This window comes from Saccopteryx bilineata, chromosome 1 (genome assembly GCF_036850765.1).
Source record: "Saccopteryx bilineata isolate mSacBil1 chromosome 1, mSacBil1_pri_phased_curated, whole genome shotgun sequence".
In the NCBI taxonomy this organism is placed as follows: Eukaryota; Metazoa; Chordata; class Mammalia; order Chiroptera; family Emballonuridae; genus Saccopteryx; species Saccopteryx bilineata.
Window position 1 is genome coordinate 297,602,843 of NC_089490.1, and position 66,729 is coordinate 297,669,571.

Sequence of the window (66,729 nt, forward strand, 5' to 3'; positions counted from 1 at the left end):
ATTTGTCTAAGACTGTACACTTAACAAATAAGTGGTAGAATTAAGCCCAGAATTTGGGTCTCTTCTCTTATCAGTCCTATTATACCACCCCAAGGGCCCAAATGCAACAAATGAAGCCAAGTGTACCACATGAGTGGGCAAACTTTAAGTCAGAATTATTTGCAAAATTGACTACCAGTCATGTTGTTTGTGCTCTCCTGCATAGAAATAAATTGGCCATTACTCAGTGCTGTGACTTATGACATTTTATACAATAACATCTTGTTGATTTTTGCTAGGCCACAAGAAGAACAGAAAACATTTGAATGCCATGACAACAGACAGCTAGGAATGACTGTGACTTAGAATGACCTTGTTCCAAATGACTGTGACTTAGAATGACCTTGTTCCGGCTTTAACTATTCCATTAATTGGATGTGGAAATGTTAGCTTTTTTCTTTCTTTCTTTCTTTTTTGCTTTCCTCAGCAGCTGTCACATATGAGTGTAGAAAGCAGGCAGGCCTTCTCAGTGAGTGTTTGTGGGTCTGCCCATAATTGGAACACTAGCTTTGGTGGTATTTGTCATCTAAGACAGGAGTGACATCTACTTTTCCTGCTTTCTTCATTGGCATCTGTACTTTTAATTGGCAGGGATGCCACTCGATCTCACTGTGATCATTTCAGTGGAAAAATTAAAGCCAACTGGCATATTTTGGGGTCATGTATCATGGTAGTCCCTGCAGGCAGAGTACAGAGGGATTAATGAGAGGTTAATGCTTCCGCCCAACAGAGGGTATGCAAGAGAAACAGTCCAAAATTCGACATACGGATGACAGAGCCAAGAATTAATTGAGGCTTCCATTTCTCTAAACTCCCAATGGGTCATTTCCTTTCTGATTCTGTCGGTTTTTGTGCAGTACGATTGACACGGTGGACCACTTCCTGGTGCTCAGAGCCTCACCAGTCCTGCGCTGAGGTATTACTTAATCAGCCTCTCCCTCTTAAAAACCCTAATAGAAACCTTCTTACTTTTCTACCCTTTGCCTGAGCTCAGGGTGGAATCTTCAGACAATAGTCCAGGTTCAGTGTTGAGCCAACACTTGGCTTGGCTGTCTTCTAATCAGTCCCCTCACCGTTGCCCCAGGGAAATACTCTAACATCAGTCTTTTTTAAGATTTAAGACCTTCAATACATAGTCGCTAAGAAAAAAATCTCATTAGTGACTTCCTTTGTATTATTTCCATTCAAAATGTATTCTTAAACTATTTCTCTCTGTTTCGTGCTGTGGGGTATATAAAAATAAAAGGCTTGCAATAGAGTTGGGAATTTAAAATGCATAAAAGGAAATAACTGAGTCTCTTAATAACAGAGACGGATTTTACTCTGTGATTCCGGGACCTGGCCTGATGTGTGGTATTCTGAAACTGTTGAGTAAATGTGAACTGAATTGAATCAAAATAAGTCCAATATGAGACAGTTAAGTAACAAGGTGGATGGGATAAAGAGGTAAAAGAGGCTGAGGACCAAGTCTGAAGAGGTCCTTAGCCTTGAGGGACAAACAGGTGCCCAACACAGGGAGGGTATTCCACAGAAAACAAAAAGCAGAAATGAGAAAAATATGTGTTGGCAGAAGAGAGCCAATAAAAGATATTTGAAAGAAAAATCTAGAAAGGGAAGTTTATGTCCAAATTAGCAGGTTTTCAAATCCTTGGCTGAAGAGTTGGGTCTTTTTCCTTATACTGCCAAGAGCCTGTAGAGAGCAGGGAGGCTGCTGCCTTTTGCACCACGTAAAAAACTGTCACAGCTTGAGGGACGGCCTTCCCACTGCAACTTCAGCCCTATATTTACTAGGAAGAACTTTGTGATAAGAAAATTCTGTTACTAAAGCTAGGAGACAGGTAGGCTTGGGTTTGTGTGTCTGTCTTTATGTGGGAGAGAAGCTTCAGAGTTATTGCAAAGAATCAGAGAATCCAAACACACAAACTGTACTACCTGTAAATGACATACAGAACACTTCACACATACAAGTGTCATTATCTTCGAAACGTAAATAGATATAGATATTGTTGGGCTTAATACAACATAAATTAGCCTCAACATGTGAACTGAATTTAGAATAACTCTTTGCTCTTATAAATTTCCTCAGTCTGATACAGCTAATGTCATGTAAGGCTCTGTACATGACATTACAATAACATGCTTTGTTTTTGAAAAGGAGTCTTCATCCTCTGAAATCAGAATAAGCACTATACTGAGGGAAATTCTTTAACTTGGAATCTGATGAGGCATCATAATCCCAAGATATGAATACACATATGTGAAGCCAGTACCCATGGCCACTACTACAGCAGCCTGGCCCATGCAGGTCCGCATTGGATTTGGACAGTCGGTAAAGAAACAACAGAGCCAAAAACTGATGGGCCATAATCTTTAATCCTAGCTTGCACCCGGTGGGCAAGTAAAAACACACACTGGGCTCCAAAACCCACTCATTCAGTGCTCACAAAGCTACTGATTTATCCGAGTTTCCTAGAATTAAAGGTTCCTAGCTCACCAGACTTATTCACCTCTGTTCCCCATCTACTTCCTTCTCTCTGCACAAACTCTGCACAAACTGGCTTTTCCTTCAGCACTCCGCCATCTTGGCTGCTTCTCCTGGCCTCCTCCACGTGGCCTTTCTCTGCTCTCCTCTCTGCTCTGCTCTCTAATGCTAATCTCAGGAACCCAGAGAGCAAGTTCCTGTTCTGCCCCCATTTTATAGTGTAGAAATCAAAACCTTTAATCCAATATACAAAATAGGGAAATCTACTTATCTGGGGCAGGATGGGATTGCACCACCTCACATCAAAAAGGATGGGAAAGGCTTAGTCCTAAAACCAAACCCCAGGCTACAAGCATCTTGCCTGCCCACAGCCCACCCTTGACACACATTAATATCACCTGGGCGATGGGCTTCCATGTGGGCAGCGCCATCTTTAACAAAGTAAGCATAATATATTTTATCTGCCCAACAACATATCATAACAAACAAGGTCCTTCTCTAAAATTATCTTTTATAGGGAGAATCTCCACAAGAAGAGGTGGCTAGACAGATCAGCCCCAAATCTTCTAGTCTATGATTCAACCTCCATTTAAAGGAGGTAAGTACAGAATAATTAGCTAATACTGGATAATTATGTCATTAATTAATAAGATCCAGAAAAGTGAGAGAGAGCATGAGTTCCACTACTATGGAAGGTTGATTGCATTAATGGCCCCAATTTTTTACCTGTCCAGGCCTTGCACCTCTGGCTATGTGACTTGATTTACCCATAGAATGTTAGCAGACATGACAGGCAGAGGCTTGAAAACCACTTACATGCTTCTAATTGTCCTCTGCCATGCCATGAGAAGGACAAGCTAAAGATTGAACACACTATACAATAGTTCGTACACCCATGCAAGATGTGCAAACAAGTAGGATCACTGGGGATATGAGCCCACAGATGAAAGAAAACAATGCTTATAGAGCCTTTGTCCACTGTGTCTTCTATCTGCAATGTCAGGTCCCTTCTCTCCCTACCATTTCCACTCTGCAATTTCTTGAATTTGAAATTTGTGTTCCAAAGTCATTACACATGGAATTTACTTCTCCGGAGATTTCTCTGATTATCATCCCAGTTGAAATTCCTGTAGACATTTGTCTGTAGAATAATAACAGAGAAGAGGAAAAATATAACTCCAACAATCAGAATCCCAGCTCTGCTAATAAAAGAAATACCACCCCTAATTGCAAATCCAGTGCTAATGGTCTCTGTTACCCTTAGCAACCAAGAGGAAGCCAAATGAATGCATAAAATCTCCAGCGTTCCCTAAGCAGGCCAGATAGACAGCATGGAGAGGAAATGTTAATGAATAAGTGGTGAGTGAGAAAATAAAACCTTCTTCCTGCAGCCTGGGTGCCTAGGTCCTGGGCAGATTTTTATTTATTTATTTATTTATTTATTTATTTATTTATTTATTTATTATTCTCAGTGAGTCATAATTGCCACAGTCTTAACATTTGTCACTAGAAAAAGGGAAATCAATGTAATCTCCAGAGCAATTGCTTCAGGAATACATTCTTTTAGTAATTTGGTTGGAGGAAGTTCAAGAATGCAAGTGATGGGCTGGTTTCAAATGTGGGATGACCAGGGTTGCTGCAAGTGCTGACTGCTCTGAATTTAAGAGAGAAGGGGGAGGAGAGAGGAGTTCTATTATTATTAACAACAGCAAGACATTAAATTATTGAAGACTCATTAAGTTATGGGTAAATTCAACTCTGATGCCAAACCCTTCTGGTTGGCATAAAAATATGAAATATAAAGTATTAGATTCCCAGCCAAGCAATTAGTGATGGGTTGACTTGATAAGAAGATAAGAGTTGGTGACCTAAATGACAGTTGTCTGAGACTACACCCATTTTTTAAATAAAACCAAATGAAAGATGACTAAAGAGGAAAGAGACTTTAGTTGGTAGGATAGAGTTTATAGTTGAAAGCACACTGTCAGCAATATTATTTTCTTGTTGTCCATGTTATTAAATTCCTTAAAAGTTCTGTAGGTCATATAGATGAAATTAAAATCACAAACCAATTTAATCATCTGGTTCCTAGACCACCAAAATAAAATTCTTATGCTGATGGTCAAATTTCCTTGGAATTATTTTAGCAAATCAAATTACAACCCAGTTTTGATGTTTAACCTCTGATAGCTTTTAAGCCCTATCTCTACTCGTTCTTCCTTTGGCCCTGTAGCTGATTAAGCCACAAGAAGACTCACATACCCTTTCTGTTGGCACCAGCAGAATATTCAAACCATACATATGTTGGCCAGAAATAACACTTATCTTGGCCCCACCCTCTTACCCCAATAAAAAACCAAAGCCACTTGTCTCTCCCTTAGTCCATTCCAGAGTGGGCTATAGTACCTGCCTTATTCTCCCCCAGAAAGGAAATGAAATAAAAAGCATACAGACTGAAAAGGAAACATAAAACGTTCTTTATCTGAAGATGACTTGATTATAGAAAATTTTAAGGACTCTACCTAAAAAGAACTAGAACTATCATGTGAGTTTAGCAGGTTCACATATAAGATCAGTGTTTTAAAAATAAGTTGAATTTCTATCACTTAGCAACAATTATAAATGAAAATCTAATTTTTTTTTATTTACAATGAGAGCAAAACCATAAAATTCTTAGGTATAAAATTAACAAAATATAGGCATGATCTGTACACACAGAAAAACTATAAAAACATTGTTGAAAAAAATTTAAAAGACATAATAAATTGAGAGATATACCAGGATCAGAATGCTCAATATTGTTAAGATAACAGTTCTTTCCAAAGTAATTTATTGATTTAATAAAATCCCAATTAAAAATCCAGCAGAAACCTTTTACAAATGGACAAGCTGATCCTCAAACGTATATAGAAAAACAATGGAACTAAAATAACCAAAATAATTCTGGGAAGAAAAGTTCATTTCAGGACTTACTATAACATTAGTCAAGAGAAAATAATATTGACATAAAGTAAACATACAGATCAAAGAAAGAGAACTAAAATTCTATAAATAAACGCTCATATAGATAGCCAATTGATTTTCAACAAATGTGTTAAGGCAGTTCAATGAGGAAAAGGAAATTTTTTCAACAAATGGTGTTGAAATAACTAGATATATTATACAAATGCAAAAAAGAAAGAAAGAATTATCTCAACTCTTACATTCTCCAATATAAAAAAAATTAACTTGAAATGGATCACAGAGTAAAATATAATTTTAGTAATTAAACTACAAAATTTCCAGAAGAAATCATAGAAGAAAATTTTAGTAACCTTTAAGTTTTCTTAAATTAGATACAAAAATCATGAAGTATTTAAAAAAATTTTAAATTATGTTTCGTCAAAATTTAAAAACTTTTGATCTTCCAAAGACACTGTTCAGAAAATGAAAAGTCAAGTCACAGACTATTATATGAGAAAATATTTGCAAAACTTATATTCAATGAAGGACTAGTACTTAAAGCATATTTTTTAAACCCTTAAAATTTATTAAGAAGAAAACAGCTAAAAGAGTAAAGATGTTTGGACACTTCACCTAAGAAGCTATATAAAGATGTCTCCCCAGCCCCTGCCTTGACTTATTGCTTGACAGTACAACAATAATAAATAACACATCGGTTGCAAGAAAAGAATGTGTTGGATTAAGCTGTTTCTGCTCTGTGCCTTTTGGAGAAGACAGGGGAGGCTTTGATGGTGTCAGAATAGGTTCCATACTTCGACCTAAGGACCCCTCAATTCCAAGTGGGCCCTGTTACCAAATACATGAAACAATTACTTACAATTAAGAAAGTATTCTGTATCTCTTTCAAAACTGCCACAGTTGTTTTATTTTTAAAATAAAAATATATATAATTCCAAAGATTAAATCCCTGAGATGGAAATGGAAAAATAAAGGGCATGGACCTGCTCTTCATATACTGTTTCTCTTTAATAACAGATAAGGAGCAGGCTCAGTGATGGAGCCAGTCTGCATGTTAATATGGAGCTAAACCAGATTCTTGGTTTATAATGGAGAAATACATACAAAACACTTGTGTAATTCCCCATGGCACCCAAAAGTCTCGAGGCTCAACCTTGCTCTCCAGATCAACCTGGATCTCCAGATCAACCCTTCTTGTGCAAGGGCTTGCTGGTGGCTCATGAGATTGGTTTATACAACACACAGCACATTTCCCGTCACATGAGAATTGTTACTTCCCTTCTCCTTCCTCAAAGTGCTATTAAGGATTTCCAATTCCTTAATACATTTCTGTACATTCACTTAGATCCTTTAGAGCAGTGTAGCATTTTCTGGAATGTGTCCTATCAAACTTCAATCCTAACAAATAGAGTAATACATGTACTAGTAAGTTTGAGATGTGCCACATAAACTTTTTTTCTTGTGATTCACTCAAAAGCCCTAAGAAGTTGCACACATTATAAACGGTGGTTTTGTTGTTGGCCAGGAAGAGCAAAGGCCAAAGGAGCACTTCAATTCTCTGTACATATTGTCCCACCAGCTAGAAGTAATCTCCCCTCCTCTGAACTACAATAGATCTTTATTTGCATCTGTCTCATAAACCTTCAAATTTATTTTTAAACTTATAGATACAGACAACAATGTAGAGATTGTAGGAGGAAAAAGGGGGTGGATAGAGGTGGAGAAAAGTAGAGGGGGAATAGATGGCGATGAAAGGAGACTTGACTTGGGGAGGAGAACACACAATAAATATAGAGATGACATGCTGTAGAATTGTGCACCTGAAAGCTGTAAAATTTTATTAACCAATGTCACCCCAATAAATTTTAACAATTTTTTATCTCTATATTATAAATATATATACAGATATGTTTTATCTGTCCTAAATGTTTGTATAATGTTAGGGAACAAATTTCTTGTTCTTCAGTCTTTGTTTACCATAGAAGATCTTATTCCTGAGATCAATCTATACATGTCTGATTAAATGGGTCAATCAGTTTAAGAACTAGCATCTTCTAAATATCTATACTCTAATTGGCAAATAACAATGAAATCTATACAAATTCTCAAATCATAAGAAAGGTACTACATTCAAAGGTAAAGTTGAGAAAATGGAAATATTAATACTAAAGGCATGAGTACCAAATGTCTCTTTCTTCTCTCTTTATTCACTAATTCAAATATAGAAAACTGAATATCATCACTCTTTCAGCCTCAGTCTGGAAATGTGCTTCATGTTCAATTTATTTATTACAATTAAGGTTAACTTACAGGGAAAATGTCAATTTCAGTTTATTCATTATACAAGGATTTAAATCACAGCATACAGATTCAATATATAGAGAACTATGATGTTACAGGCTCTGATGCCAAACCTTACTTGTTAGATGGTGATTGCTCTAGTTAACTTTATATTCTAATTGTTTTTAAATTAACTTATAAGAGATACATGTAGATGATCAATTTTGAAACAATTTATTTCTATAAAATGTACTGAATATTAAAACCAGACTGACAGAAGTTGGTCAGTTTTTGGAGAATGTTAGAAACAAGTACTGATCTCCAAGGAACAAAAATAAATAAGAGGCAATCTCCAACTTCAATAAGCTTACCATGTAGTAGAATTTCTTACCCATTGACACTTTGGACCAAATAATTCTTTGTTGTAAGAGGCTGTCCTGTACATTGTAGAATGCAATGGTGTCCCTTATCCTTACTCACTAAATACCAAATACACTTTGACCATTCTTTTTTTTTTTAGCACTTCCCCAATTTTGACAATCAAATAAGTTTGTCATTGCTATATAAATCTTCCCAAAAATTGTCCCAGTGGAGAACCTTTGTAATGTAGGAAAAGACATTTAAAATTGTATGGGATTTCAGAGTCATCTTCTGAGCATCAGTTCTCATTGTACATCTTATTGGATATAGAAAATGTAGAAGACCTGAGACTAATTTTAGACTGAGTTTAAAACATAGCAATAAATGTTTGATATTAATTCTTCTATTCTTAGAAGAATAGAATAAACATTTAAATATTTGTACTTTCTGGGGGTTTGAATCAGCCACTAAGTATTTATTTATTGACTTGAGTTCTCTTGGCATATAGTACTCATCTAGGCATGAGGAAGACAGAATAGTCTGATAAGGTTCTGTGTGCTATTAAACACTATTTGAAATATAATATATGACAACTGTAATTGAAAAATAAACAAGAATTTTTAAAAAATAAGTAATATTGGCCTGACTTGTAGTGGTGCAGTGGATAAAGCATTGACTGGGAACACTGAGGTTGCCAGTTCGAAACCATGGGCTTGCCTGGTCAAGGAACATATGGGAAACAACTACTATGAGTAGATGCTTCCCACTTCTTCCCTCCCCTCTCTCTTCTATCTAAGTCAATGAAAGAAAGAGAGAAAGAAAGAGAAATAAATAAATGGATAAATAAATAAATAAATAAATGGAGGGAAGGAGGGGACAAAGAAGGGAAGGAGGGAGAAATAAAAGAAGAGAGAAAGAAAAATGAAAGAACCTACTTGAGCCCTGACCGGGTGCTCAGTGGATAAACCCAAGGACTCAGGTTCTATCCCTGGTCAATGCACATATGAGAAGCAACCAATGAGTGAAGAACTAAAGGAGCAACTAAGTGGAACAAAGAGTTAATGCTTCTCTCCCTATCTCTTCTTTCCCCACTTCCTTTCTCTCTCTCTTTCTCAAATCAATGGAAAAAAAAAAATGATCCAAACCTACTTGAGTAACAGAAACAATAGAATTAGATTAAAAGCTATCTTAGAGATGATTTACCTACTCCTCTGTTTTTTACATGAGAAAAATAAGACACACACCCCCATCAAAGTCAGAAAGTTTATAATGACCTAAGGATATCCACCTAGTAAATGAACTTGGGCGAAATGTAAGAGTCCTGACTTCTAGTCAATAACTTAGACTAATACAAAATATTAGCTAACTGCTAAATAGTGTAAGACAAATTCAAAGTGCTGGAGGCAATCAGAGTGAAAGGAAATTCAATAAGGGCTGGAATAGTTAGAGAAGGCAGCAGAGAAGAGGAAGAACTCAAGCCAGGCCTCGAAGATCACAGGTGGTTTCAGGGAGGGCTTGGGAGGGCCATTTTTGGTGTCTTTCCATGGACTTGGTGCCAAGTTGGGAACAACATGAGAGGAGACAGAGAAGCAGGAAATCATCTGATATGAGCCAGGGACTGAGTTCATATAGAGAAAGAATAAAAATAAGATTTGGGATGGTTTTCAAAATCATTCTGAGGAATCCCAGATTACCTTCTTTTCTGGGTACTGTCCCCACTTTCGTTCATCAATCAACTGCAAAACATGCTATTGGCCCAGAGAGGCCCCTTGAGAGAGCAGTTTTGCTAGAAGTGAAAGGCATCCCCAAGTTTCAGACACTCTTTGAGTTACCCAGGCCCAAAAGTTATGAACTAGAAAAGTTCCCACACACCAAAGTGCTATGAGCAGAAACAATTCTTGCATTTCAAAAACTGAAACTTTCATCACCTCTTTCCTTTTAGTAGTTAGTTGATCCAGACTATTGAAATGGACTTGATGTCTTTTGTCTTGCACAAGCAAAACTTTCTTTCTGTATCAAAGGAAGGGTCTGGCATCAATGAATAAATTACGTAAATCAGAAGAAAGTGAATTTTTTAATAATTGAATTTATTGGGGTGATGCTGGTTAACATAACAAGAAAATGAATTTGATTACATGGTTCAAAATTTAAATTAATCCAATATGAAAAATAAGTAAGTAAACCTAAAACTTGAAAATTTCACCAAAATCTGAAAAAAAAATCCATGGATAAGACTTCTTCAGGAAAGATCTGAGGGAAATCTGCTAATGGTGTTAACTTTTCAGAAAGATTGCCTAGAAGAAAAGAGGGAGAGATAAAGAAGGCATGTCCCATTCCATTTGTTTGTTAGTGATGGAGCCAATCCTTCTAATGTGTGTGTGCATGCATATGTGTGGAGAGAAAGAGAAAGAGAGAGAGACAGATTATTCTGAGGTGGAGGACTGACATCAATTCTAGAAAGAAAACAGAAGAAAATCAATGATCTAGCTCAGGGGTAGTCAACCTTTTTATACCTCCTGCCCACTTTTGTATCTCTGTTAGTAGTAAAATTTTCTAACTGCCCACCAGTTCCACAGTAATGGTGATTTTTAAAGTAGGGAAGTAACTTTACTTTATAAAATTTATAAAGCAGAGTTACAGCAAGTTAAAGCATATAATAATAATTACTTACCAAGTACTTTATGTTGGATTTTCACTAAGTTTGGCAGAATAAATCTTTATAAAACAACTTACTATAGTTAAATCTATCTTTTAATTTATACTTTGATTGCTCTGCTACCGCCCACCATGAAAGCTGGAACACCCACTAGTGGGCGGTAGGGACCAGGTTGACTACCACTGATCTGGCTCAAGTTTAACAAAAATGCAGAGAGGGAAGTGCAGCTCTAATACAGCACTTACTACCACTATCTCCAAGTGATAAATCAGTGTAAATAAGAGTATTAATTTTCTCACACTTTCTCAGGCATTCTTCAGACAAAGCATTCCACTGAGACATTGAAGTGAATGCTCACTGTTCAAGCCTTCTAAACATATTTGCTGAGTGGCCCATCTGTAATTTATTTTCTCTTCTATAACCAAATTCCACTGATATGACCACGTTTGGAGAGTAGAAAACAGAACACAAAACTGAGGAAGATATCATGGTGTCTGTGTTTGTGTCTGTTTCAGACATTTCCCTGTGTGTCTGAATCCAGTGGAGAGGAGACTGCAGGAAGAAGCCAAAGGAAATGTTCTCAAAGGGACTCTAAGGCATGAGGACCAGCTCAGTGAGGCATTGATGTTTTGGGCGACCAGGCATGGCGCAGAACTCACGAGGAGCCTTCCCCACAATGCTATGTGAAGCATCCCTCCAACACAATGTGGTGAGAATCAGAAGATGAGCATGAGGAGACTGCACCCTTAATGGGATAGCAGTATCCTCAGAAAGAGAACCAGCATTAGGACAGTTTTTGGGTATGTCCCTGAAGGAGACTTTTAATTTATCCAACACCTCAATAAATGCTTATTGAGCAGCTCTCTATGCCAGCCATTGTATTTTCTAAGGACACTGCGCTGAGCAAGAAGCAAGGGCAGAAGACAGCAATAAGAGAAACAGAGCAGCACAATAGAAACAATGCTTGAGCTCGTCTGGAACACCCTGGAGACTTCCAGAAATAAGAGGGAAAGTGCAGCTAAGGGCTGTGGTTGGGGGCTGGAACTATACCCATGAGAATGTAATGCAATGAAATTTTGGTACATATTCTTACTGTGGCTCCATTGGTACGTGCACACGGGTGTATGCTGTATGGATAAGGGGTGGAAGGAAATACACCAAAATGGTAGCAAGATTATTTATGGCCAGTGAGATGATGAATTATATTTTTATATAATTTTGTATAATATTACCTATTTTTCAAATATTCTAGGGTGGATCTGTATCATTAATTTTTTTATTTATTTGTTTGTTTATTTATTTATTTATTTATTTATTTATTGAGAGAGGGATAGATAGGAACACACAGACGGGAACAGAGAGAGATGAGAAGCATCAATCATCAGTTTTTTGTTGCGACACCTTAGCTGTTCATTGATTGCTTTCTCATATGTGCCTTGACTGCGGGCCTTCAGCAGACCAAGCAACCCCTTGCTTGAGCCAGCGACCTTGGGTCCAAGCTGGTGAGTTTTTTGCTCAAACCAGATGAGCCCTCGCTCAAGCTGGCAACCTCGGGGTCTCGAACCTGGGTCCTTCAGCATTCCAGTCCGATGCTCTATCCACTGCGTCACCACTTGGTCAGGCTGGATCTGTATTATTAATATTATAAACAAAAAACATTTTGGGTCAAGGAGAGGGTGGTATTACCCTGTCAGTAATTTGATTTCTTTTGGATAGTATGACTCTCTAGGGGAATCTGTGATTCTGCTGTATATTTAGAAAAAGTTGTGTTTCATGATAAACTTACCAAAACAGTGGATTAAAATGAAATATATTTCTAAATATAAGACAATTGACAGCTTTCACTGCTGCTGATTTATAATCAAATGTTTAATCTTATTGAGGCCATTCTATTTCCAGCAAAGTAAATTTTACTCAAGATGAAAAAAGAAGGTAATTACCTCTTTCTGGGAACAATCATAAAAATAAGCACTGTAGTTTCCTAGAAGATCAATTCTACATCAGTAAGAAAATAATTAATTGAATTCTCCAGACAATGCAAGAATTCAAATATCACATCTTTGCCCTGTGTCTCTATAAAGAGATGAAATTGTTTTCATGTGTGACTGTTTTACATCGTGTTACCATAAACATGTACTTTCTAGTTCATTTGTAAGAAGTTCCCCTTGAAACATCTGGTCTTCAGAAATTTAATGTTATCTCTAACGTAACTATGTACCTTAATGTTTTAGATATACATTATATTTATATGTATACACATATTAGCTCTCCTGGAAAACTATAATACAACCTAGTATCTAATACACTTAAAATTCCTTTGTTAATCAGAAAAAAAAGCAACAAGCGGTTTTATTTTTATATTTCTCTCTTCTGACCTAACTGCAATAAAAAATGGAAGATCAATTTTTCCTAAACACAATATAGTGAGATCTTATGCCAGACACATCTGTGCCCAGAACAGAGAACTAAAGAACACAGAAATATGCAGCAAGTCAGGAAAGGCCAAGCTTGGTTGGAGCATAAAAATGAGGGCTCAGCATGGGGACCCCAAAAGGTAGAGATTCTTAGAAGTGGAAGACTCTGGAAAAAGAAGTGATGACACTGATGTAGTGTTGTCCCCAAACAAGTCACTAATTACTGCTTGATGATAATGTTAGCGGCAGCTAAACACCTGCATCACTACTCCCAGAAAAACAAAACAAAACAAACAAAAAACCCCACCTAAATGCTGATTTGATTGAATCAAACCTCCAACAGAGTTCATCCAAGAAGACCTTCAAAGGACTGTCAACATTTCCTGTCCACCAGGGCAAGCTCACCGAGCTTCAGAAGCCAGAATGGCTCCAGTACAAGGAATGGATGTTCCAGACATTCCTGCCATGACAACGTACATACATGTATCCTTTGTCCCAGAAGTTCAGATCTTGGTGTCTGTTTGTGCCTTTCCAGATATGATGGGTTAAGAGGTAAACTTTGAAGTGAGGAAGTTCACTCTGCCTAGGTCAGGTTTATTGAGAACTTTGATGCATGACAGACCTTCCTTTGAGTCCATGTCCCCTTTCAGAGGCCTTCTGATAAGATCTCCGGAGAAATCTAAAAGAAGACTTGTGAAGGGCATCACAGATAACAGCCAGTCTATAGAACAGCTTGACAGTTGGTTCTTTCTACCACACTGAAAACGTGGGAACTCTCTGGTCAATACTGTTTTCTTCTTCAGTTCCAGACTTCCCTGGGAGCCAGAGCAAGCCAGTTGGAAGACATGAAGTATCAGGGAAGCTCTCCCCACCCTGATGGAGATAAACCAAGTTGGAGTCTCAATACACTTCTCAGTCTTGCCAAATGAGCTGTTCTGCCTGAGTAACATTCCAACAACCTTATTGTAAGAATGCACACACTTTTCCACATTACAAATGCTATACAGCTGAAAATGCAAGCCCTTCAGCGATTGTCAAATCACACAAGAGGGATGGGAATGACATGTTGAAATATAATTCACCATATCTACAGTACTTGCCAAAGTTTTCTTATTGTTTCCATTTTTTTTCTCTTATATAGGAAAAACAGAAAAATATTTTTTGGTTTTTTCCCACTTAAAAAGAGAAACTTGGGAAGGAGACTTGACTTTGGGTGGTGAACACATAATACAATATACAGATGATGTATTACAAAATTGTACATCTGAAACCTATATAACTTTATTAACCAAAGTCACCCCAATAAATTCAACAAAAAAGTAAAAAATATTTTAGCTAATTCAAAATTATTTTAAACAATAAATTGTTTTCAAAAATTAAAAATTAAAAAAAGAAACTCAAGTCTAAATATATAGTGCATCTTTATAGCTCTTCTCTTGCTTTCAAGGGAGAAAAAAAAGTGGAAAAATTATTTAAATACATGTGCAGAGAAGGAGAATTGTTTTCCTGCAAGCTAGAATATGGATGACATACATATAATCACATATGAGAAAAAAATTATTTTGATCCATAGTATGAAGCTAAATTCTAAAAATTGTCTAGAAAATATGTTTTTTGGCAATAATATTCTAATGTTATTCTACGGCACTCACCAGTTGGAGTTACTAGGGTTTGGATCCCATTTCCTAATCTGCGCTGCTGGAGTTTAACAATTCCCTTACGGAAGCTCTCTTAGGTAGGAAGTAAGTCTGTCTAAAGAAAAGAGTAAAAAAGACTAATGCAGCTAAACTTGAATCCAAAACTCGGCCTTGCATTTACTAGCCACGTGTCCTTGAGTAAGTGGATTAACCTCTCTGAGATTTGGCTTCTTCATTCGCAAACTGATGACAATAACAGTACCTACCTCATTAGGTGTACAAACGTATGTAAAGCAGTGAACCCATTCCTGGTATACAAGAATACAAGCATGCATTCAACCAGAAGTCAGAAAACTATGGCCAATAGGCCATCAGTTTTTGTAAATAAAGTTTTATCAGAACACAACCACACCCATTCATTTACATATTGTCTCTAGCTGCTTTCTAGCTACAGGGACAGAGTAGTTGCTATAGAGACCATGTGATATGTAAAGCTGATAAAATTTGTTTTATTGGCCCTTTCCAAAAAAAAAAATTCCAATCCCTGAATAAATGATAAAAATAACAATTATTATGATAGCCTGCTTTCCTTTCTTTTTTTTTAAATCTAGAGAGAAAATGACTTTTTAGAGAAGGGTAACAACTTAGTGAAAACCGCCCAACATGGTGGCGACAGGGCTTCTTTTGGCCCCTTTTCTTACTGCACTTAGAGAACCTTCGATGATGTCATTTTTTTCACAAAATATGCTTAGCTGGGGAGTCCTGTACACATCTATTTTTTCAATTGAGTAGCTTTCAATTCAAACTGATCTTACTAAAACCAAACATTATCATTTAGGGTGTGGAAGATGAGTAACAATTGTGTGGAAGATGAGTAACAATTGTGTGGAAGTTGAGTAAAAATTGTACATAGTTTGGTTCATCCCAAGCACCATATCCCAAAATATTCTTGATAAAAATTTTGTTCACCTATCCTCCAGTTATGCTTATCTCTCCCTGGGTTCAGTTTGCTTTGAAGTCAGTGAGAGCAGAAAACATTCCCAGAGCAGGAGTGTCCCTACTGGAGACTTGATTCCTGAAAGTTTAACCAAAGCCTCAGGGTTACTCAAGTTATCGCTGAGCTGCTAGGTTAAAACTGAAGGCGCGCAGACAAATTGGCAGCTAAAAATTAAAGTTTCCCAGAAGACACAGTTCAACTGAAAAAATATTTCACGTCCATGTTTCCTTGGCTCATTTAATGATAAACTATAAAGAAACACTGTTACAAAGTGAATTTGATGTATTGCTGTGTCCTATGCACTTCTATCCCCCCAAGTTCCTTGATTTTAAAATAAAAAGTAGAATTTGAACTAAAACTTTGAAAAGGGGAGAAAAATAGCTCCTGAAAGCAAAGGTAAAGGAAGCAGGACTTCCGTGGGTGTATCTCCTAGGTTGAAGAGAGACGGCATCAGAACACATGGAAATGGTCCTTCCTGGGCCTTTGTGTTGTCTGTCTTCCTCCTGGGTGACACTTATGAAACTATTATGTTAAAAACAATAACCTTTTATAAAATAGAAAAAAAATCCTCACCCAGATATTAATGGGTTTATTTACAGAGATAAAATGTCCTTCTCTAATCTAAAGGTGAACTTCCAAACTATACTAAAACTCATCCAGTATGAGCAGAGACGGATTAAGGTCGGTTGAGGCTCTGAGCGCAGAAGAAAATATTGGGCCCCTTACATTAGAAAAATGTGTAAAGTTGGGGTTTTGTGGGGTCTTCAGAAGTCGGGGCCCAGGAGGCGCACCTGGTGCACCTGCCATTAAATCCGCCTCTGAGAATGAGAATTCCAAAATTATGCTTTAAGGTTTGTAGTTGAAATACATATATAGTAACTAGATTTGAACAGGTGGAACTTTTCACCACTATTTTGATGCTTTAACATTTTATTCGATTTCAGATACGTTTATTAAATGGTTCTAGGATTGAAAGCATCTCAAACTTGAGGCAGACGTTTACAGTTAAATGATAGAAGCCTGACAAAGTCTATCATGTGACTGCAGGCATCACCTAGCACAATGACATGACCCCACCACTATAAAGCAGCAAAAATATGTGGGAAATAAATTATTCTTCAGTAATATGTAAGAGAAGATGAAATTCTCACACTGAAATAAAGCACATTTTGCTGGTTATTTCTGGATTCTGACATCATAACAATTTTGCACAACGTGAGGTGACTTGAAGGAATAGAGACATTCAATCAGCACATGCTTGCGAGATGCAGACACAGGTGATGGCCAACTGGTCTTGCTTCCTCACTGAAACCCAACTGCAATCTCCCTACAATAAGCAACTTTTGTTTTTTTAAGTGTAAGTTCGTCAAGAGGATTTTAAAAAGAGGGAGAAAATTAAAATAAAATAAGTAAAATAAAATAAAATAGCGGGAGAAAAATACTGAAGCCTGACTACATAAAATAAGAAAAACAGAAGAAAACCTCAGTTGCCCAACCCAGGGCAGATATCATATAAAACTGAACATAGCTTAAGGAAGACTCTGTACAGGTGCTGGTGTTCCTTAAGCAGGAAAATAGATAAGCAATGGCGAAAGAGACAACACAGAGCTGGTCCCTTCGCTTCAGAGGGCTCCGCCCCAGCTGGAGAGCATCATCCATGCAGGCATGAGCACAGATGGGTAGCCTCTCAGTATCAGTTCAGAGTGTTCCCATCTTCCTGTCCCTGGCAGAATCCCTCTGACCACTTATCTTTTGGAAAGTAGATTAGTTCTGCAACTTCACCACCCACAGAGAAGTCAACCCAGGGCACTCCTCTCTGTTCCTGCCGAATTCTGAGCTCCTTCTTTCCTCAGTTCATCTCACCAGAGGGAGCTTTTCTAAGGAGTGCATGTGCGCTCACTTTTCTTGTGGTCCTCATTTTCGTAGTTTACAATTTGATAGCTCTTCCCATTTTCTGCCTTTTCAAATAGCCCACGGCACCCCTATGCAGGAAGAGCAGTTCTCCCAATGTACTCAGAAAATGAAGCCAGCATTAACAGACACACTATTTATATTCATGATCCATTCCTACCTCTATCCCGAAAAAAGGGTTTATTGTAACTTCACATTTATAAGCATTACATAAATAATTTTCTCATAGAAGCAACACTTTAATTCCTTTTGGACACCAAAGCTTCATTTAACCAATTTGTAGGAAATCCATCTCCAAAAGCTTATATGTCATAAAAGATAATCAATGTAATTTAACTTTTTCTTGAAGACACAAGGTTGTCATTATAAACATCTGTTATTTTATGATGATGTAAGAGTTTCATTTCTCTGAGTCTAGCAAATTTTCTCCTCTTCCTCTAATTGGGCTATCTTTAGTGGGCCTCTTACAGTTCCATTTCTGTTTCAGATCCTCTGGAGTCATCTAAGCCAAGAATTAGATTTATTCAGAGCTGCATGTTCAATAAGGTTCAAGGGATGACATAGAAATTAATGTTAACAGGTTTGATGCAGCCCTTAAAAAGTTATTTCACTCCTCAAAGAAAGCCCTTTCCAACTTACTTTCCATCAGGGCCATAGTAAGAAAGAAAAACCTGAGTTTGCTGAAATCTAAACTTCAGGTAAACTAGGTGTTGTGAACTTTGATTTCCACTTCCATTCAAATCTACTCAGTTTCTTACATCTGCCTGTGAATCACCTGCAAACAGGTCTCCTGGCAGAATAGTAACCTTTGAATAATACTACTTTTTTTTGGTCCAGTGTTATTGATATTATTTTAAATCACACAAATTTGAACAATCTATCCCAGAGGCCGAAGTTATTTTGAATAATAATTCAAGAAGGAAAAGAAAAGAAACAGCATCAAAGTTGATAACTGATGCAAAAAACATTCATTTCTAAGCGTTATTCACTTTAAAGAAAGTCCCCTGGAATAGAGATCAAGAAATCTGGTTTTAATGCCAACTAGCTACATGAATTTAGCTAAGCCTTTTGATCTATCTAGTCCAAATAGTCTACTTTTGTTTTTAATCAATTGACACATTTGAACAATATGGTTTTAAGGACCCACTCAACTGCCAGACATCCTGGCATTTCCATTATGGTTCGAAAAGCAAAATCTGTGAAGGGGATGACATCTAGTGGTTTCTCGGCTCATATACATCCTAACTAACCAACAACTCCAGTGAAGTCACTCTCCATTACCACAATCTCATACATGCAAATATTTAGAATTTGTAAACACGGAGGGATCCAGAGGATCATCTGACTCAACCTCCTTATTTTACACTCAGGGCAACTGAGAGCCAAAATGGCCACGTCCTTGCTTAAGATCATACTGCTAGATGGCACCGAAAGTCTACTGACTCCAAACTCCGTGTGTTTGTCTTTGACAGTTTTATGTTCCCCACAAGAACCAAAAATGGCAATAAATAATACTATAAAAGACCAAGAATAATTTCATCCCTTTATGCAAGATCATAATCTGTCATTGTACCTGTTACTGATTACCACAGTTTAGTAGTGTTTGTTTACTTTAACTTTCCCCTTTAGCTCTAGAAATAAAATATCTTAATATAATGGTTAATAATAAATATTGAATCAGATTGTGTATTCTATAAGCATTCAGAGAAGGTGATAACTCCTGTTTGCTTTCTAGGATAAATATGTATATTTCTATTGCACACTGAGTTAATACAATTGCCTAGTTTTGCATAGAAACAGTTGGGAACTGAATTCAAAAGACTTGTCCTCAAACTTGCTCTTTGGGTCTTATCTTTTAGAATTATCTGCACTAGATTTCAGGGGACAGAAGTTCAGACATGGTAGATTAAACAAAAAGATAATGGCATGACCAAATCCAGTGTTTTTGGTGATGCGGGCCGCTGTCTCTCTCTATCTCTGCTTTCTTTCATGAACCAGCTTTATTTTTCAAAGAGTGTTGTCTGTGTGGCAGGAAAGATGGCCACTGGCTATTCTGAATCTATATCATCTTTAGATATTTATAGCGCAAGTTTCCAGAGGAAGAAGAGACATCTTTAGCAGTGGCTCCAGCAGAAAAGTCCTTGAACAAGTCACTTTGGTCAGAGGGAGGACTGGCCAAGCATTAAGCCATGAACTTCTGGGGCTGAGGGAAACTGGATCAACCCCATGCAAGTTATGGAAAATAGATACAGGTGGTTTTCCAGTGGAAAGCTGGGAATAAAAAGTTCAATCAGTAAACATTTTTTTTTTTTTGGCCACAGTTGAAATATACAATTACATTCTTATTTTCTAAAATTTCATGCTCCTCATTACATTTTTAAAGGATATATTGACAATATGTTATCAATTCTTTAGGCATACGGTGAACTCCATAAAAACACAAATCACAGAGTAACTTAGAACAGGCACTTAATATACATTTCTTAATGGTTGTAAGGTCTAAATTGTGTAAAACTATTAGAAGTTATATACTACATCCTCAGAAAATATTTTATAAAACTTATTTCAAATGAAGAAAAAGTTTCCTAATTAAATAAAATGCAATAGAGAACGATGCATTATGCAACTTGCAGAATTGCCTTCCAAGTGGTTGGTCTCATGTGACAATGGCTACTAGGTTTCCACTAAAATCTGTTCTTCCCAATAATGAAAAAAATTATACCAGGTAGTAACAGGATTCCCCAGCCTCCTTAGCAGCTATGCAACTAAAGTTGGAACAATAGGATATGAGTACAAGTGACTCCATGCCACTTCTGTGTCTGAGCCTTAAAATTTTTGGCATGAGCCTGACCAGCGGTGGTGCAGTGCATGGAGCGTCGGACTGGGACATGGAGAACCCAGGTTCGAAAGCCCGAGGTTGCTGGCTTGAGCGTGGACTCATCTGGCTTGAGTGCAGACTCACCAGCTTGAGCCCAAAGGTTGCTGGCTTGAGCAAGGGGTCACTCACTCTGCTATAGTCCCCCAGTCAAGGCACATATGAGAAAGCAATCAATGAACAACTAAGGTGCTGAAATGAAGAACTGATGCTTCTCATCTTTCTCCCTTCCTGTATGTCTGTCCCTATCTATCTCTGTCACACACACACACACACACACACACACAAACATACACACACACACAAAATTGGCATGAGAATTCTCATTATCTTTTCCCTTTTTTGCAAGTTGAAATACAAAATGCCAGCAACCCAAGTACAACTGTGCTGATGAGGACAACACCCTAGACCAGGAATCAACAATCTATAGCCAATAGATAAGCCACTCATTTTTATAAATAGATATTATTGAAACACAGCTAACCCATTTGTTTCCATAGTGTCTATGGCTGTTTTTGCACTATGACAGAGTTAAGTAGTTACAAAAGAGTCTATGTTCATCTTCAAAACTAAATCATTTACTATTTGACCCTTTCAGAAAAAGTTTGCTGACCCTTATACAGGAAGACAGTAGAGCAAGAAGATAGAAAGGACCTGAGTCCCTAAATGATTATAATAGAAAAATAAGTAAATATCTAGTCCATTCAGGCATCGTATTTTGGAGCCTCTCTTTCATCTCAGTTTAGTCCTTACCTTATTACATCTTATGAATTGGATTTCTGTTTATCTTAGATCTTATTGCCAGAAATAAGGGCTCACTGTAGCTAGGGGGGAGCATGAATGTGTTACATGGGGTTGTTGGCTCCAGGTAGGTCATACCAGAAGAGGGTTCCACTTAAAGTAACCCTCCTTGCTGCTTCCCACTGAAGAATTCAGCTGACTATATATGTCCTCAAACTAGCTTCGTGGCTCAGGGTGAAATCCTAGTTTCAACCTTGCCAAGTTCAGTTGTTGGGGAGATCAGGAAGAATAGTTCAAGAAGTCAGTGGAAGGATGTGATGGCTAACTTTCAGTGTCAACTTGGCTGGGCCACAGGGGTGCCCGGACATCTGGTCAAACATTTTTTTGGATGTTTCTGTGAGGTGCTTCTGGATAAGAATAACAATTTAATGAGTAGTCCAAGTAAAGCAGATTGCTCTCCCTAACATGGGTGGGTCTTAGCCAATCAATTGAAGACCTGAATAGAACAACAACAAAAGAGTAAGAGGGAAAAGGGAACTCTTCTAGCCTGATTATTTGGTCGGGACATGGGTTTCTTCCTGCCTTCATGCTCATATTGAAAAATCAGATCTCTTTGAACCTCAAGCCTGGTGGCTTTCAGACCGGAGGTTACATCACAAGTGTGCCTGGCCCTCCAGCTTGCTGAATAAAGAAGGACCTCTCAGCCTCCATAGCTGCATGAGTCATTTTCTTATAATAACTCTCTGTGTGTGTGTGTGTGTGTGTGTGTGTGTGTACATATATTAAATTTATTGAGGCAACACTGGTTAATAAAATTATATAGGTTTAAGGTATATAATTCTATAACAGATCATTTGTATATTATATTGTATATTGATGGAATTTAAATCTTCTATCACCATTTATTCCCCTTTTATCCTCTTCTAACTCTGGTTATGTTCTTAAATATTAAAATAAAAACTATATATATATTTTTTTTTTTTTAGTTAAGTGAAAGGCAGGGAGGCAGAAAGACAGATTCGCATATGTGCCCCAACTGGGATTCACCCAGCAAACCCCCTATAGGTCACGCTTTGCCCATCTGGGGCTGTTGCTTTGTTGCTTGGCAACCAAGCTATTTTAGCACCTGAGATGAGGCCGTGCTGCCATCCTCAGTGCCCGGGGCCTACTTGCTCAAACCATTGAAGCCATGGCTGCAGGTGGGGAAGAGAGAGAAAGAGAGAGAGAGAGAGAGAGAAGGAAGGGGGAAGGGTGGAAAAGCAGATGATTGCTTCTCCTGTGTGCCCTGACCATGAATCGAACCTGGGACTTCACACGCCAGGCTGACACTCTACTTTTGAGCTAACTGGCCAGGGCCAAAAATTATATATCATAAAGATACAGACATTAAGATAAAAATAACAACAGGAGTACCTTTGTGTGCTTTAATATATGATTGAAGGAAATAAACTAGTGTGGGTAATGCAGTTAGGAAGAGTGGAAGAAACACAAATTTTGGAGACAAATAAACCTGCTTTTACTAATTATATAACTTTAACCAAACCACATTAAATATGCTTCTGCAATGGTAAGGTACCACAAAGAATCATTATGAAGATTAAATGAGTTACTTCAGAGTAGTAGCTCTTATTTCTATATTTCCACCTGATACAAAGATGTTTAAATTAGAGGCACCCAGACTGGAGCCAACCAAGATGTAAATTTCTGCAGACAAAGGGCCCCTGACTCAAGAGAGACTGAAGAAGTGGTACTCCTTGAGCTCTATAATGAGATAAAAGAAACAAACCTCAGAGCAGGAAGGGATCCAGGAAATATAGGCAGAGAATGGAGAGTATTAGAATACAGCAAAACTCATCAAGCCTCTCCTTATTTACTAGTTCAATTTTCCCCCTTATTTACTACTCTTTACAGAGGCACATGCCTTTGTAGATGTTTTAAACATGAAACCCGCTAAACTTCACTTCAGCGACATGCTAGAAGAGAGTAGGGGAGAAGAGTCCCGTCTCACAATCAATCCTGGAGGGATAAAAATCTCCAGGAAGAACGTGGCTCCTGGCCTCACAAGAGGACAGGGAATTAGGCCGAGTCCTAGGGGCCTGCATAGAAAAGTGCAAGGTGCGAAACTCTGAAAATGTGGCTTTTTACTCCTATGAGACACATTAAAGTCTCCAACATTTCACTAATTTCCAAGAGAACTGTAGACCCAGTATGTGTTCTAGATACAAATAGTAACTATGAATTTTCTCTGGTTTCATGCTGGCCGTTGAGAGATGGCAAGATTTGGATGGATCTGAGGAGGTAAGTGCATGACCATTGAGCAAAGGTCACGACACAGAAAAACAGTGGCAGCTCTCCTGGGATACATCCATTTGGCTGGGATTTATGAGGGCAGAGAAGAAAGATGAACTACAATAGAAAGTACAGTTTAAGCTGTGAAGTTCCTTTAATGCTACAATAAAGACAACCTTTGCTCTAAGCAATGAAAAACCACCGTAAGGTTCTCAGCAAAATAAAAATAGATGTGACAAAAGTGAAGTTAATTCCAAGAAACTTTTCAGGATAAGTTTCTAATGATCCTGAGAGGTAACTAGCCAGAATATTCATTCCCCCAAACATAGTTTTAACATTTATAGCCCTTACAATTTGCAAAGCACTTTTCATACATCTACTTTTCTTTTATTCTTTCTCCCATCAAGTTCCAGAATTGTGTTATTCTTATCCCCATTTTGTAGCTGAGAAACCCAAATATATCACACAGGAACCCAACAAGAAACAGACGGTAAACTCAAATTAGAGTAATTTTTAAAGAGTGTTTATTTGCAAGGGGTCATAAAAGGATGGGGAAGTGCCGAGAGTCAGGAACTTGGGGCCAGAAATAGTGGGAAATCTGTAACCACTCCCAGGCGGGAGGGGTGAGGGGAGCCAGAATTTACAGGAACCTGGGAGGAAAGAGTTGTATAGGGAGGACTGCCTGAGCTGAGCAGTGACCTTTGGTCGGAAGATGTCAACAGTCCCAGGCAACCTCTTTCCAGGGAAGAGCCAAGGGAATAAATACCTTGATTTTGTTCTCTGCCCTTCTACCTCCTGTTAAGGGTCTCATCGGCTGGACACAACTGGAAGCCAATGACACAGACCATACCTTTCCTTTCCTCAACATCCTCGCTAGTCTTCCATCCACATGATGGACAAAATTTATGTCCCCAGAACAAGGGACACATGAAGTCCCTTAAGATTGTGTGTCACCATGGATTGATGTTGATTCAATCATAATCCCTCAGGAAACTTAAAATGTTAGCCCCTCCTGATGTCCTTCACGTACGATAGAAGAAAAAGCTGAGGCAAGGAAAAGGAAAAAAAGGAAGTGAAATGAAACAATTGCTACAGTCCCCACTTTTTTCTGATCATGAGGGCTAACTAGTAATCATAGCACCAAGACCGGCTTTGTGGGTGTCTGACCTGTGCAGCCAGTCACGTGGAGCCCTGCTTTTAGAAGGGCCTGCACTTGGTTAATACCCTGCTGTTGCTACCATTAAATTCTTTAAAAAAAATTTTTTTTATTGTATTGATTTTTTTGAGAGAGAGAAGCAGTGATTTGTTTTTCCACTTATTCATGCATTCATTGGCTAATACTTGCATGTGCCCTGGCCAGGGATCAAACCTGCAACCTTGGTATATGGGGTCAATGCTCTAACCAATTGAACTACCCAGCCAGGGCTTCTTGAAATTGTTTTTATTTTTTTAAGATTTTATTTATTGATTTTACAGAGAGGAGGGAGTAAGAAATATAAACTCATAGTTGCTTCACTTTAGTTGTTCCTTGCTTGAGGTATATGCCTTGACTGGGCAAGCCCAGGGTTTCAAACTGGTGACCTCAGTGTTCCAGGTAGATGCTCTACCCACTGTGCTGCCACAGGGCAAGCTTGAAATTCTTGATAATATTTGAACAAGGGGCCCCACTGTTTCTTTTTTTGACCCAGGCTTTGCAAATTACGTAGCCAATCCTGCAGTCCCTCCTTCTAGCACCTATTCAGGTCACTCAGCCTTTGTCAGGACCTGGTTAGACTAGACGAGGTCCTATGCATGGAGGGGTCACCCAAACTATTTTTCCTTGTCTTTATGCGGTTGCCACAGTTTTCTAATAAGAATAATATTACACAAAGTACTAAAAATGGCCCAAGAACATAGATAATAGTTAAATATAGTAAAACAATTAGGAAGTAATAAGTTTTGAATATATATTATCTTTTAAAATTATAATTTACTTAATTGTAAGTTTCTGACAAAATCCTCCCTTTATGTAGAAGAAACTCATTTACCTTTACTAATCAGGGTCAATCATTCTGGCCAGAAAAGCAACCTCTAATCCTGCCTGTGGGTACAAAGCATATGGCCCCAAATAACCAAGGGGAAGTCCCAGGCCAATTCCTCTGAAACATGGCCATGACCATGTACCCTGGTCAAAGCATTCTCTTCAGGGCTAGAATCTTCCAAATCATTCAGCTCAATGTATAAATCAGAAGCAAAAGTACTTCTGATGGATAATTAAGGCTTAATGATAAGAGACTTTTCCTTTGTCCTTGAACCTGAGAATTCTGGCTCCAGAAGTAAGAGCCCCATATATTGGCACAGATCTATGGCATATACCCCAGGGTAGACTGGTAAATGTTTAACAACCAGTTCTCCAGAAAAAAAATAACCCTTGATTCATAGGATTTGCCAGTTTCTAAAGTGTAAATATTCCCACCATCAGCAACTTTAAGCTACCAACATATGAGCTGTGAGTTAGGAAGAGAAAAATAGTCATATAGTATTTCATCATACTAATAAAATAGATATAAATGGTCTTGAAGACATAAATAATAGTTAAATATAGTAAAGTAATTAGGATGTATTAGATTTTGAGTATTTATTACCTTTAAAAATGCATTTAATTACAAGTTTATAAAATAATTGTAAGTTTATAAATATATAATTGTAAAATGTCTATATGTATATGCAGAAAAATATAAAATTATTTCAGAATAAAATTTCTCTATTTTTAATTTTTGAAGAACTTTAGATTTATAGAATAGTTGAAAAGATAGTATAGAGTTCCTATATACCCTTCACCCAGCTTCTTTTAACGTTATATGACCGAGGTACATTCATGGAAGCTGAGACATTAACATTAGTGCAATAATGTAAACTATAGACATCATTTGAATTTCAACAGTTTTTCCACAAAGGTTCTATTTTTTGTTCTAAAATCCAATCAAGGATACTACATTGCACTTAAATTAGTACAAATTAAATTTTAAACTTGGCTGTGTTTAACAAATGATTTGCACAGCCCCCAAGCAGTTTTGCACCTGGGACCAGTGACCAGAAGCTGTTTTTACAGTGGCTGCAGTCACATTTTACGGTGCAGGCCAGTCACCTGTCCTTTTAAGTGGCCTGTGTGGGCCTCAGGGAGTAGGTGTTTCAGCTTTTCCTTGCACTGAACACTAAGCTGAGGCGTTCTAGTAAGTATCATCAAAATCTTGTATTGAACAATATCTGCTCTTATATTGTGTTTTTTAGCCGACATGCAAGATGGTAAAGTTCAAAGGTAGCTAAGATGCACATGGGCTGTGGCGTACTCTGGATAGTAGTCCTAGTGTTAGTTCTAGTTTTAGTACTAGGCTTAGATATCCAGAGCTAGAACAGCTGCCAAATATTCGTGCCTGTTCTTGAACTATGTTTAAAGACAAATGGGCCACTCCTGGAGGGACTAACCTTTGTGTCTTTTGCAGTTTTTCTAGAGGTTTCAACAGCCACATGGTCTTAAGTAGGTTCTTGAGAGTTAAGATTTAAAAATTGATATGTGCTATTTAAAACAAAAAAAAGGATATAGGTCTTTATTATAAAGAGAATATGCTCCTTCAGGGGATTAATGTAGAAAAAATTTTCAATTAAATTATTACAAACCCAGAGGCACAAAGGTAATTTTATGTTTAAAAAGATCTCTGTCTGAAGTCTTCATCTCTGGGAAGCAGGTATTCTGAGGAGATCCAAGAGAATCTTGAATAGCTTGAAAAATATGCTTCAGTTTTACTATAAGATATGAGCAGTAGAAGATTGAAAGCAAAATAAATATCATGCTGATTACGCTGGAGGAAGAGAGAAACAATTTATTATGTTAGAGGCAAGAAAGGAAAAATGATATCTGTAAGGAAGGGGAAGACAGATATGAAATGGAGTAACTTCAAAAGGTAGTAGAGTTTATGGCAGCATTGTTCACAATAGCAAAGATCTGGAAACAGCCCAAGTGTCCATCAGTGGACGAGTGGATTAAAAAGCTGTGGTATATATATACAATGAAATACTATGGGGCCATGAAAAAGAAGGAAATATTACTTTTTGAAATAACATGGATGGACCTAGAAACTATTATGTTAAGTGAAATAAGCCAGGCAGAGAAAGAAAAATATCATATGACCTCACTCATTTGAGGAATCCAAGGAACAATGTGAACTAAGGAACAGAATTAAACCTGAAGGGAAGGGGGGAGGGAGCTATTGGGAGGGGAGCAAGGAAGATGCTGAGGGGAATACAGGGGAGGGGGGATGCATTCGGGGCAACACTAGAATCTATGTAAACACAATAAATTAAATAAAAAGAATAAAGTAATTGTTGAGAGATTTAAAAAAAAGGTAGTAGAGAAATAGAATGTTCTTCCAAAAAGTATCAGGAAATGGGAAATGTGTTAGATGTTATTAGATCAAAACAATAACAAAGATTCATTGAAATCAAATCTAACAGAGAATGGGAAGTAAGGTCACTGAACAAACTGAAATAACTCACTTATAAGAAGCCAGGATTCAAATACCATGGAGTGTACCCTCTTCCACCTACTAAAGGTTGGGTCATTTGAAGTGTACATAGAACTTAGGCCCATGATGGAGAACTTATGACACACGTGTCAGCACTGACATGCATAGCCATTTTCGATGACACATGGCCGCATACCGGAGAAGTATGGGGCCACATGCCGAGAAGGATGTTTTATCCTCAGCTCCTGCACGGCCAGGTGCAGTAGCCGAGGATAAAACATATGCTGTAGTGTAGACACTCTGTGCCGGAGGTCTGTAGGCCAAAACAACAGAACTCTGGCAGAGAGTGTCTAGTTCTGGGACTTCCAGTTAGGCCGTTAGGGGATCTTCCGGCCGGCGGAGCAGGGAGCAGCAGAATGTCGCCGGGGACGCGTGTCTGGGGGCCCTGTGATTGCCATTACCAGCAACCACATAACCAAAGCAACTATCATCCAATCTACTGTTCTGGGTGTCGTGGATTTCTAATTGACCATCATTACTGAGATAAGTGAGGGGGAGGCTGGGAGAGGCGAGGGCCTGTGCTATGAGCGCCGTTTCCCGCCATTAGAAATAGCAGCAGCCATCTTAATTTACATAAGATGCAACTTGCAGAATTTTTTTTTTTTAATATATATATTTTTTATTTATTGATTTTTTTTAGAGAGAGAGGAGTGAGAGAGAGAGACAGAGAGAGAGAGAAGGGGGAGGAGCAGGAAGCATCAACTCCCATATGTGCCTTGACCAGGCAAGCCCAAGGTTTCGAACCGGCGACCTCAGTGTTCCAGGTCGACGCTTTATCCCACTGCGCCACCACAGGTCAGGCAACTTGCAGAATTTTAAGACAGCATCTGGGCTCAGGTGTTTGTCGACTTGAGGTCAAAGCTTGAGAATCTGGAAAGGTGCCGCTTGGAGAATCAAGAAGAGTGCCACTATGAACAGGAAATTTGGAGTGCCTGGAACCGATTACCAGACACTTTTAGCACCCTGAAAAATATAGCAATGGCTTTACTCACAATTTTTCCCTCTACGTACTTTTGTGAGACCTTATTCTCAGCGTTAAATAATATCAAAACCAATAAAAGAAACAGATTGACAGATGAAGTTAGTAGCAATTGCTTGGGCTTGAAGTGTACAAAATACCAACCTTCAATTGAAGATTTAGCCAATGAAATTCAGCAACAAAAAAGTCAGTAATAGGCAGGTTAAGTTAAAGAATTCCCCCTCCCCCTCACTTATCTTAGTTCATGGCACCCCACACAAGTTAAATAATATCAAGACCAACAAAAGAAACCGACTGATAGATGAACAAAGAAATCACTAAGCAGGTAAGTTAAATAATTAGTTTTTGGTTTATTAAATACAGTTATATATTACAATTATACATTTTGTTATTTAAACTATAAATATCACGAAATTATGGTTTTTTTCTCAAAGTGACCCACTACCCAAGTTATGCTTGTTTTTTTGGCGAATTTTGACACACCAAGCTCAAAAGATTGCCCATCACTGACTTCGGCAGATTTGAAAAGGAAACCAGGAACATTGGTATAAATACTCAAAGACTTACTGGATGAGTTTCAAGTTTACTCGGTTTTTATGACTGCGCCCTGAATAAACGTCATTTTCTAAATTCACATCAGCGTCATTTTCTGTGCTGTTGTAGTTGGTATTGCATGAATCTGAAGCATGACTGGTATCCTTTTCAAATGAATTCACAATTTTAACCATCTTTTTCAGATATAAAATGAATTACAGCATTAATTGCAGAGAAATCAGAAGGGAAAAAAATCACATCAGTATGGACTATATATCTTATAGCTCTAAGGATTTTAGACTAAAATACATAAGCCAAGATTTATTTGGAAAGTATTATGCCACTCCACATGTGACAGATGGGTAATTTTATTAAAATAATGAACACTCTATAAGTATAGTGTCACATTTTCCAAAGTACATTATGCAACTACAGTTCTGCTAGATATTGTTAGAAGTTAAGTACCCCTGCCTCCCCTCCTCCCAAAAAACTCCTATAAAAAAACCCTTGAGACCCTTCTAAAGTGAAATAGCATCCAAATTTCTTTATAGTAAGTAATTGAAAATACTGGCAAATGAATCATAAACACATTTTGCCTCGGAAATATTACTCGTAGCACCTATGATGCTCAGCATCTCCTTCTAAGAGTGCCCGCTGTCCTAAGGAGGAAAGCAGCTGATCCCTGTACCATGATGGCTGTACCCTACAATGCGCCATGGCTCATTAAACCAGGAGAGGCACTAACCTAATTAATCCATAAGTTGGCCTGTGACCTTGGATTCTGATCAACCAGCAAGCTGCAGCCTTTGCCGTCTCCCTTGAGACCCAACTATTCCGTTTTTCCTTCCATCCTGCGTAGCCTGACTACACAGATGAATCTCGTCTCCCTTTCTACTTCATGCAGTTTTAGATAACTTCCTTATTTGTTAACATCACCAAATTAGTTTCTTCCTTGTAACCAAAAGAGCATTCCTCTTCATTTTTCCAGTAACCTGATTCATACTTACCTGGCTATGTTCCAGATGAGTGTTTTTCTAAACAATGCACTAACATCAAAGCAAAACTTTGCAGGTATATCTTCCACTGTTACATACCCTTTCTACTTCCTTTTTTTCCCTGATGTCCTTATATGAGTGAATAAAAGATTATTATAATCTTGAATCTTCTCTAATTGATATTTTTTAAAACTTGCTTATGTACAATCTTCTATTATTTGTAACATTACTCGTAGCAAAGTTCACAAATAAGTTTGACCCACCTCTCAAGGAAGGGCTGTTGAGAGCCACTGCCCTAAAAGTATATAGCATAGTGGGTATAAATAATTATAATGCTGGATATCAATCAATAGGTTTTGTTGTTGTTGTTAAATACACAAAAATTGTTTAATAGTATGTTGTGTTCTGCATCAGAGATCTGTTAGAAGCTCCCCTTATCTGCTTAGGCATAATGTAACTAAGATGATAGAACCCCTTCCTAACACCAGAGGGCACTGTGCCATTGGGACACCCGCCTGAGAGCTTCCCACACCAGCAGCAGATATTTTTTACAGCTTCCACAATTTTACATCACATTCAACCTTTCAGAAAAGCCTTCTGCTTTTTCTTTTTGCCGTTCTTAGGCCAGGGCTGTTCCTAGGTTGAGTGAGGACAAGAGGTTAAGAGAAGCTGCTAGAGACCAAGTTGCACAGCAGTAAGAACAGTCTGGAATTGTTAGCCTGTACTGTTTAGCCTCTAGCAAATTCAGTAATATTAATCTTTACAGTCTTCATTATCTTCATTTAAAATTAAGATACAATTTGGGAAAACATGTCTAAAGAGCATAATTAAATTGTTTTCTATTAGAAGATTATATTCTGTTGATTATCATTCTAATTAAATACGGGTAGTCAGAATCATCAACTTAAGTCTACTAAAATTGTATGTAATTCCTATAACTTTTTAAGGAGAAAACCACCAAGGGCTACCAATAATCTACTCTTATTATAAACCTTCTTCTAGATCTAATCAGTATGGGGATTTTGGCTTCTTTTTCACAATACAAATTAAGATGTAATTTTCTTTAAAAAATTTTTAAAATTAAATATATTAGGGTGACATTGGTTAATAAAATTATATAAGTTTCAGGTGTACAATTCTATAATACATCATTTGTATGTTGTATCGCAGGGGTCGGGAACCTAAGGCTCTCAAGCCAGATGTGGCTCTTTTGATGGCTGCGTCTGGCTTGCAGACAAATCTTTAATAAAAAAATAATAAGGTTAAAAATATAAAACATTCTCATGTATTACAATCCATTCATTTCCTACCACTTATGTTCATGGTTGAGGGTGGCTGGAGCCAATCATAGCTGTTCTCTGGGACAACACCAAATTTTTATTGGATAATGCATAACATACATGTGTCATTGTGAAGTCAGGAAGTAAACTTCCCTCCTTTTAATCAAGTAGTCAGCTAGCTAATTGCAGAAACCCTTTTGATGAAGAAGATGGCTAAAAGGAAAAAAGATGAGGAGTATCGTACTTTTCAGCAGAAATGGACAGAGGAATTCGCCTTTGTGGAGAGAGCAGGTTCTGCAGTGTGTCTAATATGCAATGATAAAATTGCATCGATGAAATGGTCAAATATAAAGCGGCACTTCAATACACATCATACATTTGCATTGATATATCCAGCGGGGGACAGCAGGAAGAAAGCATGTCAAGAGCTACTGTGCAGAGTGCAAGCTAGTCAGCAGCAACTCCGTGTTTGGACCCAGCAAGGTGACTGGAATTCTGCTAGCTTTGCTGGTGCTTTCGCAACTGTGAGAAACGAAAAGCCATTTACAGATGGGGAGTATGCCAAAACGTTCATGTTTGATGTTGCCACTAAACTTTTTGATGACTTTTCAGATAAAGACAAGATAACCAAACGAATAAAAAACATGCCTCTGTCGGCAAGAACTGTTCACGATCGTGCCATCATGATGGCAAATCAAATTGAGGCAACACAAGTGAAGGACATAAATGCAGCACCATCCTTTTCTCTCGCTTTGGATGAGTCAACAGACATAAGCCATTTATCCCAGTTCAGTGTGATTGCAAGGTATGCTGTCAGTGACACACTATATAAGGAAAGTCTTGCTGTTTTGCCTATGAAAGAGACAAGAGGGGAGGACTTTTTCAAGTCTTTCACTGAGTTCTCTAAAGAAAAAAAATCTACTGATGGATAAAATTATTTCGGTGTGTACTGATGCTGCTCCATGCATGGTGGGGAAAAACAGAGGATTCGTGGCACTTCTTCATGAACATGAAAAGAGACTCATTCTAAATTTTCACTGCATCCTACATCTAGAGGTGCTTTGCACTCAGATTTGTGGTGAGCAGCTTGGTGAGGTTATGTCGCTGGTCATTCGAGTGGTCAATTTTATTGTTGCCCAAGCTTTAAATGATCGCCAGTTTAAAACACTGCTGGATAAAGTTGGGAATAATTATCCTGGTCTGCTCTGTGCAGCAATGTGCATTGGTTGTCAAGAGGGAAGGTGCTCAGCCATTTCGCAGCTTGTCTGAGCAAAATCAGGACTTTTCTTGAAATGAGAAACATTGAGCATCCTGAGTTAGCTAACACTGAGTGGCTCCTGAAGTTCTACTATCTAGTGGACATGATCGAACATCTGAACCAGCTCAATGTGAAAATGCAAGGTGTTGGAAATACAGTCTTATCCTCTCAACAAGCAGTGTTTGAATTTGAAAACAAGCTGGAACTCTTTATCGCTGACATCGAAACAGGTTGTTTACTACACTTTAAAAAACTGGGAGAGTTTAAAGATGCATGCACAGCAAGTGACCCTGCTCAACATCTTGATCTCCAGCAGCTAGCAGGTTTCACATCTAATTTGCAGTCATTCAAAGAGCTCTTTGGAGAATTTCGTGAGCGCACTCATCTTTTTAAGTTCATCACCCATCCACACGAGTGTGCAGTGGACAGTGCTGACCTGAATTACATCTTCGGTGTCTCTGTCAGAGATTTTGAGCTACAAGCTGCTGACCTGAGGCCTCAGATATGTGGGTGAATAAGTTCAAGTCACTGAATGAAGATTTGGAAAGACTTGCATAACTGCAAGCAGAGCTGGCGAGCAAACACAAGTGGGGAGAAATGAAAAACTTCAACCCGTAGACCAGCTGGTTGTCAAAACTTGGAATGCGCTTCCTGTCACATACCACACACTGCAGTATGTGAGTATTGCTGTACTGACAATATTTGGCTCTATGTATGTATGTGAGCAGTGTTTCTCACATCTACAGAATGTTAAGACCAACCTACAATCTCAATGCCTACATGAAACTTAACCTCACCATGTATCAACCAGACTACAGAGCCATCAGCAAAACCATGCAGCACCAGAAGTCGCATTAATGGTAAGAAGTATTCATCATTGGTTAGCAACAGCATAACAACGTTTTTAAAATAAATTCAGAGACTTTACTTTAAAAGTGTTGGTCTTACATAAAATGCACACATTTACTTGTATTTAGTGTTAAACATATTGTATGGCTCTCACAGAATTACATTTTAAAATATGTAGCGTTCATGGCTCTCTCAGCCAAAAAGGTTCCCGACCCCTGTTGTATCATGTGTTCACCACCCCAAGTCAAGTCTCCTTCCATCACCATTTATCCCCCTTTTACTCTGTTACCTCCCCACACTCCCTTTCCCTCTGGTAATCATTCTGGGTTTATAAGGGTTTGTTTGGGGTTTTTTTTTCTTAATTCCTTCATTTTTTTTTCTTCTAGCCCCCCAAACCCTTCACCTTTGACAACTGTCAGTCTCTTTTCTCTATCTATGAATTTCTATTTTGTTAATTTATGTTGTTCATCAGATTCTACATATAGGTCAAATCATATGGTACTTGTCTTTCTCTGACTGGCTTACTTCATTTAGCATAATACCCTACAGGTCCATCCACGCTGTTGCAAAAGATAAGTTTTCCTTCTTTTTTATGGTCAAGTAGTATTCCATTAAGAGGTAATTTTTTAAAGCAAGATGTGTCTCAATACTCCTTACTTCCCTTAACATTTATTGAAAGTCAACTGTGTGCCAGGCTTATGTTTGCTAGGTACTGGCAAAAATATATAAATTGTGCTCTTATAAAGTTTTCAATCTAAGAGACAATAAAACAATTTTTTAAAATTGTAAAATTTAACTGATAAGTGCTACGAAGGGAGTTACTGGAAGCTACCAGCAGATACAACAGGGAGACTTGCTCCATCCAGGAAGTGTGGTTAGGGAATGGTTCTCCAAAGAAAATTATTCTTGAGATCTGACAAATGAGTATGTGCTAAAGAGGCAAACGTGTGTAAGGACAGGGGGAGATGAAGATGGGGAGGACAACCTTAGCACGTATCCCAAAATTTGGGGGGAAAGACCTGAGGAAAAATAGTTTCAGTGGCCAGAGTTCAGTGTCTAGTGGTGAGAGAGAAAGTTGGGCAGTCAGAGGCTTTCAAAGCCATGGCTGTTTTTATTCTAAGAGCAACTGAAAGCCATAAAGAGTTTTACAGAGGTTCGGTATTTGTTTTGACACGTGAAAAATGAATGTATAAAGCCGGGCAGAGGATGACCCGAAGGTGGTGAGCTGTCGAAGGGACTGAGGTTCAGAAAGTAAAATCCATGAAACTTGGTGATACAGTACACAAACTGCAAACGAGCTCATTGCGCTTGATTTCAAATTAGAAAATGTTTGAAAAGTGAGACGTATCCGTGGAGTCACCGCGGCTATTTCCGTAAGTGAAAGTGTCACTGCATTTTCACGGGCCCTGCAGAATGCTCCCGGAGGCGGTACAGGTGGGCAGTGGCACGTGTTCAGGACTGCCTGAGGAAAAGCGCTCGTCCCTGGGTCACCCAGGCTTGGGTCCTGGGAAGCCTGGATTGCCAAGAGGACTCGATTCACCACTACAGCCTGAGGTCCGTGGGAAGCCCCTCACACCGGGCCCCGCGGCGCCGAAGCTGCGGGAAACTCTAGCCTGCTGGGAATTGTACCCCCCCCCCCCCCCCCGCAGGTGTAGGATGCGGGACTCGGGGACTTCCGGGAAGCTCAGGCCACGACCCTCTCATTCGCTACGGCGGCCGGAAAGGCCGTGGACGCATAGGCTGCGTCAGCTGAAGGCGTCTGCGTACTGTGGGCTCCTCGGCTCAGGAACCGTCCGCAGGGAGCTAGTCCAGGGTGAGGGTCGGTGATACCCTCTCCTCCGCCGCCGCACCGATTTCCTGGACTGGTTGTCACCCAACCAGCTTTTCCATTGGTTTAGAGAAGGGAGAGCCCGCCTTTCCCCGTCGTCTACTGGCTGTCCTTCCCTGGCTGGGTTAGGAGGCGGGGTTCGGGCGCTTTCAGATTGCATCAGCCGGTCCCTTCCAGGCCACGCGACTCGGGCGCAGCGTTCCGGGGAGCCCCGGCCCGTCTCTGTGCGGCCTCCGTCTGCTCGCCTCCGGATCCTCTCTTCGTGGTTCGCCGGTGTCCGAGGGTAAGGACCGCAGCCCTTCCGAGAAGATGGCAGGCGAGGAGAAGCCGGTGAGTGAGGCCGGGAGGCCGGGCTGGGGCTCATCTTGGTGGCAGCAGCCCTATGGGGGCGGGGGGCGGGGAGGAGGCAGCGGCCGGGGCCGTGTGGGCGGAGGAACCTAGAGGAGTCAGTCCCTTTTGGAGTGGAGTCGTCCATTCATAAAAAATGAAAGAGTTTGCAGGTTATCTGCCTTTATGCAGATGTGGAAACCGACCTTGAGTGAGTTGCTCGGAACGACACAGATCATTAGAAATGGAGACAGAATTACGGGACTCCCAGACTAGTGTTTGGCGAGGAGAATATTGCAGTGCCGCGTTTAATACCAAAACCCTGTTAAGGGTAAAAGACTCTAGTTTTAGGAAGAGAAAACCGAGATGTGACCCAATCTGGTGGTTTATAATAAATGGTGGGGGCCGATGACTTGACAAACTAGACAGGTTATGTGCTTCCCCGGCCTGGTGATAGGTGCATACCTTATTTCATACACACTAATCATTACACCATTTCATCCTTGAACTTTCCCTTTTGTGTCATCCGTTGCTTAGGAACATCTCCCAGGTCACTTTTATGCCACCGGGTTAGGCTTTTTTTTTTTTTTTTTATGATTAGCAAATAAATGTCCATTATTCATTATCTTAGGAAAGTGACTAGGACCAGCCTGGCCCTAGTGCGTGAAGGACAGCTAGCTAACCAGTCCTGTTGTTGTGGGGTTACAGAAGCAGGAATGCCCAGTTCTGCTTGGGGTGAGGAGGGAGGTTGTCGTGAATTATGAGTGTTAAATTCCCCACGTAAACCAGACAAGGCAGGACTTTCCAGGTAAAGGAAGGGAAGGCAGTCAGTGAATTGTCTGTGGGGTTGCTTGCAAGAGATATACCTGAAAGAGAAGCCACAGCGGTCAGAAGGATCTTAGGCAATCAAGAATAGTTGGAATTGCTTTCTGCAAATGAAAGTTTTTAAGCATGGAAGTGACAGATGTGAATTGTAGTTTTAAAGATCACGCTGGCATTGGGGTGAAAGGTACGTTGGAAAGAGGTGAGACCACAAGCAGAAGCCTGCTCTGACGGTTCAAGTGAGAGAGGAGGTATTCAGCTAAAGGAGGCTTAGCCTAGTTCCCTGATAAGACAGGTCATGTAAAAGCCACAGTTTTCTCATTAGTAAAATAGATATGTCCTCTAAGTCAGGGATTGAATGGGGAAAATGCATATGCACACATTCTAAACCATAGAAATTAAATTTAAAGTGATAAATGGTACCTGTTTATAGACTTTTCCCCATCCATATTTTTTTCATGTAAAAATGGTATCTTTTTTTTTTTTTTTTTTTTTGCATTTTTCTGAAGCTGGAAACAGGGAGAGATAGTCAGACAGACTCCCGCATGCGCCCGACCGGGATCCACCCGGCACGCCCACCAGGGGGCGATGCTCTGCCCATCCTGGGCGTCGCCATGTTGCGACCAGAGCCACTCTAGCGCCTGAGGCAGAGGCCACAGAGCCATGCCCAGCGCCCGGGCCATCTTTGCTCCAATGGAGCCTCGACTGCGGGAGAGGAAGAGAGAGAGAGAGAGGAAGGCGCGGCAGAGGGGTGGAGAAGCAAATGGGCGCTTCTCCTGTGTGCCCTGGCCGGGAATCGAACCCGGGTCCTCCGCACGCTAGGCCGACGCTCTACCGCTGAGCCAACCGGCCAGGGCAAAAATGGTATCTTTAGCCCTTGCAGGGTAGCTCAATTGGTTAGAGCGCATTGTCACAATATGTCAAGGTTTTGGGTTTGATTCCCCATCAGGGCTCATAGAAGAAGCATCCAATGAATGCATAAATAAGTGGAACAACAAATCAATGTTTCTCTCTTCCTCTCTCCTGGTCTCCCTTCCTCTCTCTAAAATGAATAAATTAAAAATAGATATGGTATCTTGACTGTTTTTTAACTTGTTTTTTTTTTTTTTTGCTTAATAATCTCTATAAAACTTTCCATGTTCATAAATACTCTACTATGCCATTCTTTTTTTTTAATAAATTTTTATTAATTTTAATGAGGTGACATTAATAAATCAGGGTACATATATTCAAAGAAAATATGTCCAGGTTATCTTGTCATTCAATTCTGTTGCATACCCATCACCCAAAAAGAGATTGTCCTCTGTTACCTTCTATCTAGTTTTCTTTGTACCCCTCCCCCTCCCCCTCTCCCGCCCCCCCCTCCCCGTAACCACCACACTGTTGTCCATGTCTCTTAGTCTCGTTTTTATGTCCCACCAATGTATGGAATTCTGCAGTTCTTGTTTTTTTTCTGATTTACTTATTTCACTCCGTAGAATGTTATCAAGATCCCACCATTTTGTTGTAAGTGATCCAATATCATCATTTCTTATGGCTGAATAGTATACCATGGTGTATATGTGCCACATCTTCTTTATCTAGTCTTCTATTTTTTTTTTTACAGTGATTAAAGTCTTTAAGCAAACTCTTGGCCAATACAGCAAGAATCCATAAAAGAGTAGTGTTCTTAACATGTTCACCAAGTCCAAGTTGGCCCCAACACCATGCCAAATCTCTGAAAAATGCAACCCAACCCCAGTTCAGTCTGTTAGGAGCTGTCACAAGGAGCAGGAGTCCAGGACAAGTCCACCTCCAGGAAAAGTCCGCATGGCACTGGAATTGTGGTCACAATTCCATACTTTGCAGCTCACGTCCAAGTCCCAGTGACCACTGCTTCTAGCTGGTAATGATTCGGGTAGACTGGAAAAGCCATCTGCAGCATGTGTGGATATGGAGCTTCTGTTCTTCTCTGCCTGGAGAGATGAGACCAGGTTGCTTTTCCCTGGAGCTCTGCGACTGTGGCTTGGTAAAGAGAACCTTGGGATACACAGTCTCGGTGTGGCTTCTTCAGTGTTCCTTGGTTGAAGAGTCCTCTTAGTTTAGTCCAAAGTTGGTTTTTCCAGATGATAGTTCTTAAAATTAGTTTGTAGTCCACTGTGGTTCTGGGAGGTAGATGTTGGTACGTCTGCCTAGTCCAGTGCCATCTTGTCTTCCTCCTGCCATTCTTAATTGTAGGTGATGTGTGGATAAAAAAAATATGATTTCTCCCTTCTATAATAATAATTACACAATACCTAATATTTATTGAGTGCTAACTTTGGAACCTGACACTACATTGCGTACACTAACTATTCAGTCCTCAAGTAACTGAACTAGGTTTAATTATTCTCCGCATTATACAAATAAGGAAATAGGCATAGGAACAGTAAGTTTCTCAGACCCAATATTCTGTAGCCAATACTTATAACCCCAGTGCTGTCCTGCCTCCTGTCATCTGCCTGGAAACAAGTAAAAGACAGATACTTTTTTAAACTACTGGATTTCCAGGAAATACCTGTCCCAGCTGTCAGTCTCTGGGTTTGAATTTACTTAAAGTACACACTGAGATACTTTTTTTCAACTGCTAAATATCCCTGAGGAAGGTAATTCTTCAGCTTCCCTCTATAATCCGGTTGTGTTTCCGAACTTTTGGGTTTAAATTTTAAATTGCTTTTTACATAAATATGTAATACAGAAACACATATTTTCATTGGAAATAGAGAACAGTTGCCTATGGACTTCTCAATCGTAAAGGCAGAATGGACCTCAGAGTTCTGAGAGGCCTGTTTTAATGTCCCGGGTTTACAACTTAGTACCTGTATACAAGTGGGCAAATTACCCTCCTGGAGCCAGTATTGTCACTTGTAAAAAGGAGAGGTATTTACAACACAGAAAAGCTTTGTGTTAGTTCTCTCCCTCTTTTCTGCTACTCTTGCTCATTTGACAGATATCCATAGGACTAAACCAAAAACATTTTATCAGAAAAATAGAATAGTTTCATGCTTTTTCTATTTTAAACCTACACAGACAGACGTGCAATTAGTTTTTACCCCTTCTCTTACTCAGTTCACTTGACTAGTTTGTCTTACCTTCCATTATTTCCTAAAACAATCCTGCTTTACTCAGCTTTGTCCAGTCTGCCTGTCCCTCTTACTCTCTCGCGTTGTCACTGTCTTTCTCTTTTTACTATTTCCGACAGTGTTTATGTGTACACCTGGACCACAGGTCCTCCATTCTCAAAACTCAGCCAGCTGAAATCTTGAGAGCCCTCGCCAACACTTACTGTCCCCCTACCTTATTCAGCATTGACTCATTGTGCTGCAAGTGTGTTCTTTCTCCTCCTGGGGTTTTCACACCTACCTACCTTAGTTTCCCTATAGTGATTTCATTGGCATATGGCTGGGATCAGGCCTTATATTTGCTTCTTCTTCAGAGTTTAACAAAATACCATGAGCAGAACGACTCTTAGAAGTACTTGTGGAATGAATAGATATACAGTGCACTGATTTTTTTGTCTCTAAAAATACTGTTACTGAATAAATCACGTTTTTTGTGGCTACATGTTTAAGATATGTTCACATAAACTTGAAGCGAGAGCCACGGGCACAGGCAAAATAAGTGAAATGTCAGGACTTGAACATTAGCAAATAACTCCTCTACTTTTTTAGAATTTGTCTTTATTGTAAGTTCTTAACTTGTCTTTGAGAGTGGTCATATTTTCTAGTCTTTCAAAATCAGATTTTCACTTTTTAAGAGAACAGGTGTGAAAATAACATCCTCATTCTCTAAACTTTTCTGAATGAAGAGGTGTCAAATTAGATTAGAATATAAAACCTTTATTTCTTTTTGCTTATTTAGGTGGGTGCCGGTCAGGAGAAGCGAAAGGAAGAAGGCAAGAAGAAGAACAAAGAAGGGTCTGGGAATGGAGGCCCAGCCGAGGTGAGTGCCCAGGGCTCTGTTAGCAGACTTGGCAGGTGGCAGAGAGCTGTCTCACACTTACCCTGGTTAAGATTCTGATGGTTTACAAGGGACTGTGAGACAGGCTAGATGGAAGAATCAGGGACAAGAATTAGGAAAGTCTGGGAGGGGAAGGAAGGCTTCCAGTTATTTGTTACTGAGCAAGGAAAATAACTGAACTATAATTGTAAGGGCACCTGAGGGATTAGATGTGGAAGTCAGAGAACAGAAGTTGAAGAGAGACTGTAATTACTCATTTGCCTGATTGGGTCCTAGCTCTCTGATACTTTTGTTCAATGAGCTGTTAAAGGGAAGAGACTTGGTGTTTGAGCTTATACTGAATACAATAGAAACCAAGAAAGCCCACTTACTTGACTTGTTTCCGCCTGGACCAGCTACTAGGGTTTAGTTTTAAGCCAGGACAGATCTCCTTGAGGCCTCTCAAATGTAGAGAAAATGCTTTCTTTTGGTTTCCCCTGCTCAGACTTGAAAGAAACTGGCTTTTCCGAAGTCACCCAGAATCAACATGGTTCCTGGGTGCTCCGCTTCAGGACAGTTAAACTTGTCTTTCTACTTTATTTTGAACTTGAACTGCTGTGAACTGTGCTTCACCATTTTAGTCATCAAAACCATTTTATTAGAGACTCTTTAGAAAACTACCAGAATGCAGAAGAACAAAGGAATAGGCTTATAAGAAGAATATACTGTAGCACAATAAACTGTCTTTAAAGAGCTGCTTTTATAAATGCTGCATTGCTAAATTGATAGTGGTTTTATTTACCTAAGGCAGTGGTCGGCAAACTCATCAGTCAACAGTGCCAAATATCAACAGCACAACGATTGAAATTTCTTTTGAGAGCCAAATTTTTTTAAACTTAAACTATATAGGCAGGTACATTCCTTATCGAGGTAGTGCCCACACGTGGTATTTTGTGGAAGAGCCACACTCAAGGGGCCAAAGAGCCGCATATGGCTTGCGAGCCACGGTTTTCCAACCACTGACCTAAGGGTACATGTGTAGATGATCAGGAATCACTGAGTGTTGCTTAGAGCCCTGCCTACCTTTTCTCCTGTGCTTTGTCCATTACATCCCACTATAATTGTGGGGAAAATTATTGTGAACCTTGTAATTCACAAGTAAATAGAAAAATTCATATGTTCTCTAATTTCTTCTTATACTTTCAGTAAGTAGCATATACTGTTCTGTCACAGCTTGAGAACTAGCCAGGAAATAGGAAACAAAGGGTATATAATTAGAAGACTTTTCTGAATAGATCATTTTAAGCGTGACATGCGATTACATATTTTTTAAATGATCGATCTGGGGAAAAAGTGTGCAGTGAGATGTCCATCATTTAGTACCTCACCCTGAGAGGGGCAAGGTGCAGGGCTCCCTGCACTTCAGGGCCCGGCACAGGGAATCTGCCCATGAACGTTGGACCAACTAAGTTTGACACTAACTCCTTCTGATTAGGAAGTGCCAAGTGGAAACGGAGACCACTGCAGTAAGATGCAGAGGGTCATGTGGTGGGCAGGACTGCCGTGAGGCTTTCCAGTAGGCAGGACCAGGGATGGGCTTCATTCAGCCTGAGGGGTTCAGGTGGTTGCAGGATGATAGGCCCTGAGCTTCTAGTGAGCTCATTGGAAGTTCACCACGAGGGTTATGCCCCTGTGTATCTAGTGCAGTGCTCCTAAAGAGCAGCTAAGTGACTAGGGAAAGAAAAGGACTGCTGCAGGAGGGGAGTATGAAGAGATTAGGGCTCTTCCACGTCAAAAGGTAAAAGCTGAGAAAAAATATAGTTAAATGGGAAGGAAAATATTATACAAGAGGAAAAAATATACTCCTTTTTTCACATAAGAAACCTATTCTAAAAAAAAAAAAGAAAGAAAGAAACCTATTCTAATAAGTTATATTCAAACAGTCTGAAATATATTTGCTTAATGATATGGCTTTTTTATTATGATATTTAGGGACATAGTAACCTCTGAGGTGGACATACTGGATAACTAGGACCACCAGAAGCCACAGAACCCAAACTGGGTGAACAATGGGTCCATATATATAGTATGGTTGATTTTTATTTTCTATTATCACAAAAGAATTAGATACTAGCTTGTTCTCCTTTCAGGTTAAGTAGGTTATGTTGATGTAAAACGTAGAATTTTGAGTAGCACTGTCAAAACAGAATAAGTTTTAAAGCATATATTTGAATAAACTGTTATAGCTGATTGATTTAAGTCTATGTAAACATAGAAACTCCATGGTAAAATGAAGCCTTCTCCTCTTTGGTTCTGTATGTAGCTGTCAATGTCCATGTTAGTTTCAGTTGGAGGATCATCAATAATGTAGATGTTAATGTTTGACTATTTTGTGACCACAGCTTCACCACCTGCTTTTTGAAATGTTTTAAAGACTGAAGTCTCTAACAGGGAAAGTCAAATCTCTGATTATTACCTCCTTTTTTCTTTCTTTGTTAAACTTTTGGGAACCTGAGTGGGTGTTTTATATAAACTATTTTAGTTAATTTAATACATTATAGATAGTAGTTGTGCTGTTTTGTCATATTTGCTCATCAGATACTCCCAAGAAAAAAATATTCAAAGATCATAGCTTCCTTGAATTTAGTATATATGTACTTCCCTTGAATGAGAGCCCTTAAGTCAAATAAATTTATATTTGGTTAGTTAAAAATTGTGAATGGACATACAGTCTGACCAGCTTCATAGATCACCCCTTGAGCAAAATCAAAACAAAATAGAAAAGCCAACCAGGTTTTATTCCAATGTTGTTTATAGCTGTACTTAACCCTTATGAGGATATTTGAAAGAAAAAAATCACCTTATACAAATAATAGCAAAGTGATAATAATTGCTCATTTAGGATGTTGGTAACCAGGTATTTATTGTTACTTATACTCTTATATTTTGTAAAATTTCTTAAAATTAGAAGAAGAGAACATTTAGTAACTTTATTTAGGACAACATTGAGGTAATACTTGTGATTTGGATAGTCCATTTACCACAGTGAGTTAGTAATCATGTTTTTTGTGTTGTCTATTTTTATTAGTTTCTAAAAAGGAAAACAAGGATTTACTGATTATTTGTTTCTTCATTTGTTATATTGCAGTTGAATCCTTGGCCTGAATATATTAACACGCGTCTTGAGATGTATAATAAACTAAAAGCAGAACACGATGCCATTCTGGCAGAAAAAGCAGAAAAGGATAGCAAGCCAATTAAAGTCACTCTGCCCAATGGTAATCAGGTGGATGCAGAATCCTGGAAAACGACCCCGTATCAAGTTGCGTGTGGCATTAGGTATGGACTGCACCCATCTTGATCATCTGTTGTTTGTAATGAAACTTTTAAAAAGTTATCTTGCCAAGTTTTGTCCTCAAAACATTTTTATGTTGCTGTTCAATGTTTTTAATGTTTAATTTACATTATTTAGGATTTTTCAAAATCAAAATGATGTGGAGCTTTCTAGTCAAGATTCAACATTAATTTCTTAGAGAGTCCACTTTGGTTTTATCTTATGAAGGTTTATATATTATTAGTTCTACCTTGATCATAAATGTCACAAAAACCAAGTAGACAGCGTTTCTCCTATTTTGCTTAAATGCCTCAGTTTTAAAAATAAAGGAAGGTTGATCATCTCACAGGGGAAAGTTAGGTAACTGATATATGGCACATAAAAAAATGTACTAGAGCCATATCTGGTCTTATAACTTCATACTTTTATTGGGTTGGGAAGAAGTAACTGAGAATTAGGTTCATACTCTATAATAGAGGAAATGCTTTCTTAACCAGATAGGATTTTAGGATCAATGGTTGGTTCAGTTTATCAGGAAATGATAGGGGTGGGGAAGCATAAATTGATGCATATGTCTTAAGCCAGATATTGACACACTGTGGTTATAACTTGTTTTTGTACAGCCTGAGAGCTAAGAATGGTTCTTAAATGATTTAAAAAAAAATAACACACCTAAGAATATGCGACAGAGTTCATGTGTGGCCTGCAGTCTAAAATATGTATATAGCCCTTTACAGAAAAAGTTTGTCAACCTCTGTCTTAAACATTTTAACATAAAACATAAATATACACCCCTGTTTGTTTATTCAGTAATTATAAGTGTATGTGTGTAGATATGTATATATATCTCCAAGACTTTTAGGAGTACCGTGCCAATTAGAGGGTTTTTTTGTTTTTTGTTTTTGTTTTTGTTTTCTGACAGAGACAGAGAGAGAGTCAGAGGGATAGATAAGGACAGACAGACAGGAAGGGAGAGAGATGAGAAGCATCAATTCCTCGTTGCAGCATTTCAGTTGTTCATTGACTGCTTTCTCATATGTGCCTTGACCAAGTGGCTACAGCAGACCGAGTAACCCCTTGCTTAAGCCAGCGACCTTGGGTCCAAGCTGGTGAGCTTTGCTCAAACCAGATGAGCCCACGCTCAAGCTGGCAACCTCGAGGTCTCGAACCTGAGTCCTCTGCGTCACAGTCTGATGCTCTATCTCCTGCACCATCACCTGGTCAGGCTTGAGTTTTATGTTATCTTAACATACTTGAGAAGCAGTCAGTATAGTGACTTCGTCCACACCTAACTTTACAATAACTTTTTAGTGATCTGCCTTTTACTAAGCTTTCCCAAACATTCAACTTTGTTTTCCTAAACACCATAATTCCCTTATTGCATTATTTTTTATTTTTATTTTTTTTTATTTATACTGTTATATGTATGTGGAGTTGAACCACATGAAATCATTGTATGATTGTCAAAAAATGGTTGATTATCATCAGTTTCATATTACTGAACATTAGACAAAAACTAACAAGTAAACACGTTTAGGAACCAACCCAGCTGATGATCGGTACACCTGCTGTGCAGCTGGTGGCAGTAGAGGCAGTTAGGCCCATGGGTCTTCAGTGTGCCATAGACATTGGTTAGTATATTCTTAGATACATTGGTACATTTAGGGGTTTGTTGCTTTTCCCAGTTTATTTCAGAAAGATATGTATGTACATATGTATATATGTATAGTATAATGTGTAATATATAGTATTTATTTTCCTGTTCTTTTAAGTCAAGGCCTGGCTGACAGCACCGTTGTTGCTAAAGTGAATGAAGTTGTTTGGGACCTAGACCGGCCTCTGGAGGAGGACTGTACCTTGGCGCTTCTCAAGTTTGAGGACGAGGAAGCTCAGGCAGTGAGTTTCTATTCAGTATTCATTGAATTTCGGGCCGATGGTTCTCATTTGCTGCCTATAGGTGATGAATGTTTATGTTTCGTCATATTTAAAATCTTCATTTTTGTCTTTCATTTAGGGAACATAATAAAAGTGCTGGCCTTATAAAATCAAGAAGTAATGTTGAATAAATTTATTTTCACTACTAGATAATAAAATGGGAATTTTTTCTGGAAATTCTATTAAAATTTTATTAGAAATTGATTAAACAAGTAAAAACGTGTTTCTACACTGTCAATAAATGCTTAAGCAATATGTATGTGTATATTTAACATATATATTTGATCTTTAAAGTATTTCTTTTATTGAAAAATTGATTTCCATCTTTTTTCTCATCTTAAAATATAAATCTGCTGAAAGCACTATAAAAACAAACCTGAATGTGATGGCAAAGGCTTCACCTTGTCTCTTCATGATGGTGTACTATATAAAGGGAAACAAAATATGTTGTGTTTTTCTGTTTCATTGATGATGGTTTACTTATGTATATGAATCAATGGTTTTCAAATGTTTTCTGGATTCCTTAATGTTAATTTTTGTGTATACATATATCTTTTTTAAATTGATTTTAGAGAGGGAGGGAAAGAGAGAGAGAGAAACATCGACTTGTTGTTCCATTTATGTAGACAGTCATTGCTTGATTCCTGTTTGTGCTCTGACCAGGGATTGAACCCAGACCCTGGCATATCAGGAGGACATGAATCAACTGAGCTATCTTGCTAGGGCAGGGTTCCTTAAGTTTTTAAGAGAATTTAAAAAATAATTTGGGTACCTTACTATTACATCTTAAAAACATTGCTTTGGATATATTCTGACCCATCTGATTGACCACCTTAAAACCAAGTATTGCCATTTGATTTTAGAGTCCATATGTTTGTCCTTGTGTTTTCTAGCTGTGTTGTGGGGTCAGGTTGTAGCACCTTAGTTGTTTGGGGCCAATAAGAAAAAAGCAGATATAGTTCTAAGTGTTGCTCTACAGCCAGGCAAAGGCAGAGCCAGCACACGGGGTGCAGGCACAGTGACGCAAGAAGACAGTCACATCGCACGTGGCTGTTCTTTTCAGGGAACAAAGTCCATTCCATTCATTAATGATGCTAATTTGAATTTAATTAGTTCAAAAACAAACTAGATAATTTCTACAATATAAATACATTTTGGTAATTAATATCTTAAAATTAATTTGTCTCTGGATAGAATCATACTACAGTTTATAGATTTGTAAATTTAGATTTTTATGTCTGAGTTTATTTATAATAAATTTTATGTCTTCTAAGACCAGATTAACTTACAACACATATGCTCAGTCTCAAACCTCATTTTTCTTGGGATTTTCAGGTATACTGGCACTCAAGTGCTCACATAATGGGCGAAGCCATGGAAAGAGTCTATGGTGGATGTTTGTGTTATGGTCCCCCAATAGAAAATGGATTCTATTATGACATGTACCTTGAAGAGGGGTAAGTTATGTAATTGGGTAGAGAAAAATAAAATCTGAATTACCATGGGCCTATATATAAATTTTAAAGAGTTCTCAATAAAGGAGGAACGGTATAATGCTTATTGCTTCTTAGTCACCAAGCATTCCACCATTAAAACTTGGAGTTTGTAGTAAGTTATAAAGGTGTAGAGACTTTAGTGAGAGCTTTGTTCTAGATTATGGAGGTAGAGCCTAACGTATACAGGGAATAAAATGAAGCCAGCCCTCTCCTCTCCTTTATACCTGGTTGTAGAGTGGAGGGAAGATTCGTAGGTGGGAACAACCTCCATGATGACCAAGGTAGAAGCCACAGAAAATATAAACTATTAAAATAAATTGATGAAAAATGTCTGGTTTACAATTTTAATACGTGATGCAAGGGTCAAATTTTTTATATTAAATCCCTTGATCTATTCTAAAGAAACAACCCCTCCAGCCTGGGGGATGAGTAGAATGGAATGGAAAAAAATTAATTTTATGCTTTCTTCTCTTTCAGGGGTGTGTCCAGTAATGATTTCTCTTCTTTAGAGAGTCTATGTAAGAAAATTATTAAAGAAAAACAAACTTTTGAAAGACTGGAAGTTAAGAAGGAAACTTTACTAGAAATGTTTAAGGTAAGTTGAACTAGAACATTCGGCTCCACCTTTCACATCACTCGGTAATGTAGGAAGTCATCACATGGGTTTATGTCCCAGGTTGAAATCTATTCTGTTCTTTAGGAAAACTTTATGTTGTTTTCAAAACATGAAATAATTGAGATATTTATAATTATACAGTGCTTTGATAAAATGTACTTTGAGTTATATTTTAGCTATAGTATTTAGAGCTATAGTATTAGAGCTAAAAAATTACTATTTTTTTTTTCTTTTTTTTTTTTTTCATTTTTCCAAAGCTGGTAACGGGGAGGCAGTCAGACAGACTCCCGCATGTGCCCGACCGGGATCCTCCTGGCATGCCCACCAGGGGGCAATGCTTTGCCCCTCTGGGGCGTCGCTCTATTGCGTCCAGAGCCATTCTAGCACCTGAGGCAGAGGCCAAGGTGCCATCCCCAGCGCCCGGGCCATCTTTGCTCCAATGGAGCCTCGGCTGCGGGAGGGGAAGAGAGAGACAGAGAGGAAGGAGAGGGGGAGGGGTGGAGAAGCAAATGGGCGCCTCTCCTGTGTGCCCTGACCGGGAATTGAACCCGGGACTCCTGCACACCAGGCCGACGCTCTATCACTGAGCCAACCGGCCAGGGCCTAGAGGTAAAAAATTAAAGGAGGACTTATTAAAAAAATTTTTCCTATTTTCAGTACAACAAGTTCAAGTGTCGCATATTGAATGAAAAAGTGAATACTCCAACTACCACAGTCTATAGGTGAGAATCTCAAATGTCCATTAAAAACAACTGGTGTATATGTCAATTTAAGTCTTTATTAAAATTCCTTTCATTTTATCTTTAGGTGTGGCCCCTTGATAGATCTCTGCCGGGGTCCTCATGTCAGACACACCGGCAAGATTAAGACTCTGAAAATACATAAAGTAAGCAGTATGACTTTAAACACTGTCTCCTTGTGCATGGATTTGTGTAGTACCAATAGGTGTTTAAACTTTGATGAGTTTCTCTTTCAGCCAGTTTTCCTGTGGGTGGGTTTTTTTCTCATGCTACTTCCTGACTGTGGGTGCTGTATGTTATTAGCCATTTTTTTTTTTTTTCTGAAGTGAGAAAGGGGATGGGGAGGCAGAGAGACTCCTGCATGTGCCTGACTGGGATCCACTCGGCATGCCCACTAGGGGGCTTTGCTCTGCTGCAACCTGAGCCATTCTAGCATCTGAGGTGGAGGTCATGGAGTCATCCTCAGCACCTGGGCCAACTTTGCTCCAATGGAGCCTTGGCTGCAGGAGGAAAAGAAAGAGAGAGAGAGGAAAGAGAGGGGGAAGGGGGAAGAAGCAGATGGGCGCTTCTCCTGTGTGCCCTGGCCGGGAGTCAAACCCAGGACTTCCACACGCTGGGTGGACTACTCTACCACTGAGCCAACCAGTCAGGGCATCATTAGCCATTTTTAGCAGAAATTCTCTCAAGCAGTGTCTGTCAGTTCAGCACAGGAGCCCCTGAGGGTGGAGGCTTGGGGGTTAACAGAATCATGCATCTGTGGCCCTCATGGCTCTAAGAGTTGTGAGACTCGGTGTGGGGGGATGTGCTTTTGCCCTTGTGTGTGTGTAAGGTTGTAATGGCCCAAATTTCCTGGTGTACCACACGAAACCTGTCACTTAACACCAGGTCATAACACTTCATGGATGATTATTAAAATGCACTTTGAACCATAAGAATAATTGAGTCATTTCTAGATTATTTTTGTTGTTGTTTTCCATTTTTGCTTACGCGCCTTGTGGAAGACGCTCTTGCAGTCAGCCATGTTCATGGAGTAGCGGTTTGAGTCGGTGTCGAGGGTGGGCTTATCCGCAGGAACTACACGGCCAGCTTTGGGCTGCGGAGTGAGCATGACTGATTGAGCTCCACCGCAGAGCAGCTGTGAGATGTCCTACTAATTGAACTTTTTGTGACCGTTTGGTATGTAAGGACTACTATGAACTTGATTCATAAGGTGACTGAGACATAACACCCAACTCTTAAAATAAGCGAGATATTTGTAGATTTGAATATTGTTTTCTGGTTGATCCTTGTTTTCAGAATTCGTCCACATACTGGGAAGGAAAAGCAGATATGGAGACTCTGCAGAGAATTTACGGCATTTCGTTCCCAGATCCGAAAATGTTGAAAGAGTGGGAGAAGTTCCAAGAGGAAGCTAAAAACCGAGATCATAGGAAAATTGGGAGGGTATGTTAAAAATGAACAATAATGTGTCTAGACTGAGTTCATTTCCATTTGAAATTTAGCTGTACTAACTGTTTAGCTGTATTAAGGATTTCCTCTTGAAGAAATGCTATAGCTTTCCAGCATTATCATACTGAGTCATAGCCACAAATTACTTACTGGTCATCCCATGATTGTTCTAGAGTGTGCTCAGTATGGCACAAAAATTCATTTTAATTGTTCTTTTATTGAGGCAAATGCTGATGACCTACAGTTTTCTGTAAAAGAAGTCTAGCAGTGTTTCATAGAGCTGAAAGATACTTCAGAAATTGACCTGGTCTCACTGACTTCTTTTAAAGATGAGGAAATGGAGTCCCAGAAAGGTTAATGGACTTGTTGCCCAAAGGGACACGAGCCTCCACTGGATTCTGCGGTGTTATTTTCTTTATCCCTCTGCCCCTGAATGTTTTCCAAAGTGGAAGTTAGGTTTTAAATGAAAACATTTCTCTCTGAAATTGTGTTCACTCTGTGCCACGCATCCTTTGCTGTCGGGTTGTGAAGCTTGAACCTTTGTCTGCCTGAAATCGGTTCCGGCAGTAAGGAAGCCAACAGTGGCTGGTGGGCTCCCTCCAAGAAAGGTTCGGCCTTAGAGGGTGGAGGGGTGCTTCATTCACCATGACCCAGAATCAGCCAACTTTATCTCCATTTTCTGTTTCATTCTTTGTGTCTTCTTCCCATTCTCCTACTGCTTCTCTTACTTTAAGAAAACTAAAACACCCACACCTTCAAGCTTTAAGGAATGAAAACCATGAGAGCTCCCTCTGCATAGAAGAGGCTAAGACCTGTGCTCCATGTCACTCTCCAGTAAATTGACTGGGTTCAGGAATGGAATAAGCAGGGAACTGAGTTGTACAGTCACCGCAGTTCATTATCATTAAATTGTACATCAGAAATGTTGGCATGTTTTCTTTACCTCAGGAATGGCTCAAGCTAAATATGAGACATCATGACCATATTGTGAACTCAAGAACACTGAAGTTTGGGTTGATATCATGTACGTACATAAGCATTCTTTGCTTTTCTGTCTTTTATCCAGGACCAAGAACTATATTTCTTCCATGAACTCAGCCCTGGAAGCTGCTTTTTCCTGCCAAAGGGAGCGTACATTTATAACACACTTATTGAATTCATCAGGGTAAACCATCTTCATTATTTTCTTCTGTAGATTTAGGACATAAATTTATTTTATTAAATAAGGTCTGCTAAAAGGAAAAATAATCTTGTATTTTAAAAGAAACATTTAAAAGAATAAAAATGGAAGTCTGAGGTTTCATAAAATTCTTAAAAACTTCTTTCTTTCTAATACATGATTTTGCCCATATACGTAGATATGCACACACGAGAAGCCAGTGACCTTGAACTAGGTCTTGTAACCCTTTGCACAGGAGCTCTGTGTCCTTTTGACCATTCATTTATATTTTCCTTGAAAAAGCAAATTAGTCTTTACCTTGTTTTTCTTAAATTTGTAAATTACGAAGTGTTTAAAGCATATGTTTATAGAGAATAACACCACCAACATCTGTATTCTCACCACCTAATTTAACATTTGCGTGGGGTTCTGTTGGAAGTACAGTAATATACATACAGTAAGGGGGAAACAAGCCCCCCTTTGGGCCACTCTCTGATCCATTTCCTTTCCTAGAGGAAGCTACTCTTTTGAAGTTAGCATGGATCCTTTTTATCCATGTTATTGTCCATCTACCCCCTATGTATGCATCCTACATACATAGGATGTAGGATGTGTGTTTCAAATTTATGTACATGAAGTCTCACTGTGTATCAGTCGGAATTGTGATTTTTTTTAAAGATGCATCCAGATCTAGATTATTGTCACTCTTCACATATTATTTCATTATACAATGTCCATGTATGCCCCTGCCTTTATTGGTGGGAACTGGCTCATTTCTAATTGTCCCATATTACTAATTGGGCTACAGTAGCATTATTTTGACAAGCCTCCAGGTGCTTGTGCAAGAGTTTCCTCTTTGGTATACCCTCCAGGTAGAATTTCTAGAATACAACATATGTGCATCTTAGACTTCACTAGAGAGAATAAAATTGCTCTTTAAATTTTTACTACTCCCTCCGTAAGTATGAGCATTACTTTCTACACACATGCGTTGTTTGTTTTCTGACAGAGTGAATATAGGAAACGAGGCTTCCAGGAGGTGGTCACCCCAAATATCTACAACAGCCGACTGTGGGTGACCTCGGGCCACTGGCAGCATTACAGCGAGAATATGTTCTCCTTCGAGGTGGAGAAGGAGCAGTTTGCTCTGAAGCCCATGAACTGCCCGGGCCACTGGTATTGAGCAGCTTTGAGTTTCTGTTCAAGACTCTCCCAGCTGTGTTTGGTCCTAGGTTGCTTTTCTTCCTTTGGAAGAACTTTTTCTTAAAAACAAATTATGTAATCAGAAGAGTATTTAAATACCGCACTGTGTGGTATTATAATTTCTTCTATGCCTAATTTGGTCCTTGGATCTGTGGACATTCCAGAATGGCCCTGGGGTAATAGCAGGGGGCAGGTAGAATGTAAAGCAGGGACCTGGATGTGGGGTCTAGCAGCTCCCCTAGAAATTTTTTCTTTTTTTCTAAAGAAATGTGTTCTATAAAAACCTAGTGCTAACGAATTCACATCCTTGGAAATCTTTGCCTTGGGGCGTTTCCACGTTCTATCCTTCCAAGTTGGGTGGACAATTTGGGGGAACTGGGGAGACCAATGGCTCCAGGGAGCTCAGTGTGTACAGCTCCCAGCAGCGAGGCCTGTGGGCAGAGCAGGTGAGTGGTGACCATGGGGACTGGCTTGTAGGGCTGAGGCCAGCCGGGTCATGCTTCAAAGTGATGGGGAACTGGGCTCTTCCAGGGGCACCAGGAAAGCACCAGCTTTAGTTTCCAGAGGCGCACATGATTTGTATGCAGCTCATTCCTCTCTTTTTTTATACAAGCCTTAAAGGCAGTCCTCAAATTAATGGAAGTATTGAGCATAAGGATGTGCCTCTAGACATACGGGAATAAGCTTGTTGCTCTCTCATAGTTCTGGATGGTCGTGTTATAATGCACTTGCTGTTTTCCTCTTGCCAGTGCTTACCTTGTGTGAAGCCTAGAATTGGAGAAATGTTGCTTCTCTGAACAACTTGGAATCAGTGCCTTTTTGACAGCCTTCATGTAATGTTCAAGAAGTGGTTTTGTGGTATCAAATATCAGTGGATTTTCCTTTTTTTCTTCTTCAGCCTTATGTTTGACCATCGCCCGAGGTCCTGGCGAGAGTTGCCGCTGCGGCTTGCCGACTTTGGGGTGCTTCATAGGAACGAGCTGTCAGGGGCACTCACGGGCCTCACGCGGGTGCGGAGGTTCCAGCAGGATGACGCTCACATATTCTGTGCCATGGAGCAGGTGTGAGACCGGGTGGGATAAAATACCTTGAAAGAAATGTCAAGAAAGTTGAGGAAAATTACTACTGTGTCATTTTCTTTAAAGATTGAGACTGAAATAAAAGGATGTTTGGACTTTCTGCGTACCGTCTATAGCATATTTGGATTTTCTTTTAAACTGAACCTGTCTACTCGCCCAGAAAAATTCCTTGGGGATATTGAAGTCTGGAATCAAGCTGAGAAAGTAAGTGGTACTTTTCAGTGTGCCTGAATTCTGTTTGACTGAAATTGACTTCCTCCGCAGCATAAGAAAGCCAAACCTCTTTAACTGGATGAAAGCAAAGGCTAATTAGAAATGGTCCCCTGGTTTGAGTAAGCTAGTTTTTTGCTGTATGATTTTGTATTTAGAAATGCTTGGATGTGTTTTTATTCATCAAGCTTTTTTTTTTTTGTATTTTTCTGAAGCTAGAAACAGGGAGAGACAGTCAGACAGACTCCCGCATGCACCCAACCGGAATCCACCCGGCACGCCCACCAGGGGCGATGCTCTGCCCACCAGGGGGCGATGCTCTGCCCCTCTGGGGCGTCGCTCTGCCGCGACCAGAGCCACTCTAACGCCTGGGGCAGAGGCCAAGGAGCCATCCCCAGCGCCCGGGCCATCTTTGCTCCAATGGAGCCTTGGCTGCGGGAGGGGAAGAGAGAGACAGAGAGGAAGGAGGGCAAGGGGGGGTGTGGAGAAGCAAATGGGCGCTTCTCCTATGTGCCCTGGCCGGGAATCGAACCCAGGTCCCCCGCACGCCAGGCCGACGCTCTACCGCTGAGCCAACCGGCCAGGGCCTTCATTCATCAAGCTTTAAGCTTTAAGAAGGGGTTAGTTTGTGTGTGAGTACATTTCAGTGGACAAAATGACAAAGCAGAGAATAGTGTCCCATGAAAGTAATTACAGTATTTTTAGTCTCAAATTAGACCGGTACATGATGCAGAGGAATAAAAATTAAAATCAATTTTGCTTTCTCTTTAGCAACTTGAAAACAGTCTGAATGAATTTGGTGAAAAGTGGGAGTTAAACCCTGGAGATGGAGCTTTCTATGGTCCAAAGGTCAGTACCAAGCTGTATTTGAGTAATGTGACTTTTATTTTTGGGCAAAGAGATTACTTTTAAGTTAAAAAAGGGAAAATCAGCCCTAATACAACAATTAAGTTCAGCTTCAATAACCCAGTCTTTGCTTCTTAGATTGACATCCAGATTAAAGATGCCATTGGTCGGTACCACCAGTGCGCAACCATCCAGCTGGACTTTCAGTTGCCCATCAGATTTAATCTGACTTTTGTAAGGTGGGTTTATAGTGTCTATTCCAAATATTCTTCTAGGACATCTGGCGTGTGTGTGTGGGGGGTATATACATACATACCTAGAATAAATAAAATAAAGGTATATATGTATACATACATACACACATCTATATAAAATGAAGGAAAAGAAATTATTTTTTCTTTTTCTAGCCATGATGGTGATGACAAGAAGAGGCCAGTGATTGTCCATAGAGCTATCTTGGGATCGGTGGAGAGGATGATTGCTATCCTCACAGAAAACTATGCAGGCAAATGGTAACATCACTGTTTCCTTCTGTTCTATCTGGTCATTGTATATTGACTGTAAAAACTGTCTACTGTCCTATGTAAGTTTGTGATGGAAAGGGAAGATGATTGCACTTACTTCTAGTTAATGACAGGTATTCACTAAAAAAGTAAGGAATCACAATTACAACCCACACTTTTTAGCTTTAAGAATATTATGAGTAATTATTTTTATTTCAGAATTTGATTTGTTGAATGTTATGTACTACTTTCTAATTAGGAATTCAGTAAGAAGCATATCTGTTATTTTGATTGCTTTCAAGTAACTGATGTTTTTGTCAGAGTACAAGGCTCACCTTGTTCAGCATTGCTGACCTGACCATATGAGCAAGGATTTTGACACCCATTGGAAGCAACGCATTGTTTAAATTGAGAGTACAGACTCCAAGCCAATCAACATTTTGTGTCTTGTTTTTAAAAGGTTATGTTTTTGCTGGAAACATGAGCACATGACTTCTCTATTTTCTGAGCAGTTTTATCTGAGCCCATGGTTTGTAAAGGCAGATAAAAACAGCACAGGTTATAAAACACCCATTTTGTAGAGCCCGCTGCATAATTCTATGGATGCAAAACTTCTGTAAAATGTTGTAACTCTGTTTTGTCCTATACATTGCAGTCATTTCCATTTTATTTGTAATTTGGTTAGTTCAGACATTAGGGGGAGTTTATCATACTTTCAGTGAACTAAAATAATCTCTTTTCAGTTATATTTCACAAAATCAAATTAAATATGAAAGATAGTCTAGAGAATAGGGGGATCCTCAGCTGACTGCTCTTCCAAGACTGTGGTAGGTAGGAAAGCCACAGTTTGGGTGGAATTTAGTGCCAACTCCAGCCTTTTATTTGATTTAGCAAAACACCTTAACATAGAGGAATGATGAAGAGAAACTGATGTCTGTAGCATTGGGGGGAGGTGGGGTGACACCTGAAATACCCCAAAGGGAGAATTGAGGATGGGGTCATCGTTTTTGTTTTTTTCCCATTGATTTGAGAGAGAGGAAGGCGGGGGTGGGGGAAGTATCACTCTGTTGTTCCACTCAGTTGTTCCATTTTTAGTTGTGTATTCATTAGTTTCTCTTACGTGTCCTGACCAGGGATCAAACCTGTGACCTCAGTGTGCTAGGATGACACTACATCCACTGAGCCACCCAGCCAGGGCCAGAGTCATCTTTTTAATGAGTAGTGAGAGCACACTCATTTTTACCAAATATTCTCACTAAATATTCTCACCAATAATATCTTTACCAAATATTGTTACTATCAGTTACAATTTTCTGAATCCTGCAAAATGGATCTTTAGTCAACTGAAGGCACAGTCTGTGTTTCCCCATGAGGAGTAAGTAATAAAATGACAGTGGAAGAAAAGAACTTGAATACAATAATGTGCATCACTAAGTGTGGTTCTTCAGCAACTTGCTGACCCCTGGCAGCCAGTGCATGGTGCTCTGTTACCTGGAGCATTGAAGGTGAGGCCCCGTCTCTGCCCCAGTCTGCTGGGCCATCTGCTTAGCACGACAGAACTTAGGTACAGATTTTTCTTATTTAGGGTTAGCTCTCTGCTTCATCTCCCTTTGGTCTTCCAAGGGGCCTCACATGTTTCAGGAAAAGATACCAGGAGTGGGCTACTGAGTGAATGTGCCATTGTTGTTAGGAAAACCACATTAAACATTTCTCATTTCTTCTGAAGGCCCTTCTGGCTGTCTCCTCGCCAGGTAATGGTGGTTCCAGTGGGACCAACGTGTGATGAATATGCCCAAAAGGTAACCCTCAACTGACTTTTCCTTAAATTTGACATCTGTTGTTTAGCTGTTCAAGTCCCATAAGCTGTGTCCTTGGTAAATCAGCTGCCTGTGATGTAGAGAAATGTTATTTTCAATCTGTGGTAAGCTTGAATAGATCATCTTACCTCTTTAATGCTTTTCTGTGTGCTTCCATGATCAGAAGACATAGTTTGGGTACTGTTTTATGTAGACTTATTACACTGATCACAAGAATTAGGGGATCAGGGAAAGTGCAGATACTCCAGTACTTTCAGCCTTTTGAATAGTACATTTTCACCAATGAAATAAAAGTTGATTTTGCATCTCATTGCATAATCAAACATCTTTCTTTGACTTGTCGTTTACTTTTCTGATGTTCTTGTTTAATAAAAAAATCAGATGCTTCTTTTTTTATTGCTTTATAGTCATTTTGAAATATCCCCTAATTTTTTTTTTAATAATTTTATTTTTTTAATGGGGTGACATCAATAAATCAGGATACATATATTCAAAGATAACAAGTCCAGGTTATCTTGTCGTTCAATTATGTTGCATACCCACCACCCAAAGTCAGATTGTCCTCTGTCACCTTCTATCTTGTTTTCTTTGTGCCCCTCCCCACCCCCTATCCCTCTCCCATTCCCCCCTCCCCCCCGTAACCACCACACTCTTATCAATGTCTCTTAGTTTCACTATTATGTCCCACCTACGTATGGAATAATACAATTCCTGTTTTTTTCTGATTTACTTATTTCGCTTCGTATCATGTTATCAAGATCCCACCATTTTGCTGTAAATGTTCTGATGTCATCATTTCTTATGGCTGAGTAGTATTCCATAGTGTATATGTGCCACATCTTCTTTATCCAGTCATCTATTGATGGGCTTTTTGGTTGTTTCCATGTCCTGGCCACTGTGAACAATGCTGCAATAAACATGGGGCTGCATGTGTCTTTATGTATCAATGTTTCTGAGTTTTGGGAAATATCCCCTAATTTTTGTGAGCAATGTATTTTAGTGTTTAGTATTAGTGTTAGCAAATAGTGAATGCCTCAGTGTGATAGGTAAATTCAGAGGCAAAATTACTTTTTGAGTCAAAGAGCAGCTTAAACTGCATATGCATCTGAATTTACCTATCATGCGGAGGCATTCACTATCTGCTTGTATCCATATCGGACCCCTAAGAACAGGAAAGTCCACTCCCTCCATGTTTCCAGGGATGAGCTCCCACTCCTCACATGGCAGAAAGACCCTACTGGGAGCAGTGACAAGGAGAGCACGCTGGAAGTGGCTGGAAGTGGCTGAGATGGGACAGAATAAGCTCTTTTTTTTAACCAAAAAGGAAATCACTGTTGAGAAAGGAAAAAAAAAATTTTTTTTTTTAATTTTTATTTTTTTCCTGAAGCTGGAAACAGGGAGAGACAGTCAGACAGACTCGCATGCGCCGGACCGGGATCCACCCGGCATGCCCACCAGGGGCGACGCTCTGCCCACCAGGGGGCTATGCTCTGCCCATCCTGGGCGTCGCCATGTTGTGACCAGAGCCACTCTAGCGCCTGGGGCAGAGGCCACAGAGCCATCCCCAGCGCCCGGGCCATCTTTGCTCCAATGGAGCCTTGGCTGCGGGAGGGGAAGAGAGAGACAGAGAGGAAAGCACGACGGAGGGGTGGAGAAGCAAATGGGCGCTTCTCCTGTGTGCCCTGGCTGGGAATCGAACCCGGGTCCTCCGCACGCTAGGCCGACGCTCTACAAAAATTACTTTTTAATACTTTCTTTTATTAAGTTATTCTTATAGACTATTTAATTAGGTCATTGTATACATAAGATTATTAAAGGACTAATTTTTAATGCTTACATGATTTTCCCAATTATAAGTTAAATAAAATCACTTAAGATCAAAATGTAATTGTAAGTTTAGATCTGAAGAATTCTGTGCCCCTGTTCGAATAGGTGCGGCAGCAGTTCCATGATGCTGAGTTCATGGTGGACGTCGACCTGGACCCGGGCTGTACGCTAAACAAGAAGATCAGAAACGCACAGTTAGCGCAGTATAACTTTATCCTGGGTAAGAAAGGAAACCTGCCAAGGAAGCCGCCAACACCAGGAAGCATCTCGAATCTTGAGACTTTCGCTTAAGAGAATTGTGGTAGTCAGTTTAGTTCCTTTCGATCTTGATTCCTAAACTATTAAGTCGGTTCAGTTACTATAAGAAAGGAAATTTTGGGTGTGAAAAAGAGTAATCTCTAAAGGTCTATCTAAAATTTTCTTCACCTTTTATTTCTTCAGATAGTAAGTTTTAAAATCAGCTAGACTGAGTGACTCAGTAAGCACAGCATGTCTAGGCATTGCAGAGTGGGTTCTTTTAATGGATCGATTTTTAAATCAGTTGCCCAATTATGCATGGTCACGTGCATACTTGAATCAGAAGCAGCTACAGTGTGCCTTTTGGCTCCTGGGATCCTTTCTATTCACATGTCCAATAGGCCCTTCCATCTGAGGATTCTTCCTGTCTTTTCAGTTGTTGGTGAAAAAGAGAAAACTAGCGGCACCGTCAACATCCGCACGAGAGATAACAAGGTCCACGGAGAACGAACTATTTCTGAAACCATCACGCGGCTGCAGCAGCTCAAGCAGGGCCGCAGCAAGCAGGCGGAAGAAGAGTTTTAAAGAAGAACGCAGCGCCATTGGCAAAGGATGGGCGGTGTTTCCTCAGCGCTCGCTGTGCACTCTGGGAAATGTCCTAAACTTGGGGTAACTTGGCCGAGTCTGCACAGGTGACTGCAGAGGACAAGCCTGTTTTGACCCAGACAGGTTTTAGATCATGTGTATTAGAAGGAGATAATTAAAAGAGACAAAATGATTTGAGCACTGGAAATAAACCATAAGGAATACTTGAGTGTGATGAGGGAGGACATTTTTATAAATTGTATGCAGATGAAAATTAAAAAGTTCAAAATGTGAGTCTGGTAAAATAAAGATTAGAATTGGACTATGGTATAAAATAAAATCTTGAATTCATATAAGTTTCAAAGGACTGCTGACCTTCACATACATGCTGCACAGGTACCTGAAACAAGTTGCATGATTCAATACCTATGTTTAATGTATTATAGCAAATACGTCAGGCAGGTGTAGGGGTATGAACGAGGTGCCCGCCCCCGGGCACAAGATAACGTTTTCTAGAGGTGCCACTTTTACTTAACTTCTTTTTGGACATAAACCTTTTAAACAGTTAAGACCAACCATGGATCTAATGTAGAGCACTTGCACAGATTTTTAAGAAATTCGGAAAGGAATATATGTTTATGGCAGACTGTTCTGGGCCGTTCGGTTCCTTGTTAGACAAATTCCCTATTCTCTCTTAAGGAATAATTTTTGAATTTTTTTACTAGTGAATAGTGATTGAGAGAACACCACGAAGTAAGGAATTCCGTGTTTATATATATATATGAATTTCTCTTTAATAGAATCATTTTTAAAAGGCACCTTGGCAATTTTCTAATAATGCCAATAGTGTGTTTGCAAGGGTCACTGAAAAGCAGAGCCAGTTTGCATAGATTAACCTTCACTTTAATAAAGAACACGTGATCTTTAATCAAGGAGATAGATAGGATCTTTCAGCAGGCTTTTTAATTTCATAATTAAGCCTTGCTTCTGACTGTCTTAGGTTTATAATTAATATATATCTTGAGGGAAACTATAATTTAAACGAAGTCATGATCATCTAGTCTGATCCATTTTAAAACAATATATTTTTATTCCTGAAAAATACAAAGTATCTTGGTTTGGATTTTTCTTTGATTTAAAAAAATTCATATTACAGAATCATAGTTAAAAGACCAGCTGTGGGTTTAGCTAGATATTTCTTACCTATTTTATACTTAAAGCAACAAATGCCTTATACAATATATATTAATAATTTACTTGAAATGTTTGCAGAAGCTTTATAAATCTTTCAAAACTTTAAAGATATAAATATATTAAAGACATAGGCTGGAAGAACTGAGAACCAAAGAATCCTCACTGAACTGAACAGACACCTGAGCTTAGTCCATGCTTCCCGTGGAAGCCCAAGGGGACCACCCACGAAGGGCTCTTACAGTCTGGGAGGGTCCCATCAAGTCTTTCCTCTGCAGTTTGTTTTGTTTGCGTTCCCTTCTCTTGTCTGTAAGGCAGAGACTGTCCTGTTTTCTGACTGAACTAAGCTTTTACTGCTAAGCTGCTAAGCTTTTACTGAGCATCCAGTCTCGAGAGTTATCTTGGTAATCAAATATATAGAAACAATTTAAGAACAATGACAACAAAGTTGCAGCTACCGGTGATAAGTTCTGTAAAGATAGATTTTGTAAAGTAAAAAATAGGTACCCCAAACAGAGTAGGTATCGAAACATGTGACATAGGTACCAAAACCACAGTCTGGACACATTTTAAGTCAGGAGGGCGGAGGGGTCAGGTTAAGGCAGTGTAGGCAGTGGAGAGGAGGAAGGACCTAGAATACTAGCCCGAGGTCACACCTTAACCCCACCCCCACCCCACCCCCCACCCCCGATCATCCTGTGCGCTGTGAATCCCCTTGTTTCACTCCTCACCTTCACTCCAGCGATGGACACCTACCCCCGCACCGGAACAGCTAGACCAGCGCTTCACCGGGTTCTGGGCGTACAAGCAAGCAGGAGCCTGAAGAGGCAGACGCTGGTCCTGTGGGGTCTGCATGAGCGCATGCTCACTGGAGGCAGCTACGGGCTGGAGAACCTGATTGAATTAGGATGCGGTGCGGAAAGAACTTTCTCGTTCTGTTCTTAGTGGGACTTCTTTTATTTAGATGATCTGCTTTCTAAGACTGCTCCTTAACTTTATCTTCCCATCCATTCCACTGATTTTTAAGAAATATTTCAGCTGTCACTTTTTTAGTTTCCAAGGGTTCTTCCTTATCTTATTTCTTTTAGCTTACTATAGCAGTCACTGCATTTCTTTAGAGAATTTTCTCCCAATCTCCCTGGTGGTAAGCCTGTGACTTTATTTTACATTAGGAAAGGGGGCTTGGGAGGGGAAGTGTTCTCATTCAGTTGCCAGAACAGCACCTCACCCTGTCCTCTGGCTCTGTCCCAGGAGGCTGCAGTCTCTCTCCCAGAGAATGCACCGGGCCGTCTCCCAGGAGGGGCAGGGTGGAGCAGCCCACCCAACAGCACAGGGTGGGGAGTCAGACAGGGGTCTAACTGCTCTTTACATAGACTTTCAAACAATGTCCTTGTATTTAGTCCTCTTCTTGCCATTGTGCCTTTTAAGGTCAACCATTCTTTGTGAGCTCCTGGCCCCCAAGGAGAGAGCGTGACACAGAGGCTAAGGTATGAGCTTTGGAAACTGATAGGTGGGTTAATATTCTAACTCTGTCACCAGTTAGGAAAATGTGTTTAATTTTTCTGAACCTCTTTTATCCATAAACTGTAGATAATGCCTTTTTCATGGAACTTTAGGAGGAGTCGACAGGTTTTATGTGTAGTGTAAGAAGTAGTGTTCCTGCCACCTGTCCCAGTGCAGTCCTCTGTCCCAGCAGCTCCCTCTCTACACCATCAGCGTCCCTCCCGATCCTGATAGCTCTCAACCCACAGCACCGTCTTCTGTCCAGGGCGTTCTCTGCCCTGTGTCCTGACTGCAGCTCCCGTCATCGTTGGATGGTTCTTGTGAAAGGCTAGAGGGCCACTATGTTGTGTTTGACAGTCCTCTCTGCAGGAATTCATGTGTTCAGGAAACAAAATACCCTGTGATCCAGCTCGGGACCTGGCGCTGTACGAGGCCGTGAGAAAGGTGGGCCGTCCCTGCCTTTCTAGAATTCACAGTCTGGCAAGAGAAGAAGAAATCAAATACAATTGTGATGCGTGTTGTGAAGGAGGGTGCGTTGGGTGAACAGACAGTCTGTGGAGTCCTGGGAGGTGGATCAACAATGAGGCCTGAATGAAACCGGGCTGTGGAGAATGAGAGAAGGAGTTCAAGACTGGGGGTGGGGGGAATCAGAGGCAGGGCTTCTGGGGAACTGAGATGCAGTGACCAAGGGACAGAATCAAGGGTCATGTCACTGAGAATGATGCCATCCTAGGATGGGTAGATAATTACATATAAAGTGACATTTATGTATTGGCTTTGAAAATATGAAGTGTTTTCTATAAACTCTCAAAGATAACCATTCTGGGAGAAATTTAGGTAAATCAGTTTCTTCTAGTTATGGCTTCTTGGAGTTTTTGATATCTCAAAGTGCATTATGAATCTTCAATGATGCCAGAACTTTTTTCAAAGGAGTCTGGCTACTGGAATAAGGCATTTTACTCAATGGCTATGCAGTTGTGAAAAATTAAAGCCTATTTTAATTCTAGGCAGCAGAGGGCGAGCTTGCCTTCCTTGTCTAGATTGATAGATACATCAGACAAATTGAGGTGAAATCGGTTAAAATCACCTTAGTGCTAGCTTGAACTTCAAAGGGAGCTTCTTCTTTTTCTTGCAAGTTTCCGTCCCATGTTCATGTTCACTACTGTAGAAAAGTCATCTTTAAAATTATTCAAGTGAAATGCCCACTGATGCCAACACAGACTCAGGTGGGAACATTGAATTGTCCACATACTGCAGAAGGGTAATGGAATCAAAAAGCATTATTGGATTATGTTTACATCTTGAAATGAGACCTTGCACTAGTCATTCTCAACTGCTCCCTATTTTAACCAGCAACGGGAAAGATGTGCTAAGAGCCTGGAAAGCTGCCTCGGGGAGGCCGTACCATCTCTGTTGTTACGGGGAGGGGCAGTGAGAGGTGGATGGGGCACAAGCCCTGAAGGAACAGTGGACAGAGTTCTGACTTCTCAGCCAGGAGAAGAAAGCTCATAAAAACAAAGGTGAGTGCCTAGGGGGCTGCAAGGAGCAAAGCTTTAACAGACTGAGGAATTGTCTATTAAAAGCTGAAGACTTGCTAAAGAAAGAATTGATTCCCCAGAAAAACACTAGTGAAGGAAGCCAACAAGCATGAGAGTTTGGGACCCAGGCTTTGGGGTTCCATGGGCCCCTCCACAGAGTGTGTGGAGGGAAGGACGGGTGTACCAGAGAGATTTCTGCCCTCATCTGGGCACCCCAGGTAGAGTGAGCTAACGAGCAGTGGAAGCCAGCGAATGAAATGAGGTAGAGAGGGCATGGGATAGAATCAGGGTGGGCCTGGATGGTCTAACTCACCCAGAACCAATGGGATGGATGGGTGCAGTCAGGTAACCTTCAGCAGTGACCCAGACCGTAGTCCTGTGAGGGGAGGCCTGAGACTTGAGAGGTCTCCATGGCTCAGCGCCGATTACGGAGCAAAGCATGCAAAGATTGCCACCTGTTCTGTGAAGACACTCCAACCAGTGGCTGGGTGGGCAGCTGGTTGCAGGCTCACAGAACAATGGCGCTCATGAGCTCCATGCAGCTGAACGAGCCTCTGACCCAGCTCTCCATGCTGCTGCACATGCATGCCATTTAGAAAGGAGGCCTGGCTTCTAATAAGCCTGTGTTACAAGAAAGTTTCCCTTTTAAAATGAAGTCTTTTAATGGGATAGAGTTCCATTCCAAAGCACCCAGTCCCCATTCCAAACTACAGAGGAAAAGAAGACAACGGTTTAGTCTAACACACAGTGTGATCATGTTATTGACTTGCAAAACCCTTTAATGACCCCCTACTATCGTTAGGCTAAAGTAAAAACTCGTTAACAGGTGGCAATACATTGTTGTAGCCTTACCCTTTAAGTTAGGCAGAATAATGCCTCCCCCAAGGTGGCCCACGCTATACGTCCCAGGACAGCCTGGGCATGTGTTAGGTTACTTGGCAGAGGTGAATGATGGCTACAGATGGAGTTAGGGTTGCTAATCAGCTGGCCTGGGCAGAGCAACTTGAGTTGTCCAGGTGGGCGCAATGTAATCACAGAGGTTGCTGAAAGCTGAGGACGGAGGTAAGAGGACAGAGAAGGAGGTGACGTGAGAAGAAGGTGATCCTCTAGTGCTGGCTCTGGTGACAGGAACGGAACCACAGCAGCTGGAGGGGCAAGGAAGTGTTCCATAGAGCCCCCAGGAAGGACCCAGTGCTGCCAACGCTGGACTTGAACACAGCGTGACCTGCCCTGGACTTCAAGCCCACAAAACTGTAAGATAGTAAGTTTGTGTTGTTTTAAACCACCTAGTTTGTGGTAGTTGTTGGAGGATTTAAGTTCAGCTTCTAAACAGGATAGCCAGCAGCTTCTTTTTCTGTTTTTTGTTTTGTTCTTGTTTTTTTCTTTTTCCTTCCTTTTGTAGCTCTTCATTTCAGCTCTCCCAGTGCATGGTTATATGAGAGAAACACCCTAGCCTGCTTTCTCATACTAGGTGGGGGAGTTATGAAAATTACTCAATGCTGTGGATATAAGGTGAGTCATCCCAGAATGCCTGTCATACCCAGCAGACCCTGAGGCAGAAAGTAGTTTTATCCATTTAGACTTACAGCAGGCCCTCAAATAACATTGTTTTGCTCAACGTCATTTTGTTCAAGGTCATTTTGTTATAACTTTGATGAGATGCTGTTGGAACTGAACTCTTGTTTATATCCACTAGCCTGTGGTACAATTGGTTTTGTTATATGTTGTTTCCCCATAGTTCTAAGAACCTATCGAGGACAGGACGTTAGGTTCACTCTTACTTTACCTGTTATATTGCTTTTGGGGATGGTAAGCCCCGGGCGTGGGTCCTGACTTCAATGCTTCAGGTAGGCTGGTTGTGTTCAGCACAGTGGAGCAGCCCTGAGAAAAACAATGAGCAAAAGGGAGTCAGGATGTGTTTTTACAACAGTGGTAAAAGCCCTTTGCTGACAGCATCAGAAAGGTTTTCAACAGAGAAGTGTCTGATGTCCTCGCGGGATTGTTTTTGCCAAGATGGGGTAGACACTAAACTTCCTTCTCTGTCCCACTGTCTCCACTCGCTGCCTCGGGGACTTGTTCTGTTAAGGGGCTGTGTGACCTCCACCTTTCTGTGGCAGACTGTCCTCTTTCCCAAAGGTGGCCAGAACCACACAAACCTCCCTCAAAGACCTGACAAGCACAGCCGTGTGCAGTGCCCCAGACGCAAATGCGGAGGACTGGGTGGTACTCCATTTAAGTGAGGATAGTGATCGCTGTATGTTCTGGAGAGTCCTGTGCTTAGTCACTGCTGTCCTGTGCTTCCCTGTTCCTATGAGATCAGACTGTCTTGATGGCAGCTGGACGAGGTACTCGTGTCTTCATCAGTTGTGCCTTGTTCATGTGTTCCACACACACGATGAGCATGCACTACATGCCAGGCAGCCTTCTG

The 66,729-nt window shown here is 39.9% G+C and overlaps 1 protein-coding gene across 1 annotated transcript; it reads left to right on the forward strand.

The window, feature by feature from the left end:
* Window positions 1-35,845: 35,845 nt before the first annotated feature.
* On the forward strand, window positions 35,846-60,423 carry TARS1 (threonyl-tRNA synthetase 1). Its single transcript, XM_066244267.1, has 19 exons — window positions 35,846-36,257; window positions 40,956-41,036; window positions 44,182-44,372; window positions 46,140-46,263; window positions 47,638-47,759; window positions 48,276-48,393; window positions 49,072-49,136; window positions 49,222-49,300; window positions 50,451-50,597; window positions 51,670-51,768; window positions 52,772-52,938; window positions 53,864-54,026; window positions 54,111-54,248; window positions 55,026-55,103; window positions 55,239-55,339; window positions 55,508-55,612; window positions 57,330-57,402; window positions 59,353-59,467; window positions 59,921-60,423. The coding sequence occupies exons 1-19, from the start codon at window positions 36,237-36,239 to the stop codon at window positions 60,067-60,069; spliced, it is 2,136 nt and encodes a 711-aa protein (XP_066100364.1). The 5' UTR covers window positions 35,846-36,236; the 3' UTR covers window positions 60,070-60,423.
* Window positions 60,424-66,729: the final 6,306 nt, after the last annotated feature.

Coding starts and splice junctions, on each gene's coding strand:
- TARS1 (XM_066244267.1), top strand. CDS start 36,237: ATGGCAGGCGAGGAGAAGCCG. Junction 36,258..40,955: donor TGGCAGGCGAGGAGAAGCCG/GTGAGTGAGGCC, acceptor TTGCTTATTTAG/GTGGGTGCCGGTCAGGAGAA. Junction 55,613..57,329: donor GAAAACTATGCAGGCAAATG/GTAACATCACTG, acceptor TTTCTTCTGAAG/GCCCTTCTGGCTGTCTCCTC.